A 72,089-nucleotide genomic window follows, 5' to 3' on the forward strand; every position below is an offset into this window, starting at 1 on the left:
CATTTTGATTTGCCTTGGCAAACATTGGTCTTGACATGATGGCTATGACGTTGACTAACTATTATTGACTGTTATTCATTGCTGCCACTACTACTTGATACACAAGTTGAACATAAAATTTTGGACAGAATTTCATTTACACAGTTAACACTATTCAATTACACAGTAGTACTTAATGTGGATGAAAGATGAGTGAGTGTGTTTTGTGTGTTTTCCCTTCCTAATCCCAGATAATTGGTACCGACCTACCTCCAAAATATTATTTTACTTGTTTGTTGTGGCTTGCACTGACACCCATAAATATTATAGGTTTACTGATATTTGTGTATTTGTAATAGTTAATATGACAATTATCTGATATCATTTGTGTGTTTATTATAATTTGTATGTTTAGTGTAAGAACATTGATAATAATTTTGTAAAAGCAATTGTGTGTGCATTCAAACTGTTGTTCACACCTGCACCTGTTCAACATTGATGTGTGACACTTAGAAATGTTTAATTTCTGCTAATGAACTGTATGATTAGTGATAGTGAATATTATGGACTGTTATTTGCACTTTTTCTACATGATTGGTGCCACTAGGACATGTTTAATTTCTGCTGATAAACTCTGATGAACAGTGTGATTAGTGATAGTGAATATTATGGACTGCTGTCTGCACCTGTTCAACATTACTGGGTGTCACTAGTGGAACTACTTATACTGAAATGATGTCACTTGTTGTGTCTGCACCTGTTCAACATTGCTGGGTGCAACTGATGGAACTGCTTCCATTGAAATGATGTCACTTGTTGGTGTCTGCACCTGTTCAACATTACTGGGTGCCACTGATGGACTGCATCTATTGAAATAATGTCACTTTTTGGTGTCTGCACCTGCTCAACATTGAAACATTGCTGGGTGCCACTGATGGAATTGCTTCTACTGAGAAGATGTCACTTATTGGTGTCTGCACCTGTTCAACATTACTGGGTGCCACTGATGGACTGATTCTATTGAAATAATATCACTTGTTGCTGTCTGCGCCTGTCAACACTGCTGGGTGCCACAGATGAAACTGCTTCTACTGAAATAATGTCACTTGTTGGTGTCTGCACTTGTTCAACATTGCTGGGTGCCACTAATGGAACTGCTTCTGCTGAATGATGTCACTTGTTGGTGTCTGCACCTGTTCAACATTGCTGGGTGTCACTAATGGAACTGCTTCTACTGACATAATGTCACTTGTTGGTGTCTGCACCTGTTCAACATTGCTGGGTGCAACTGATGGAACTGCTTCTATTGAAATGATGTCACTTGTCGGTGTCTGCACCTACTCAACATTGCTGGGTGAAACTGTTGGAACTGTTTCTACTGAAATGATGTTACTTCTTGCTGTTTGCACCTGTTGACCATTGCTGGGTGCTACTGCTGGAACTATCAACTACTTGTTTTTTTGTATCATTGAAAGCATTTTATGTGAACATTTGTATAAACTGATTTTTTGTGTACTGTGTAAACTATTATGTAAAGTCACATGTATGAAAGAATTTGTATTGCTTACTGTATTTTATATATTAGGTTATTGAAAGGTCAGTGCAAAGCCAAAATTTTAACTAATTATGTGATATTTACGTATTAATATTATCTTTTATTTTTGTCTGTATTTTTGTGGACGAATTTGGTGGTATTTTCACCACCAATGCTGGCAAAAATACCATCAACTTCTGGCCCGTGGAGGAGGGGCATATGATAGGTGGCTACACTGAGCCACAGCGCCAGAGATTGCGCCAAAGAGTTTTATTCCGCCGCCTCCACTGGCAGTGCTTCTCGAGATGTGGCAGTAGTGAGTGCTTATCGAGATGTGATAGTAGTGAGTCGGTGTTGCGATGTTGTAGTAGGGAGTGCTTGTTCCATGTTTTAAGCAGTTGTTTGATGGGCTAGACAGCAGATGTTGTTCGAATGGAGATATTGTAATGATCAGAGTGCCTTTCGTCAATATATATGAAGGTAAAATATTCCCTTTTCTTTTTGTTATTTCAATGTCTTAAATAATGCGTCATTACAGGTTCAGTCAATAAAGCATCTGGCTTGTGTTCTTGTATTAGAGTGTAATTCTGGTTTCCTTACTCAATTATAGTATTTCTATTTTTTTAATTACTTCAGTATAAATGGTATTTAAAATTTCTTGTCTTATTGAAGAAGAACCGTGGCAGATGTGTACGTTGAATCACACTTCCACACACAGACCAGTTACACTTGTGTTTTGGTTTCGTAGGTTTTATAGTTGCTGGGGACTTAATTAATTAATTGTGTTAACGGAAATTTTCTTTCATTCTTTGTTGTTATTCTATGCAGTCAGATTGCGTACTAAAACTAGTCAGGGCCAACCGTTTACGAGACCTCGTAATCGGACAGACAACTACTAAAAAAAATTAAAAGTATTTGCATTCGTAATTGAATAGTGTTAACTGTGTAAATGCAATTCTGTCAAAATTTGATGTTTATCATGTGTATCAAGTAGTAGTGGTAGCAATGTATAACAGTCAATAATAGTTAGTCAACGTCATAGTCATCATGTCAAGACCAATGTTTGCGAAGCCAGATCAAAATGTACGGTTGTTGAACAACTGTCAGTGTACCAAGATATGCAAATACTTCCTCTCTCCAAAAAAAAGTATATACTGCTTAGTGATTTAACAAAGTGTGTGTGTAGACAATCGTCTTTCCACATTAGTGTTCTAGTCTGCCATCTTCATCCTCCTTGTTCCATATAAACCAACAAAAAAAAAAAAAATATACTCCTCACTTACTTTGCCTCTTATCCACCAAAACTCAAATAATCATCAGCATCACATAATCTTAATACTTCAATAATACCTCTTACGTTGATATATATAAATCTTATCATCAATATCATTTACCTTACCTCTTGTCCACCAAAACTCCAATAATCATCAACTTCACATAATCTCAATACCTCAATAATATCTCTTCAATACGTCGATACATATAAACCTTATTACCAATATCATTTCCCTTCCATAACGACTCTTTCCTCTAGTCAGTCTCCTCGAACAAGTACAGATAAAATCCTAGTGCAAACTTCAATTCATCATCCCATGCAATCCGAAGACACAACGTCCACACACAACCTCTGTGTAATCCATCTGACACAAATCTTCTACTCATTATGAATTATAAGATACATTTTGGTTACCTTGTCCATCATTAAACAAAAGAAATGCATACATGACCTCTAACAGCCTTTAGTTCGAACAACTTTCAGTAAGTAAGTACGATTACGAAGTGTGAATAATCGTGATATTTCAGTGTGTACACCACTTCAAGAATTATGGCAAACAGAAGCAAACATGTGGAGTATATCTTGTGTCAAGTGTCACTTGCTATTTCAATTGCTCACGAAAAATGCAGTGTAATAACTGTCAATGGTCTAAACCTAGTGTTGGTATGTCATGTCGTTAGCTTCCTTCCTATTAGCATAAATTTATACAGCTTTCATAAAACCTCCAGCTCATGTGACTTCTATGAAGTTTCTTGTACTAATGTCGTTCGTAGAATTATAGCAGTTCATTTTCTTATCTTAAAAATATAAGGCACTGAGCGTAAGCAAAACATGCAGTAGCGAGTAAATATACCAGTAGAGGACACAATGTCAAGAAGTGGATGCAGCACAATTCCTACAACAAGGCTCTGCCAAGCGAACAATCTATAATTAATACCATAGTGTGACCTAAACTCCATGTTCGTACACCGCATATCAGCATTTCTATATACCAAATTAAAGAGTAGTTATGACAACAAAACAGAAATGTGTAAATATGCAATCCATACGCAAAGCAGCAAATATGTATCTTACATAATAAACAGGTCATTAGCATCATATCAGCATAAGCAAATAAATGTTCATATGTCATCTTAATAAGTAAACATGAAGGCGCAAGCAGATACATTACAAAGTATAACCTACATACATAACCATATCAGCACAATTAATCATGTGACAATTATAATTTAAATAAATAAGCACAGCAGGCACATAAAAATAAAAGTGACATCAGTGAAAAAGCATACCAGCCAAGCGATGCATAATATACGCAAGTAACAACCCTGTTCATTAATCAATCATTGTCAAAATCAGTTAACACAAAGTATAAATCACGTAATCGCGAGCAGCAAATTACGTCTAAAGTACGTACCTAAGTGGAATTATGTTACCTGAAAAATAAACTCAATTAATAGTTACCTTTTTAGTTTATTACTTTCTTCTTCGAAATTACATTCTTCCTGAAAATTTCTCGATATCAAGTTCTCTGAACGTCGGACACGCACAGAATTTACCTGAAGTTCTTAAATATTTTATACAACCGTATCCTGAAAAATACTGAACGTTAATAACATAATTCATCAAGTCACTATAGCTTTATACTGAATTTAATCGGAGAAATTAGACTGTGTAATTGTTTACGGCTGTCAGTGCATTCGCACTGTGCGCTCGATCAGCTGTAGGTACGCGTGACGTAGGAAGTAATTGTTTGCGGTCAACGACTGCCTTGTGCGGCGCGCAGACTTGACTGTTGCTTTGAGTATGTGCCGCCGCCAAAACACAGCGCGGTATGCTTGTATTCTCTGCATGTTTACATGTAGCTGTTAGTTTCTCAAAAGTATCTCATTCCACAAAAATTTTAACGTTCGATATATGATGTATTCCCTTAGAGCGTCGAGATTTAAGTGTTTCTACTTCGACAGTGTTATCATGAATAATTTTGCGAACTCTATATGGACCGTTATAAAGCAGAAAAAAATTGCGACACAAGCTTTTTCCTTTGTGAGACAAACGGTGAGACTTAATTAACACCTTTTGACCAACTGACAAGGTTTTTAAACGACCAGGACGTTTAGATGATTTCTCTCTTCTAGCAGCCGCAGATGCAATATTTCGTAGAGCCAGGTTGACAACTTCAGAATGCCGCAGTTTTCGTGAAGGCGGAAAAGGAACGATTTCAAAAATGCGATTTGTCGGTGCTTTATTTTTTAATATCAATATAGGCGATAAAGAAGTCGAATCAGTAGGGAGTTCATTCAGAATGTTTTGAAAAATATGAAGGTACTGATCCCATATTCTGTGATTCTGATGACAATAAAGTCGACACAATTTATTGATTTCCTTCATCCATCTCTCTGAGGCGTTAGATTGATGGTGAAAAAGTGAAATTAAAATTGGTTAAATCTTACGACGCCGTAGAGTACGAAGCCAAATTTTAGAGCGAAACTGTGATCCATTATCTGATATAACCTTATCAACATGACCCACTTCTTTAAGAAAATGTTTGATGAAAGCATTAGACACTGAACGAGCTGTTGCTTTGCGTAAAGGTGTAAAACACACATATTTTGATGTCAGTTCCACTGCTACGAAAATGTACGCAAAACCATTAGTAGAACGAACCACTGGACCGAACAGATCAACTGCAGCCATCTCCTTTAATTTCGCTGGAATGATAGGAAACAGTGGTGCTCTGTGAGAAATAGTTGGCGGCTTAGCCTTTTGACATAATTTGGATTTGGCAAGAACAGATCGAATGCGTTTTTCCATATTACTGAAGTAGCAATTTTCTCGTAATTTATGGAAGCATTTTCTGGAACCAAAGTGTGCATAACTGAAATGTGTGTACCAAATCAATTTATTGACCCACTCATCAGGAATACAAACTAACCAAACAGAGTTGTCGACCGATTTTCGTTTAAAAAGAATATCATTGCGAACTAAATAATACTGTCTGATCGCTACGCTTTCCTTTCTCCTCCACTTCTCCTTAATGTCCTTCCAGATTGGATCCTTATTTTACTCCTTAGCGATGTCCTGGAGCGAAGACGAAATAAAATTCTCAAACGCAACACCTTGAATATACATCAAATGTGCCCTCGTGCAACTGGTTCGTGGTTTATTATATTTGATTTGTAAATAGTGAAATAAAACCACATAATCTCACAACGCATTAAGTTTCATTTCAATTCCTTCTCTCCTGTGAAATACGCTTTCTACTCAGCCATTTCTTCATTTTATTAATATTTACACATAACACATATACTTTTTTACTGTGTTTTTTTTGTACCATTATGAGTTATTATTATGGATTATTTCTTATGTAGTCATTATATTCAGTTTTGTCGCATTTTTCAACATCGTAAAGGTTCACTACTGCGACATGTTTGTCTCGTTTTCCGCATCTGTGTAGATACCTAAAGTTTATCACTTAATTTGCGGTCTCTGCCTCACATTTGTTTTTGTGGTATGGCTAGTTTCGATCAAAATTGATCATCTCCACATCGATATAGTTGCTTAAGCAACGCGTCGTATATATATGGAATGATGTGTTGTTTCATATAGATACAATGGGTTGTACGCGTAACTACATACTCTAAGGAGATGTCTTGTTACATTTGGATATGAAGGTTGCACACGCAACTAAATATGATCAAATTTTATAGAAACTAGTCTTTTCACAAAATAGACGTGCGACTGATACAACAAAATAAAAAAAAATGGCTCTGAGCACTATGGGACATAACTTCTGAGGTCATCAGTCCCTTGAACTGTAGCGTCTAGAACCGCTTGGCCACTCCGGCCGGCCAACAAAATAAAAGATAAAGTTTAGCAATACTGATTTTGACCTCTGTAATAGTAGTAAAATTTTGGTCTCTATTTCTCAACCAAGGTTATTAGACATTTTCTTGTGTTGGAATGAAATAGGTTACTGGGAACTTGACCCGCTATCACAAATGGATATTCCTAGATAACCTCTTAAGAGAGTGTCACATTGCCGGATTGAGAGAGTGTCATCGATGACATGTTATTATGTGAGCTAGTCGTAGCTGTTTCTCTCATTTGTGAGAGTTATTCTATATGAAATGTTTATTGTGAGAATTGTGATGTTGCTTGATGAATTAAGCAAATGACGTGTCACGCTCAGTGTCATCGAATATTCTATGTATAATTTGATTTCGCGAGGTCACTGTTCGACGAAAACGAGAAAGGCATAAATGTTGTTTGAGGATTGAAGTAACTTTGCTGAATTTGAGTGGCAACTTTTACGCAACTTATGTGCCGAATTACAATTTCGTTGTGACATTAACTTTCAACGAAATGCCGACAAGTTGCTTTGAAGCGCGGAGAGCAAACTTGTCGAAATTTAGCGTCAGAGGCTTCAAATGGCTCAAATGGCTCTGACCACTATGGGACTTAACATCTCAGGCCATCAGTCCACTAGAACTTAGAACTACTTAAACCTAACTAACCTAAGGAGATCACACACATCCATGCCCGAGGCAGGATTCGAACCTGCGACCGTAGCGGTCGCGTGGTTCCAGACTGAAGCGCCTAGAACCGCTCGGCTACCATCGGTCGGCTGTCAGAGGCAATCTCTTATCCAGATGATACCCCCACGAATTAATCAGCAGTAATATCTATATATCTCTCACGTCAGTACTATGATAATAAGGCTCTATCTCACATCTGTCTACACGGGAAACACCATAAGCACCACGCATTACCACGCCTAATACGGCGTAGGAAACCCACTGACATTCGAAACAGCTTCCTAGGAATGGATAAATAAAGGCCTTGTACGGTTTCGAAGGAAACCTTACACCATTCTTCCTCCAAAGTAGTTTAAAACAGGCAACGATGATGGAGGTGGTTAGCGATGGTGCACCCGTTTCTCCAAAGTAGACCACAAAGGCCCAATAATATTGAGGTCTGGTGACCTTCGTGACGTGGGGATATGCGACAATTCATCCTCGTGCTCACAAAACCAGTCCTGCACGGTGCAGGCTGTATGAACAGGGTCCATGTCGTTTTGGAAGACATCATCATCTTGTGGAACAAGTACTGTGCATGGAAAGCATTTTATCGGCCAAAATGGTCACACAATCGTTAGAAATAATGCGACCTTGCAGAGTAACTATAGGGCTCATGGGATACTACGATATGCCCGCCCATATCATCAATGAATTCCTGCAATGTTTTACTCCTCGGATGTAAACACGACTAGAAGGTGGAAAGAATGTGAAACAAGACTTTCTTCCTAGCTCCTTATTACAGGTTTTGTGGCATCGGCATGACGTTTTCCTTCTACGGGCATTTGCATCACTGATGAGTCAATTCGGGATTCCAGCTTGCCCTGTAGCTCCCTGCTTATAGAGCTCGCTTCGTGTTGTTTTGGTGCAGATAGAATTTGCGAGTGCGACTTTCAGTTCTGCTGTGACTTTTGTAGCTGTCGTCCTCTTATTTTTCGTCACAAACCTACCCCATAACAGTCTGTCACGAACACTAAACACACGGTTTTTTCCGCGTAGTGACTTAACGGACGTAGTTTATCCGCTTTACTTGTAAGCGGTATAAATCTCCGATGCGGTGCCTCTTGAAACACCAAACACTTTGGCTACCTTGGTTGCGGAAACACCTACCATACGAGCACCAGTAATGTGTCCACGTTCGAATTCACTTAGGCCCGACATAACGACTCACAACTACATGGAACACGACTGACGGTTGCAACGAGTCGAGGACACTGCACACGTGCCGTTCGTGGTAAGAGCAACAGCGCATTCTCTAGGCTTCGCTAGAATTTGCATTTACGTTCAAGGATGCATTTCCCGCAGTGCTTCCATATTTTTGTCAAACCCATGTATTTGAAGTGGGGATGAGACAAAACTCATGTAATAAAGGGAGAACAATTTGAGATATCTGAAAATGTAAAAGAGATAGAAGCGTATATTGGAAGAAGAAAACATTTCCTTCAGCGTCATTTGCTTCAGTGGAAGAAATGAGAAAATGTTTGAATGTATAGCACCACTACAGTATTTGAGCATGTTTAAGAAAACCTTTTCCAGTGTCCTGGTACTGAGTTAGATAATGAGGCGGAAGGTGCGCTTTATTGAATCCAACATTGTTACTTAATGTTTCGTATTATTTGCCTTCTGGAAAAGCATGTTGCTTTGTATGATGCTTCATTCATTCAAGGTATTTTTCATAAAATATTTGAGTATGTCAAGCGTTTTGTAATATTTTCATATTTGTATTTCATCTGGAAAATAATATACTGAATGACATTTTGAGACCTCCACACTCTGATGACTAATATTTTCCTTGTCTAACTATAATTGATATCCTTTTAGTCCAAATGCTATCAGTTATTGGAGAATGAAAATGTTTAGAAAGTGCTGTTGAAACCAAATCCAAAATTTTTACGCTTCATTGCGTTTATATACAGGGGGGTTCATTGATCGTGACAGGGCCAAATATCTCACGAAATAAGCGTCAAACGAAAAAACTACAAAGAACGAAACTTGTCTAGCTTGAAGGGGGAAACCAGATGGCGCGATGGTTGGCCCGCTAGATGGCGCTGCCATAGGTCAAACGAATATCAACTGCGTTTTTTTTTTAAATAGGAACACCCATTTTTTATTACATATTCGTGTAGTACGTAAAGAAATATTAATGTTTCAGTTGGACCACTTTTTTCGCTTTGTGATAGATGGCGCTGTAATAGTCAGAAACATATGGCTCACAATTTTAGACGAACAGCTCGTAACAGGTAGGTTTTTTAAATTAAAATACAGAACGTAGTTACGTTTGAACTTTTTATTTCGGTTGTTCCAGTGTGATACATGTACCTTTGTGAACTTATCATTTCTGAGAACGCATGCTGTTACAGCGTGATTACCCGTAAATACCACTTAAATACAATAAATGCTCAAAATGATGTCCGCCAACCTCAACGCAATTGGCAATACGTGTAACGACAGTCCTCTCAACAGCGAGTAGTTCGCCTTCCGTAATGTTCGCACATGAATTGACAATGCGCTGACGCATGTTGTCAGGCGTTGTCGGTAGCAAATATCCTTCAACTTCCCTCATAGAAAGAAAACCGGGGACGTCAGATCTGGTGAACGTGAGGGCTATGGTATGGTGCATCAACGACCAATCCACTTGTCATGAAATATGCTATTCAATACCGCTTCAACCGCACGCGAGCTATGTACCGGACATCCATCATGTTGGAAGTACATCGCCATTCTGTCATGCAGTGAAACATCTTGTAGTAACATTGGTAGAACATTACGTAGGAAATCAACATAGATTGCACCATTTAGATTGCCATCGATAAAATGGGGGCCAATTATGGTTCAAATGGTTCAAATGGCTCTGAGCACTATGGGACTTAACATCTTAGGTCATCAGTCACATAGAACTTAGAACTACTTAAACCTAACTAACCTAAGGACATCACACACATCCATGCCCGAGGCAGGATTCGAACCTGCGACCGTAGCAGTCCCGCGGTTCCGGACTGTAGCGCCTAGAACCGCACGGCCACTACGTCCGGCCGGGGCCAGTTATCCTTCCACCCATAATGCCGCACCATACATTAACCCGCCAAGGTCGCTGATGTTCGACTTGTCGCAGCCATCGTGGATTTTCCGTTGCCCAATATTGCATATTATGCCGGTTTACGTTACCGCTGTTGGTGAATGACGCTTCGTCGCTAAATAGAACGCGTGCAAAAATCTGCCATCGTCCCGTAATTTCTCTTGTGCCCAGTGGCAGAACTGTACTCGGTGTTCAACGTCGTCGCCATGCAATTCGTGGTGCATAGAAATACGGTACGAGTGCAATCGATGTTGATGTAGCATTCTCAACACCGACGTTTTTGAGATTCCCGATTCTCGCGCAATTTGTCTGCTGCTGATGTGCGGATTAGCCGCGACAGCAGCTAAAACACCTACTTGGGCATCATCATTTGTTGCAGGTCGTGGTTGACGTTTCACATGTGGCTGAACACTTCCTGTTTCCTTAAATAACGTAACTATCCGGTGAACGGTCCAGACACTTGGATGATGTCGTCCAGACACCGAGCAGGATACATAGCACACGCCCGTTGGGCATTTTGATCACAATAGCCAACATCAACACGATATCGACCTTTTCCGCAATTGGCAAACGGTCCATTTTAGCACGGGTAATGTATCACGAAGCGAATACCGTCCGCACTGGCGGAATGTTACGTGACATCACGTACTTACACTTTTGTGACTATTACAGCGCCATCTATCACAAAGCGAAAAAAGTGGTCCAACTAAAACATTCATATTTATTTACGTACTACAGGAATATGTAATAAAAATGGGGGTTCCTATTTAAGAAAAAACGCAGTTGATATCCGTTTGACCTATGGCAGCGCCAGCTAGCGGGCCAACCATAGCGCCATCTGGTTTCCCCCTTCAAGCTGGACAAATTTCGTTTATGGTAGTTTTTTCGTTTGACGCTTATTTCGTGAGATATTTGGCCCGGTCACTATCAATGGACCACCCTGTATATATAAGATAACTATATAAAAATAAAGATGGAATTGTTTCCTATTTGGAAAAAAATATAGTTCGTTTCACTCTCTTGTAAAATATTATTTCTGTAATGATCTGCTCGATTACTCATGAATGTTGTTGAGTTTTTCCTTGTACAGAGGAGAGATGTAAAAAAGTTAGGGGTCCCATGTAATCTATATTACTAAGCGGCTGTCCATGAAACCCGGAACTCAGTACCATTTGGGAGTTACTTATCTAACGGCTTCCGTAGGCAAAAAAAATTGATTTTCAATATTTCGGGGAAATTACTGATCGAATTTAAAATATGGTTCAATTGGCTCTGAGCACTATGGGACTTAACATCTGAAGTCATCAGTAACGTAGAACTACTTAAACCCAACTGACCTAAGGACATCACACACATCCATGTCCGAGGCAGAATTCGAACCTGCGACCACAGCGTTTGCGCGGTTCCAGACTGAAACTCCTAGAACCGCTCGGCCACAGCTGCAGGCTGTTTAAAATGTCATAATATAATAATTAAGAGATATAATTTTACGTTAAAAGTCTAACATAGTAAGTATTACACTGAGAAGTACGTGCTTGTCTTGAGGTAGTGTAACTGTCGGCCCGTAAATAAAGGGGTTTTAACATCAGGCATGACTTTTAAATTTATTACACTAGACTCTCGCTTATCCAGCCATTCCTGGCACATATGGGTGCCGGATTAGTGGAAGTGCCGGATTATTGAGTGTCTGAAATTTATTTTATTCGTTTATTTAGTTTTTTATTTATTTAGAAAACATAAGGGATGTAGTGTATTGTACTTTATTAATCCGAAGGATACAGTTTTAAAACGTAGAAGATATACTTCATTAAATAAAAAATACATTAATTTTCAAAGAAAACTTAGTTCTTGAGTGTATACTGTACAGAATTAAGCAGTCGTATCACTCACTACGAAACATGTCGCTAATTTTTAACTTTCGTAATGATGATACGCGACGGTGGCAAGCTTCATCACGCAACTTCTTTACAAACATTACATCGACACTGCATGTATCCGGTCGTTGCATAATGTACTCCAGGAAGACCTCGGCAGCTTCAGCACCAGCATTGTGTGAAATATTCATGCTCTCTCCTCCTGTGTCCTCTTCTTCATCACTTTCATCATTACTTTCTGGCACGCTTTTGATTATTTCTTCATCTGTTAAAGTTTGGTCTGTATCACAGTTTTCCTCATTCAGCCACTTAGAAACATCTGCCACTTGGTGACATCTTCATCATCGATTTGTTCTTCATCTGGAAGATTGTGGAACATGTCAGTGTACAAAGTAATTGATAATTACGAATTGACTGCCTCATCGCTGTCACTCGCTACTGGATCCAAGTTGACATCAATGGATGGCAACAATTTTCTCCAGCTCTTCATTATGGTAGCGTTCAGTTCTTCATTCTCACCCTTTCGGATAACCTTCCGTTTTGCCAACTGGCTAACCGTTTGTGTTGAGTACTGCCGAATAACATCTTCTTTCTTTTTTTCGTAAATAGTTGCTCGTCCAACATCAGCAGCAAAGGCTTTCTGCAAGGAACCTCGATTTAACTTATCCAAAATTTCGAGTTTCTGCTTGAGGTCTAGCGTAACGTAAGCTTGAGCTCTAGCGTAACGTAAGCTTGAGCTCTAGCGTAATGTCTTTTAGAAGACATGATTCCAAACTGTAAAGAAAGCTACAATTTCAAATACAGTATATAAAATATTGTTTAACTAAGCACTGTTGCGCGCGATAATTCATTGTGTACGTGGTTTTGGAAGTGCGCCGGATTACTGAGAGGCCGGAATACTGAGGGCCGGATTAGCGAGAGTCTAGTGTACTATTTTGCTACTTCGTTCGTAACACAGTTTGCAGACTGTACCCACATATACCTCTGAATGTACCTGCAAAAGTATATGATTGTACGACACTAGTTCAGAATAAATGACGTTATAGACGTTTAGATTCGTGGAACACTTGCTTTTACATAAAATGGTGCGCTGTAAAACTTCAAAATCAGGCAGGACGTTTTAATTTATTATTTCTTTACTACTAAATATTTTCGCAACACACTTTGGGGACAGTACCTACTTATATCACTGAATGTACCTGAAAAATTATATCAATCTACGAAATACATTTCAGGAGATATGACGTCATAAACATTGAATTACGTGGGAAACTTTTATTTAAAATGGAGTACAAATTACCCAGACTATATTCATCCAGTGCATCATAATGAGGACATTTAGCGACTTCCGAAAAACTTTAACTATAATTTCAAACCTTTGCTAAACAGTTTCTCGTATGCATGCTTAACGTCAAGTATCTAATACATTAACTCATATCTAAAGCTGTCAGGCGTTTGAAGCTGTTTTATACATGTCAGTTCGATTCTGTAATGTATCGGTAGTTTGTTGGTTGAGCAATATTCTAAGAAGGAATGTGCATATCCTTAGCAGACTGACCGCATTTTTCCATTATCCTGTCAGGGATCCAAAATCTGCCAGCTGTTTCATCCACCCCATTTGAGCATATGCGATCATTCAATTTCTTACACTTACAAACTGTTACAGCCAGGTATTCGTACGAGTTAACTGATTCAAGCTGTGACAAGGTGATGTAATTAGTCAAAATACATAAATAAAATTTTAGATTTTATGTATAGAGACTGAAGTGTGGAGTAAAAACTTATGCCGTGTACGGTTCTCCTGCTGACTATGCAGGTGCTTTAGCCTCTAAGTTACCCTGGCACAGCGGTTCACACATTTGCACGGGTTACCCTGGCACGTCTCCCTCCTCGATTCAAACTTTCACTGTCGCCGAAGTACATTTTATTTACCATAGTAAGCTGTAGAATGGGGCTCAACTCCCGGCCATGGTACAAATTTTCAATCGCCGCTGCTGTTCATTTACATAAATCATATTTGTATGAGAGCAGTAAAGTCTCTTAAACTGTGTCATTTCACTTGTAAAATTTTAGAGTGTAAATAATGTTTCTTCAATATAGCCACTTCATTTTGAAGATACTGACCACAATACCTGGAAACTAAAAATGTAAATACCATTAAGGCCAAGCCTAAGCAACTGTTAGTTACAGTCACCTTCCAGAGGCAGTTCAAATGGCTCTGAACACTATGGGACTTGACATCTGAGGTCATCAGTCACCAAGAACTTAGAACTACTTAAACCTGACTAACCTAAGGACATCACACACATCCATGCCCGAGGCAGGATTCGAACCTGCGACCGTAGCGGTCGCGCGGTTCCAGACTGAAGCGCCTAGAACCGCTCGGCCACACCGGCCGGCCCAGAGGCAGTTGATCTGTATGTTTGAATACGTATATTTTCACTTTTACTACAGACACCACGTATAAGAGAGATCCTAGAAAATGAAACACAGTATGTCAGCAATATCTATAAAGAAACCGTCTTGTAGTCAGTCGTACTGCATATTCAACATAGTTATTGTTGAACTGAGATGTGAAATTGAATGCTCTTCTTGTGTACGATAGTAAGCAATTCCTTAAACGTCATTAAACTCACGATTTATTTCCTAAATAAACGGGTCATTTGAGTTAGCAATAAGCAGTAAAAAGTTCCAGGCTGCTCTCTTTTTCTTTTTAAAATAGTGAACGTAGGTGCACCTGCCACATGCTCTGCGTTTTAATGGGTAACAGATATTCGTGGTACACGGAAGTTTTAAATCATCCGTGTCCTTTTTTCTTTATTTTCCTAATATAACCGCTTTTGATGAAGCAATTTTAGTTTAGAGTTCAGAAGAAGGATGGAATCTGATTTGAATAACAGACTTTCTCCAAATACAAACGATGATTTTCGAAAGGAAAGTCTGAGCCTCATTGTAGGAGATCTACCTCTGATAGACCTGTTTCAAGCGATCGGATTTGTCGATTCCATTCGTCTTTCAGCGATACAAGCGACTCAGACAAACGTGCTATGCGGGGTAGCGTCCAAAGTCGCGCAGGAGACGGACAGGATTTTACCTCTTCCTGTTGTCGGAACACTTGAAGAATGCTTCCTATATGATGTGTATCAATTTCTTGAACGTGATATATTGTTTATCATCTGCCTGACGCTTTATCTAAGAACGTAACAAATGATCCTGGCTTCACAAAATCAGTGTGATACGACAGGTATCAATTATGGCTTACTGCTCTAGCACATATTGGAGACTGGCTTAGCAGCAGTGGTACTGCCGGAGGAGGATATGGGTTTCGCAATGATAGAGGCAAGTGGTGGCAGACTGAAATGTTGTTTTATGAAATTTAAGGGCGTCGTCTCCCATGCACAGTTGTCCCCCCCAAACACCACGAAAATTTTCAAACACCCTGTAAATCACACTATCACCAAACTATATGCTCTGTAAATGATTCAGTAACATTTCTAAAAATTATAATATGTGAAACGAATGGCCCGGACGAATTAAATATCGATTACGTCCATGAAAAGTGAAGCAAGAAAAAGGCAATAAATAGGTAACACAGTCTCATACGCCAACAGCGTCCTCCCAAGTATGATCAGAAAAGCCAAATAAAGTGTGTAACCTCCCCAGAAAATAAATTAGAGTAAATAATATGAATAATATTCCCCTCCAAAATTCGTTCCCATTTAGTGTAACCTCAAAACAAAATTCTTTCACATTTAACCTCCCCACAAAAATTTATTCTCATTTTAGTGTAACCTGAAAACAGAAAAATTCCTAAACCTCTCAACAGTAAAAATTATAATTATGTCGTTCACATTCAGTGTAACGTCCCAATAAAAAAATAAATTCAGTAACCTGGTAATAAAACAATGTAACTAACCTCTCAATTAAATTGTCGCTCACTTATGACTTTTCAATAATTCAGTGTGAATTTACCCTCGTAAATTTTGGACGACAGCAGTGCTGCGCCATGGCCCTGAAAGATCATTCTGAATAAAAAAGGAAAAATTCTTACCTCAGTGAAGTCGCCGGATATATCTGCTCTTACAATAAATTTTTCCGGCACAGCTCTGTGCAATGCTGGCCGACCTATCTGTCATTTATGAAAGGAAGCAACTGATTTTTCTATTGCAATAATTGGGGTGATCGTGGATGGGAGAAATTAGTCAATTCTTTAAATTGAAATGAATGGTTGTTAAAAGTTACTTTTCATGAGGAAGATTATTATTACGAGAGTTTTAAAACATTTACATGCGACTTGAGATAACATTACTACATATGCGCGAGGCTGCTTTTTACCTTATACAATAATACTCAGGCTCCGGCATCGCTGCACCGCGACCGGGCCAGCCAACACGATACACCATACCAGACCAGAGCAGACTCCAGACTAGCAACAACTTACTGCTACAGCTACACAGTTCCTACTGCAGTCAACACTGCTCTCTGGTCAGAGACCTTTCATATCGCAGGCAGCACATGAGCAATACATCGAAATTACATCTGCTCGGACCTCTTACATAACCCTCCACTGGGGGGCAAAAATTTGGCAGCGATGGTGAGTCAATTGGACTTGCCTTGAGCAACAAATTTTTCTAAAATCTGCTTCATTAACTAAGTTTACAGTCACAGAGTATATACATATATATACAGGGTGTTTCAAAAATGACCGATATATTTGAAACGGCAATAAAAACTAAACGAGCAGCGATAGAAATACACCGTTTGTTGCAATATGCTTGGGACAACAGTACATTTTCAGGCAGACAAACTTTCGAAATTACAGTAGTTACAATTTTCAACAACAGATGGCGCTGCGGTCTGGGAAACTCTATAGTACGATATTTTCCACACATCCACCATGCGTAGCAATAATATGGCGTAGTCTCTGAATGAAATTACACGAAACCTTTGACAACGTGTCTGGCGGAATGGCGTCACATGCAGATGAGATGTACTGCTTCAGCTGTTCAATTGTTTCTGGATTCTGGCGGTAGACCCGGTCTTTCAAGTGTCCCCACAGAAAGAAGTCACAGGGGTTCATGTCTGACGAATAGGGAGGCCAATCCACGCCGCCTCCTGTATGTTTCGGATAGCCCAAAGCAATCACACGATCATCGAAATATTCATTCAGGAAATTAAAGACGTCGGCCGTGCGATGTGGCCGGGCACCATCTTGCATAAACCACGAGGTGTTCGCAGTGTCGTCTAAGGCAGTTTGTACCGCCACAAATTCACGAAGAATGACCAGATAGCGTGATGCAGTAATCGTTTCGGATCCGAAAAATGGGCCAATGATTCCTTTGGAAGAAATGGCGGCCCAGACCAGTACTTTTTGAGGATGCAGGGACGATGGGACTGCAACGTGGGGCTTTTCGGTTCCCCATATGCGCCAGTTCTGTTTATTGACGAAGCCGTCCAGGTAAAAATAAGCTTCGTCAGTAAACCAAATGCTGCCCACATGCATATCGCCGTCATCAATCCTGTGCACTATATCGTTAGCGAATGTCTCTCGTGCAGCAATGGTAGCGGCGCTGAGGGGTTGCCGCGTTTGAATTTTGTATGGATAGAGGTGTAAACTCTGGCGCATGAGACGATACGTGGACGTTGGCGTCATTTGGACCGCAGCTGCAACACGGCGAACGGAAACCCGAGGCCGCTGTTGGATCACCTGCTGCACTAGCTGTGGTTGCCGTACGCGGTCGCCCTACCTTTCCAGCACGTTCATCCGTCACGTTCCCAGTCCGTTGAAATTTTTCAAACAGATCCTTTATTGTATCGCTTTTCGGTCCTTTGGTTACATTAAACCTCCGTTGAAAACTTCGTCTTGTTGCAACAACACTGTGTTCTAGGCGGTGGAATTCCAACACCAGAAAAATCCTCTGTTCTAAGGAATAAACCATGTTGTCTACAGCACACTTGCACGTTGTGAACAGCACATGCGTACAGCAGAAAGACGACGTACAGAATGGCGCACCCACAGACTGCGTTGTCTTCTATATCTTTCATATCACTTGCAGCGCCATCTGTTGTTGAAAATTGTAACTACTGTAATTTCGAAAGTTTGTCCGCCTGAAAATGTACTGTTGTCCCAAGCATATTGCAACAAACGGTGTATTTATATCGCTGCTCGTTTAGTTTTTATTGCCGTTTCAAATATACCGGTCATTTTTGAAACACCCTGTAAGTGCAGAACATGAAATGAAATAGAGTGCACATGCACTGAGTACAGAACATATCAAGCAATGACAAAATGTATACGCAATGAGTACAAAACACATAAACAAATGACATAAAGTGCACACGCACTGTATATATTTATTACCATTTTACAAGAACTAGGATACGCAATGAGTACAAAACATATTAACAAATGACATAAAGTGCACACCCAGTGTATATAAATATATATATTTTTTTACCAATTTATAAGAACTAGGAAAGGAAAGGGAAGGATTGCATCATGGTTGTAGCACAGTAGGTTGCACGTAGCTGTACTGAAAGTCCATATCTTTCTACAGAAGAACAACACCAAGTTAGATAATCTGAAGTTCTCTTCCCTGAAGTATTAATCAGTGTAGCCAAGACACTGAAATGTCGTATTAATATTCAATGTTATCATTTTGTTAGTACATTAGGTACACCAAACAGTGGGACCATAATAACATCTCCCTCGTTCAAGGTGGTGGACAACATGATGTGTCAACACCACACTCTTGTAAGGTACACCAACGCAGAATTTGTGCAAAAACAAAATATAGTGCTCTATGATCATGAGGATAGACAGGACAAATGGATATTGCAGTAATTTCTGGTAATTAGGTCAGAAGGTGAAGGACATTAAGTCTTATGCTAGTCATCATAGAGAATTAAACTAGTCTATCAACCGATTTGAGTAGTTTTTGGCACTCATTGCCTAGTTACTAAACATTTCTGTACTATGTATGGAGTATTACAGAACATTATTCATAAGTCATCTGATTACACTAAATATTGGCACTCATTGGCCAGTTACAAACCATATTTATGCATTTTTCAGAAGTCATCATTCAAAGCAAGAGTTAATTAATGGCATAGCATTAACATAATTCATCTAGTTATAGTAATCATTGGCACTCATTGGCCAGTTACAAACCATTTTTATGCATTATTCAGAAGTGATTATTCAAAGCAAGAGTTAATTAATGGGATACCATTTACATTATTCATCTAGTTATAGTAATCATTGGCACTCATTGGCCAGTTACAAACCATTTTTATGCATTGTTCAGAAGTCATCATTCAAAACAGGAGTTGATGAGTGTAGCATTAAGCTACTGGTATTCATATATGATATGTAAGTGATATAAGACAAATTTAAAAATATAAAAAACAGTGGCATTCATTGGCCAGTTACAAAGTATTCATATAGTTTTATAAAACATTATTCAGTATTATTCAGAAGTCATCATTCAAAATGAGAGTTAATTATTGGTATAGCATTTATAGAGTATAACAAAAATATTATTTACAGAAATCACTGGCATAGCATTTATGCATTATTACAAAACATCATTCAGGACTACTCAGAACTCATCATTCAAGTGACATAGAACACATCCAAAATGAAACATACTGCAACTATTACTCAAGGTCCATGGTCCTATAATACATAGATATAATGGATTCAATACATCTGACAAATCTGCATTATATTTAGTACTATAAATATCTCTTAAACTAGTAGCATTATTTGGGACTGGTAATGCATTTTTTTTTTGCTAGCAATGCATTGCGTTGGGATCGATAATTAATTCGATAATTAATTGCTGGGGCATGAAAATATTTGCTTTTGACTTATTGCTGCAAATAACGATTAATAACGTCATTCGTCATGAGTCAGCTGCAGCAAGGTTATGAAAAAAGTAGAGTAAATGTGATCACATTCATGAATGACACACACAAATGGGTAAAAAAAATAAAATGCAAATACTAGAACAGGTTTAATGACTAACTGCTTATAGCACACTAATTTCGTGAATAGCTTCTCCTGGAAAAAATACAAAATGGATTATTCAGCTGAAAGAAGAAACGCATATTATGCTGAAAAGTAGTGAACTTTGAATTAACAGGTAATGAAACGTGTACTCAATATGTATGTACTCTAGCTGTCCTTTCCAAAACATTCAGTCATTATACCATGCAATATAAGACATACTGTCGAAACGAACTGCAACAAATACTTAAATAACTATATAGCATTTCTTAACTAACAGTAAATATATAAACTTCATCATTATCCTCATCTGCAAAGAAAAACTTCATTATTCATATTACCATAACTTCATCACTATCATCAGCTGCAAAGAAAAACCTCATTATTCATATTAGCATATTCTTCATATAACTATTCATCATCATTCATTATTCATATTACCATTTACGTCATACAACTATTCATAGTATAGAGTTTCTTATTTCTAGCATATTTCATCACTAAAACTAAGATGTGTAGTTCTGTCTGACAGCCTGCATCAATCGCCTCGTATTTTCAAAGAAAAAAAAAAGTTAAGACTGCTATCATACGATGTGTATAGTATATTCTTGTTAATGCTTGTTAATTCTGATCCATTTATTCTTCATCACAAGGTATTCCACTTTCTTTCGTTCATTCCGAAGATCAAATTCCCATTTCATAGTAATCCGCTTTGGTTTGTTTAATTTATTTCCTTTACACGTTATTGCTTTCAGAAAATGATGAATAAGGATTAATATCTTGCATTTAAATCATATACCCATTAAGTAAAAACTGGTTTCTAGTGATATAATTAAGCATACAGCATAGCATGACAGAAAACGTATTAGGTCAAAAACATAGAGAGTGTTCAGGTGCAAAAATGTACACACACTTTCATAATGCAGTAGCCAAAAGCGTAGAATAGTCAAGATATTGATATATCATAAGGCAAAATATCAAAGTCAACTGGTGTTTGTTACATCTTAAAGATTTCGTAGTGCATACAAACAAAATAGGAAAACAATCATACATACACTAAAACTGGAAAATGTGCACGGTCTGATGTATAACGACAAGAAAAGCGACCTGCTAACCTTACCTTGCCGGGCACTTGCCAAGAAAAAATATGATAATCATCAGTAAGCGTTCATATAAATATCTGTAAATGGCATTACAGTGTGACAAATCATAAAGTATGTTCATTCAATAAAGGGTTTAATATTGGAGACATGGTGATTGCCTTTGCTTTTTCTGGTTTCGACGTGTACTACATTGGGGTGAGGAATGCTGCGAATTCGATATGGACCTGAGTATAGAAGCTCAAATTTACTGCATCTACTCTTTCCTCTGTTGGATAAATAGTGTGTACGTACGTCTTCTGTCCAATGTGAAAGTCAAGGCGTGTACAAACCTGTTTTTGCTGTCTTCTCCGGCGCTCAGCGGCACGTTTGATGTTGTTCAGCGCAATGTCAATTATTTCATGGTGTCGTAGTCGACGAGACGTAGGAAAGGATACTAATTCTTTAATTTTGTTGGGTGGTTCAACATTTTTCAGTATAACAGTCGGAGATAGCATAGTAGATTCATTTGGTATGGAGTTAATTACATCCTGGAATGACAGTATGTGTGTATCCCAATCAACATGTTTTTTATAGCAGTGTATTCTACATTCTACCAATTTCTTTCACTAGTCGTTCACAAGGGTTTGAAGAAGCGTGATACTTGGATATATAGATCGGAGAAATGTTTCTTGCTCGTAACATACGTGTCCATTTAGCAGATCGAAACTGTGGTCCATTGTCGGAAATTACTTTCAATACATGCCCTACATGAAATAGAAAATGTTTTACTAATGCTTTCGAAACATGTTTAGCAGTAGCTTTGCGTAACGGAGAGAAGGTAACAAATTTTGAAGTGAGTTCAACAGCGACAAAGATGTAGCAAAAACCTCTATTAGATCTGGGAATCGGACCAAAAATGTCTACAGCGGCCATGTGTCTCAATTTAACAGGTACAATGGGATGTAACGGAGGAATATGTGAAGTCGTGTCTGATTTAGCTTTCTGGCAGATTTTACATGACGCTAAAACTCGTCGAATACGTTTCTCCATGTTGGCAAAACAACAAAAATGGTTCAAATGGCTCTGAGAACTATGGGACTTAACATTTGTGGTCATCAGTCCCCTAGAACTTAGAACAACATAAACCTAAGGACATCACACACATCCATGCCAGAGGCAGGATTCGAACCTGCGACCGTAGCGGTCACGCGGTTACAGACTGAAGCGCCAGAACCGCACGGCCACACCGGCCGGCGGTAAAATAACAGTTCTGTCTCAGTATAAGAAAACATTTTCTGGCTCCATAACGTGCGTAACTTAAATGACTATACCAAATTAATTTGTTAACAAGTTCGTCAGGAATGCATAGTAACCAGTTGTTTCTGTCAGGGTGAGAACGGCGAAACAGAATGTTATTGCGTACAGTGTAATGGTTTCTGAAGGTAACATTATTCCGATCTTGCCAAAGGTGTTTAATTTCTTTCCATACATTGTTTTTGCTCTGCTCTTGTGCTATGTCTCGTAATGATGATGAAATAAAATTTTCGAATGCAACTTGTTGAATATACATGACGCTAAAATTTGCTTGGCAGAAGTTGGTTGCGATGTCTTGCTGATTGTTGCTGAGAGAACGGGACAGTGCGTCTGCTATAATATTTTGTGTACCGGGAATGTGAACAATTGTAAAATTAAATTCCTGTAAATAAAGTTTCCATCTGCTTAACCTGTCATGTGTAAATTTTGCTGAAAGTAAAAACTGAGCTCTATGATCTGTGTAAACGGTCTTATGTCTTCCATAAAGAAAATTCCGAAATCTCGTAAATGCCCATACAACACATAATGTTTCAAGTTCTGTGACACAATAACTGCGTTGAGCAGGTGACAGAATACGACTCGCAAAGGCGATGTTTTTAATTACTGTAGAACCATCTTCTTCAATTTCCTGAAAAATGTGTACGCCTAAAGCGGTGTTAGAACTGTCGGTGGCAATGGAAAAATTTCTAGTAAGATCTGGATGTGACAAAAGTGGTGCATTCAACAAAGCTTGTTTCAGATTGACAAATTCAGAATGTGCTTGGCTATCCCAGGACCAAATAGTGTTTTTACCCGTCATTTGACATAATCTAGGGGTGTCTAAAGCAGAGTAATGAAAAATTTACGAAAAAAGTTAATTAAACCCAAAAAGCTGCGTAGTTGTTTCTTCGTCGAAGGTACTGTAATGTCACGTAAAGCTTGAAGTTTTTCCGGGTCAGGCGCAATGCCTTCTGCTGAAATTACATGTCCAAGAAATTTTATCGAAGTTTTGCCAAAGTGCGATTTGCTAAGATTAACTGTGAGTCTTTGTGCACGAAAAGTTTGCAATAGCCGTTCAAGCATCAGATTGAGTTCAGACCAGTTAGCTTCTGCAATAAGAATGTCGTCTACATACGTTGTGATTCTGTCTTTTAATTCTGTCGGAAGTATAGTATTCAAACCGCGAATAAATGCTGCTGATGAAATAGTTAAACCGTACGGTAATTTGCAAAACTGGTAACAGTCACCAAAACAGAGAGAAGCCGTGTACTTTCTGCAGTTCGGATGGAGCTGAATTAGCCAAAATCCCGATTTCAGATCTAATGTGGAATAAATAGCAGTACCATGAAATTTCTGTAGAAGCTCTTCTAGTGTCTGTGGGCGATCTGTTTCATTAATAATAATGTCATTGATGTGACGCGAATCAAGTACGATGCGAAGTGAACCATCCTTTTTCTTAACAATATGGAGCGGGTTTATGTACGGACTAACTGCCGGTTCAATAATTCCTTGGTCAAGCATAGCTTGCAATTCTTTCTTAACTTGTTCTGTGTGAATATAAGGAATGGGGTAATGTTTGAAATTCATACATAAAACCGGACATAGTACCAGGGACGTTGTCAAAAACTGGAGCTTGCTGTAAAAGAATTTTGTGTAGTTGAGTACGTTCATCGTCTGTATTTGCTTTGCTCTGTTTAACTTTATCAGAAATCATCTGTATAACGTCATAATCGCCTTCGTCTGGAGAATTATAGTTGTGTACGTACGTATCTGTGAACAATGTGGAATTACAGTCTATGTTACGCGATATAGAAATGACCTCTGTACGATTAATTGTTTGTTCTTCTGCAGATAAAGAGTGTTGAAATTCTAATGCCAGTTGTACATTTTCATCTTTTAACATTAAATAGGAATTTTGAAAGTCAATAATTGCGTCGTGTTGTACCAGAAAATTCGTACCTAAAATAACGTCTGTTGTCAATAAGGGAACAATCCAAAAATTTGAGTGAAACGTATGACCTCCAATACAAAACGATAAGTGTGTCTGTAACTTTACATCTACTCCTTTACCAGATACTGCTCCTTTTACTTTAGTTTTGCCTAATGGTAACGTAGGATAGGTATTCTCTGTGTTACATTCGTTGAAAGTTTCCTCATTTATAACAGACATAGGTGATCCAGAATCGATTACTGCTGAAAATTTCGATGATCCAATCTTTACTTCAATGACAGGGTGTGAAATGGTTTTTTGAATAACTGGTTTTTCCTGCAAAAGAGTGTCTCGGATGTCGTCAAAAGTAATAACATACTCGTGAATAACATTCTGCGTGTCAAAAGTATTGCTTGCGTTGCTGGAAGATGCAACCTGTACTGTATTTAGTCAAATTCTATCTGATGTGCTATTATTTTCGGGAGGATGCTGTGGCATTTCAACTATTTGTACTGTTCTCTTATTTCTTCCTGACGTATTACGTTCGGGATGATATCGACTGTCTGGTTCATTCATGACAATCTGTTGTTGCGGATGATTCTGTTGCTGGTAAGACCGACTGTTATTAAACGTACGCTGAAAATTGTGCTCATTACTTTTACGTCTGTCATGACAGTCATTTCTATACGGCGCATTGCGATATGAGTTGAAATGGTGTGTTTTCTGTACGTACTGATTTCCTTGTTGCTGTGCGTTACTATTTGGCGGAGCTCACGCTATACGTGTAGGCGGCGAAACATTAAAGCTTGGTTGACCTTGCACATTACATTGTTGGTTAGGTATGCTAACCGGTTGGTTTTGTTGCTGTTGTTGGGAAAAACCTCTATTGTTACCAAAATTTGGTTCATGTTGCTGATAATTTTGACGACAGTGATAATTAAAATTTTGTCTGTTATTAAAGTTCTGGTGGTTGTCGTTCCTGGAGCGTCTATTACCTTTGCTATTGAAATAGCATTGCTGATCGTAACTACTGTATGTTGGTTGGCCTTGGTTATGATGTGAAAAATTTGCGTATATGAAGGAATAATCTAATTGCTGAACTTCCAAAAGCTGTAACAGATCTCTAAATGCCGAAATATTTTCTTTCTGCTGACCTGTTAAAAGTGATACTCTGAACGATCGTGGTAATTTAGAAATACATAATTGGATAAGTGCAGATTCACTGTATGGCTCACTTAAGTACTGGTTTTGTTGGACCATGTGTTCAAAAAGTTGCGTGACAGTGGAAAAGTTTGAGTTCTCATAATTCGGTAAACTAATTAATTGATCCTTGATTCCGCGCTGTGTCGTCTTCGACCAATACGCTGACAGAAAAGCATTCTGAAATTCTTCTACCGAGTAGCATTGTCTCGCGATCGGACTCATACGAGTTGCCGGTTCGTCTTCCAAGAACCTAAAAATAAATTCAAGTTTGTGTGTGACGGGCCAATTTGGTGGAAAAGCAAAGCTAAATTGTTGTATCCAATCCAAGGGGTGAATCTGTGTTCTGTCATTTTTAAATACCTTAAATTTTCTCACGGATAGAAAGTGCTTGTTTGTATGTCTAAACAGGTTCAGGATTGTATGATAATCTATTTGTCTGTGACTGTTCGGAATCTAACTCACGTACTCTCTGTAAATTACCTAAATTCTACTGGCTGTGTGAGTCTGACAAATGTTCAGAAAGTGGCGTATGCTGTGATGTGTTAAAGGCTGAAACATTTTTCATCTCCGTCACTTCTTGCTGTAAAGATGACAATTTTCTACGTAATGTATTATGGGACGAACCTATCTCACTGATCGTCTGCTGTAACTTTTGGAATTCGGGTCTTTGATTAAGCGAAACAGGTGACGTATCGTCTGATTTGGTGCCATTATTATTTTCGATAACATCAACACGACTGGCCAGTTCATCATATTTTTCAGTCAGTGCTTTTACCTGATCATCGTTTTTAGTATCACAAGCATTAATTTGTTTTTGTATTTTACGTGTGGTTTTGTTCAGTTTCTTAACGTCTGCTTTGATGGCATCGGGATCCTGTATTAGTTCCAACTTTTCAAGCCTGTTGGTCATTGTCTGAAAGTCTAATGTGTGTGTGTCTGTTTTTCTTTTAAGATCGGAGATTTTATCATGCAATTCGGTGTTCAACTGTTTGATTTCGACTGATACTGCAGCAATATTGTTGTCTACGTATGTTTTTGCATTCGTAAACCTTCTGTCTCTGTGCAGTAATTGTTTCCATGACTTGTTGCTTTACTTTATTCTGTTCCTGTATAAATTTACGGTAACGCGTTTCACTGTTTTGTAGGTGGTGATTAAAACGTTCGTCAATTTGGTTGTTCTGTTGGTCAAATTTCGCGTCTACTTTCGCATCCATTGTACGTGAAAGTTCTGCTGAGATTAATTTAAACTCGTCGCGTAACTGTGTTGCGTTTTCAGAACATTTTTTAGCGACTGCACTAATTTCACCTCTAAGTAATTTAGTCGTGGCTGCATGTGTATTACCTAAATCTTGTACCACAGATCTAATTTCTTCACTACTGTTCCCAGCACAAGCCTTAATTTCCTCACGTAATTGTTCTTTAGTATCATGGCATTGCGCGGCAACGGCTGTAATCTGTTCACTAAGATGTTTGAAATTGTTGTCTTGTTTATCATTCGACTGTTTGGAATTGCTGTCTAGTTTTTCATTAAGTTGTTTGTAATTGTTGTCTTGTTCCTTCTTCGACTGTTTGAAATTTTCATTAAGTTTTTGTTTGAAATTTTCATAAAGTTGTAGCAATAATGCCATAACTTGATCCATGCCAGTATTACCTACTCTATTCTCTGTGCTGCTTAATAGCGTGTAAACTCTCCACACGAAATTTTGTTAAATGAAAATGGCATTGGAGCCAAGCGTAACCTCCCCACAAAAATTAAGGAATGAAAATTGACCATAAACCAACAACAATATTAATTAAATAACGAACCATGAACGAAATGTAACCTCCCAACAGAAATAATAATATCTGGTAAATTTTATAAGGACAGCAGCGCTGACCTTCGGCCCTGTATTCTGAATAAAACAAGCAAAAATTCTTACCTCAATAAAAACTGCAACTACACTCCTGGATATTGAAATAAGAACACCGTGAATTCATTGTCCCAGGAAGGGGAAACTTTATTGACACATTCCTGGGGTCAGATACATCACATGATCACACTGACAGAACCACAGGCGCATAGACACAGGCAACAGAGCATGCACAATGTCGGCACTAGTACAGTGTACATCCACCTTTCGCAGCAATGCAGGCTGCTATTCTCCCATGGAGACGATCGTAGAGATGCTGGATGTAGTCCTGTGGAACGGCTTGCCATGCCATTTCCACCTGGCGCCTCAGTTGGACCAGCGTTCGTGCTGGACGTGCAGACCGCGTGAGACGAAGCTTCATCCAGTCCCAAACATGCTCAATGGGGGACAGATCCGGAGATCTTGCTGGCCAGGGTAGTTGACTTACACCTTCTAGAGCACGTTGGGTGGCACGGGATACATGCGGACGTGCATTGTCCTGTTGGAACAGCAAGTTCCCTTGCCGGTCTAGGAATGGTAGAACGATGGGTTCGATGACGGTTTGGATGTACCGTGCACTATTCAGTGTCCCCTCGACGATCACCAGTGGTGTACGGCCAGTGTAGGAGATCGCTCCCCACACCATGATGCCGGGTGTTGGCCCTGTGTGCCTCGGTCGTATGCAGTCCTGATTGTGGCGCTCACCTGCACGGCGCCAAACACGCATACGACCATCATTGGCACCAAGGCAGAAGCGACTCTCATCGCTGAAGACGACACGTCTCCATTCGTCCCTCCATTCACGCCTGTCGCGACACCACTGGAGGCGGGCTGCACGATGTTGGGGCGTGAGCGGAAGACGGCCTAACGGTGTGCGGGACCGTAGCCCAGCTTCATGGAGACGGTTGCGAATGGTCCTCGCCGATACCCCAGGAGCAACAGTGTCCCTAATTTGCTGGGAAGTGGCGGTGCGGTCCCCTACGGCACTGCGTAGGATCCTACGGTCTTGGCGTGCATCCGTGCGTCGCTGCGGTCCGGTCCCAGGTCGACGGGCACGTGCATCTTCCACCGACCACTGGCGACAACATCGATGTATGGAGACCTCACGCCCCACGTGTTGAGCAAATCGGCGGTACGTCCACCCAGCCTCCCGCATGCCCAGTATACGCCCTCGCTCAAAGTCCGTCAACTGCACATACGGTTCACGTCCACGCTGTCGCGGCATGCTACCAGTGTTAAAGACTGCGATGGAGCTCCGTATGCCACGGCAAACGGGCTGACACTGACGGCGGCGGTGCACAAATGCTGCGCAGCTAGCGCCATTCGACGGCCAACACCGCGGTTCCTGGTGTGTCCGCTGTGCCGTGCGTGTGATCATTGCTTGTACAGCCCTCTCGCAGTGTCCGGAGCAAGTATGGTGGGTCTGACACACCGGTGTCAATGTGTTCTTTTTTCCATTTCCAGGAGTGTATATCTGCTCTTATGTATACATTCTTCGACACAGCTTCGTGAAATTCTGGCCTATATATATATATATATATATATATATATATATATATATATATATATATATATATATGGATTCTTGGAAGCAATGATAATGCATTGGGAATATTCTTTAAATTAAAATGAATACTTTTCTTTAAAAGAGTTACTTTTTATTGGGGCATTTTTCTGAACAAATTAAATTACAATTAACATACATTATTAAATATGCGCAAGACCGCTTCTTTACCTTCTACAACAATACTCATCCTCGAGAGTCCTGACCAGAGTCGCGAGCAGAGCACACAACCGACGCATGCCGACTCCTGCGGACTACTACCGTCCACTCGCTAGTGAAGCCGACCGACTACTACTGTATCCGACTGACTACTACTGCAGACTCGCTCAGACAAACGCAGACTGACTTCTACTGTCGACTTGCGCAGACTCGCGACAAGCAACAACTAACAATGAACTACTCTCTGGTCAGAGATTCTGTCATGCCCTCGCCCATCGCCGGCGAAGCATACACCTTACAAGCGTACCTGCAGTTGTCACGTTATGTGTAACCATTTGGTCATTCTCTGATTCTTGAAAAGGTTCGCCAATTGGATGTGCACTGTGGGTCATTACCTCGGAATCAAATAAATTTGACGTATTTTGACTACATTGTTCATCTTCGTGAGAAAAGTTTATCTGTTCACTATGCAAATTTTGCAAACCGGGTGTGTCAAACTGGGCAGCGTTCATTGTATCGGAACGTGCCGCGTCATTAATTGTTACATTTACTGTCGACATAATTGAATTTGTTTGTTCATCATAAGGATCAAAATCATTACTAGTGATCGGTAGGCACTGATTATCTGTAATTAGACGATTATCACAATTACACTGAGTGTCGCAAGTATTATCGGTCAAATTATTCGAGTCGGCTATTTCACTCATTGCATATCGCGATGTACTGTTAACAGTTTTTCGCGGAGTTTTTCACAAATCAAAATTAAGCACAAAAATGAAACAAAGTAAAAGCTAATGGAACAAATACAATTACAACAAAGAGCAATAAATTGTCGATGGTCTGTGAAAGAAAGAGTGACAAATTAGTAAATGTGTTGCGCCAGATGCAAACTACATTTAAGTAAATAAGAGCAGATATATGACTACTTCTGGCCGGTTGTCGCAAAGTGTAACCTCCCCACAAAATATATTAGAGTAAATAATATGAGTAATATTCCCCACCAAAATTCGTTCCCATTTAGTGTAACCTCAAAACAGAATTCTTTCACATTTAACCTCCCCACAAAAATTTATTCTCATTTTAGTGTAACCTGAAAACAGAAAAATTCCTAAACCTCTCAACAGTAAAAATTATAATTATGTCGTTCACATTCAGTGTAACGTCCCAAAAAAAAAAATTCAGTAACCTGGTAATAAAACAACGTAACTAACCTCTCAACTAAACTGTCGCTCACTTATGACTTCTCAATAATTCAGTGTGAATTTAACCTCGTAAATTTTGGACGACAGCAGTGCTGCGTCATGGCCCTGAAAGATCATTCTGATTAAAAAAAGGAAAAATTCTTACCTCAATGAAGTCGCCGGATATATCTGCTCTTACAATAAATTTTTCCGGCACAGCTCTGCGCAATGCTGATCGACCTATCTGTCATTTATGAAAGGAAGCAACTGATTTTTCTATTGCAATAATCGGGGTGATCATGGATGGGAGAAATTAGTCAATTCTTTAAATTGAAATGAATGGTTGTTAAAAGTTACTTTTTATGAGGAAGATTATTATTACGAGAGTTTTAAAACATTTACATGCGACTTGAGGTAACATTACTACATATGCGCGAGGCTGCTTTTTACCTTATACAATAATACTCAGGCTCCGGCATCGCTGCACCGCGACCGGGCCAGCCAACACGATACATCAGACCAGACCAGAGCAGACTCCAGACTAGCAACAACTTACTGCTACAGCTACACAGTTCCTACTGCAGTCAACACTGCTCTCTGGCCGGCCGAAGTGGCCGTGCGGTTAAAGGCGCTGCAGTCTGGAACCGCAAGACCGCTACGGTCGCAGGTTCGAATCCTGCCTCGGGCATGGATGTTTGTGATGTCCTTAGGTTAGTTAGGTTTAACTAGTTCTAAGTTCTAGGGGACTAATGACCTCAGCAGTTGAGTCCCATAGTGCTCAGAGCCATTTGAACCATTTTTTGAACTGCTCTCTGGTCAGAGATTTCCTTATACCTTGCATATCGCAGGCAGCGCATGAGCAATACATCGAAATTACATCTGCTCGGACCTCTTACAAGTGTAAATGTGAAATACTTTGTGAAGAGCCTTCTCAACAAAAGACAGTGTAATATTATCAGCAGACGACAGAGTTGCAGTGTGGCCGATTGCTTTACACGCTTAAAATCGTACGAGGTGATACTGTTACAAACTGTTCAAAAAACAATTTGTTACGTGGCATCACTTTCATAAGTTGTGTCCTCTTTTTTATGTAGAACCTCTTTCTGAGTATCTATTTGGCCGTAGGAAATCGACCAGAGTATTCCAGGTAAAAATAAGCATGCGCTATTATCACAACTGGACTCCCTGTGTCTGCAATAGCGGACTGTAAATGCGGCTTGTATGCTCATTTCCAGCCTGCCAACCAATCATGAAGGGCAGTTCCAGGCTTACAACAAGATGTGAACTTCTACAGTGTAGTCCCTCATCACATTTATTTCAGTCTGTCAACGGCCGTGCTGAGGCTGATAGACCGGTTTGCGTCATTTTCTCCAAAGTTAAGCACCGTCGGGTACGGCCAGTACTCGGATGGGTTATCGTCCTGGTAAGCTGCAAGCTGTTGACATTTTGTCTTTACAGCAGGAGGACAGGTGGGGAGGTGGCGTGAAGTCCCTGACCACCAGTCTTTGCGCCAACGTCCTGGCCTAAATGCCAAACCTCTCCGCAGCGTCTCCTGATGTGATGGCATACGACACTATAGATGGTGATTCGTCTGTCTGATGGGGACGTTAAGCATGACGTCCCCTTGCTGCTCTTCGAGAGCAGTAGGCTATGTACTGCCAGCGGGTTTCACCCTCCCTCATTGTCTCCAACACGAACACGGCACTACACTACACACACAACATTGCAGTCGTTCACACTTGACAGATATACTTAGTAAAACAGAAATGGATGAATGGTGCAGAAGTAAGCTTGGTGTGGGCTGTGTAATATGGATTACCGATAATTAAAATACAGCTCATATATTTCGCGAAGGAAAGGTGCCTGCGGACGCTGAAGATAGGAAAAACCTCTCCAGCTAGGCAGCTGAACCTGCCCATCGAGGTCCCACAGGCAATCATGTGACTTTACATGAATTGTGCGTGCACCAGTGCCAAGTGCACCGTAATACCATGGTTTTCTGGTTGCATTGTCTGCTAGTTGAAGATGGGGTTGAACATTTGGAATCACAGCAACACCTTAACAATAGCAATACCCGCAGGGTGCAGTTTATGCCTCTTTTTGCCAATATTGTAACCCTGTCGTTTACTTTATAGCCCAAATTCTGAAAAAAATAATTATTGCTTTTAACGAATACTTCTACCACATTCTGCAATTGTTTTAAATTTTTGTAGTTAGCCTTAATCCATAAATTTAAATCTAATTGATGTACTTCAGAGTGTGCCGAAATTTTATGTTCGAGTATAATGACTTTTCTGGAGACTAGAAATCTGCTCTGTAGGAATCAGCATGGGTTTCGAAAAACACGATTGTGTGAAACCCAACTCGCGCTATTCGTCCACGGGACTCAGAGGGCCGTGGACACTGGTTCCCAGATCGATGGCGTGTTTCTTGACTTCCGCAAGGCGTTTGATACAGTTCCCCACAGTCGTTTAATGAACACAGTAAGAGCATATGGACTATCAGACCAATTGTGTGGTTGGATTGAAGAGTTTCTAGATAACAGAACGCAGCATGTCATTCTCAGTGGAGAGAAGTCTTCCGAAGTAGGAGTGATTTCAGGTGTGCCGCAGGTGAGTGTCGTAGGACCGTTGCTATTCACAATATATATAAATGACCTTGTAGATAACATCGGATGTTCACTGAGGCTTTTTGCGGATGATGCTGTAGTATATCGACAGGTTGTAACAATGCAATATTGTACTGAAATGCAGGAGGATCTGCAAAGAATTGACGCAAGGTGCGGGGAACGGCAATTGAATCTCAATGTAGAAAAGTGTAATATGCTGCGGATACACAGAAAGAAAGATCCTTTATTATTTAGCTACAATATAGCAGGTCAGCAACTGGAAGCAGTTAATTCCATAAATTATCTGGGAGTAGGAACTAAGGATGATTTAAAATGGAATGAGCAGGTAAAATAAATCGTCGGTGAAGCAGATGCCAGACTGAGATTCATTGGAAGAAACCTAAGGAAATGCAGTCCGAAAACAAGGGAAGTAGGTTAAGTACACTTGTTCGCCCACTGCTTGAATACTGCTCACCGGTGTGGGATCCGTACCAGATAGGGTTGATAGAAGAGATAGAGAAGATCCAGCGGAGAGCAGATCGCTTCGTTACAGGACCATTTAGTAATCGCGAAAGCGTTACGGAGATGATAGATAAACTCCAGTGGAAGACTCTGCAGGAGAGACGCTCAGGAGCTCGGTACGGGCTTTTGTTGAATTTTCGGTGACATACCTTCTCCGAGGAGTCAAGCAGTATATTGCACCCTCTTACGTATATCTCGCGAAGAGACCATGAGGATAAAATCAGAGAGCCCACACAGAGGCATACCGACAGTCTTTCTTTCCACCAACAGTACGAGACTGGAATAGAAGGAAAAACCGATAGAGGTACTCAAGGTACCCTCCGCCACACACCGTCAGGTGGCTTGCGGAGTGTGGATGGAGATGTAGATGTAGATGTAGATCGCGAACTGACTTATTCACTGCTTCGGCTCATTCGCTAGTTACAGCGTAATTAGGCGTTATCTGCTAGCCAAAATATAGCAATGTGTTGGCCACCATTAGTAATTCCCTCTGCGGCCCTCTTCAAAGTGTCGGAGTCGGCGCATTCTATCACGGCCTGCTGGTGCCAACCTTAATTGAAACCGATCTCAAACGGTCACCTGCGGCGACAGCCCTCTGTCGGCGTCGGCGTAGAATTTCCTTCCTTTACGTTTCCTCGTCTGCGCTTCCGTTTTTCCCGCCGTTTATTTCGCCCAACTGCTGAGAGCGCTAAAGAACAAGTAGTTCTTGCTCGGTGTTTTCCGATGCTATTCCTGCATCCCGCACAAAGCAGCCGCCGCGATTGTCCCGTAATTAACACGTTAACGCGCCTGCTTCACGCTACGGCCCGGTCTCTCAAAGCCTGCTGGAATCGTCATGCTGCGGCTGCAGGCGGCCACATTCCGCCGCCGCTCTTGAAGACTGCCGCTTCTGCCGACTGCAGCCACTATTGTCTCCCATTGTTACCGCGAGCAGTGTGCGCTGTCGAGTCACGTTAAAGCGACCAAGTTATAGACGTGGCGTGTCTCGTGGCGTACGTCATTTAATATCCACTGACGAGATACAAAGACGAAGCAAAACATTATGACCATTGCCCTAAAAGCATATTGGCCTACCTTTCAGCAGCCATGGTACGTGGCGTGAATTCCACAAAAGCCTTAATAGACATCAGACGTTTAGGTACAGGTCACGCAGGTTCCGCTAATTACGGGCTGGGGGCTGACGGGTGTGAAGCTGGTGGCCGATAGCGACCAACAAGTCCCACTGGTGACATATTAGGCGAATTACGTGCTCAAGACATCAATGTGCGGCCACCAGCCTGCTCCTCAACCCACTGTAGCTTCATTTTTGGCCTGTGAGACGGAAAGTCATTCTGTTGGTAGAAGCCAACGCCTTCGAAGAAGACATAAAGTATGAATGGATCGAGGTAGACAGCAGTAGTGCTCAGGCTGTCCAGAGGAGTCATGGTGCCTTTGATTACTGATCCCACGGCAGCCGAGGTGCATCTCCTCAGTAACATACTACTGTTGTCACTGTACTGCGTTCGTGGCAAGGTGCATTTTTCGAACAGCCCTTCACTTGGATGAAGGCGCATATGGACGTGACCATCGACCAGATGTGGCGAGAAACGTGATTCATCAATCCAGGATAAACAAATCCATTGAGCCACAGTCCATTCTTGATTATCCCGTGCTCAATCCAATCGCAATTTACGATATCGTTGGGTCAGCATGGTAACATGTAAGGGTCCTTTACTGCGCGGCCTCAGGTTGAACACTGTGCGCTGAACGGTATGCTCTGAAACACTGGTTCCTGCACCAGCTCTGTACTCTGTCGTCCCCTCGGAACCAGATCGCACCGCTTAACCTGCTATACAGAACAAACAAGCATCCGAGCTCCCCATTTGGTGGTGAGGCGTGAACGTCCAATGCCTTGTTGCCTACATGAGACTGCACCATCCTTCAACCACCGTCCATAGACGCTCACGAGACTAGCAACACTAACTGCCGACCAGTTACGCCGTTCTCGAGATGCTCTTTCCCAGACTTCGGGCGGTAACTAACCGTTCTTCCTCAAAGTCGCTAATGTCAGTGCATTTTCCAATTTCTGGCGGTCTCTCACTGGAACGATTCTGCATTCGTCTCTGCTAAGCTTATACGGGGTGTTCAAAAAGTCTCTCCGAAGTGAAGTATGATTGTTAGCCGCACGTGCCATATGCCACAGTGGTTATGGTTCATATGGCTCTGAGCACTATGGGACTTAACTTCTGAGGGCATCAGTCCCCTACAACTTAGAAGTACTTAAACCTAACTAACCTAAGGACATCACACACATCCATGCCCGAGGCAGGATTCGAACCTGCGACCGTAGCGGTCGCGTGGTTCAAGACTGTAGCGCCTACGCCTAGAACCGCTCGGCCACCCCGGCCGGCCACAGTGGATATACCGATATGAAACTCAGTGAAATACAAGTTATTAATTTATTGAATATTCATTTTTACTTACAAATTTTGCACATTAAATGTTGAAAGTGTCCCCCCCGTTGTTGAAAACAGAATTCAATTCGTCTAATCATCTTTCCAAACAAAAGCTGTAACATTTCTTCTGCAACACAAGCAGTGAAAGTCGATATTGCAGGTTGCAATTCGTCGATGGATTTTGGACGGTTTTTATGGACAGTTCCTTTCGCTGCACCCCAGACGAAAAAGTGAGATGGTGTTAGGTCAGGTGATCGTGGAGGCCAAAGTCCATGTGAAACTATGCGATCACCGAAAACATCAGCAAGCAGTAGACACTGAAACGCGAGCTGTATGCTTGTTGAAAACAACCGTTCAGTATGTCACTTAACACACGTTCTCCTATGAATTGGTACAGAATATCAGTGCAGTATCGTTGTGCGTTTGTTTCGTTGAAAAATGTGGGACCCGCAATCAGACGTCTAGAAAGTGCAATCCAAACTCCTATTTTCACAGAATGAAGTGGTTTCTCATGAATACACGATCTATTTGCAGTACTCCACATACGAGAATTTTAGGAGTTCATATACCCGGATAAATGAAACCACGCCTCATCAGAGAAAAACGTTTCATTAAGAATATCCCTTGCATTTTCTTGAACGAAATTTTTGAACCATTGACAATAATGCAGTGTCCTGCCATGATCAGTATTTTTCAGTTATTACACGACTAGTATCGCGATGTTGGAGTGTTGTCTCCGGGAAAACTCAATTAAATGTTTACGAACTGAAACTGTATTTACCGCCAGCTTTGTACACTTGTTCGTCTAAAAACACAGGTTCTTCAATGGTTAACATTTTAACAGTGACAAAAACGAAACAAACGAACTAAACTTAAACGTTCACGTCAACACGTAACGACACACACGAACGATACTACTGACGCTGGCTGGGATAAACGAAACAGTGGAATGTTGGGAGAGTCCACTTGAAGGAACGTAACCCAGGCAGGCGAACAATCATACGGCACGCGCGCTGACGATCATACAGCACTGCGGAGAGACTTTTTGAACACCCTGTATACTTTTCTTAATGCGTCACGTGCTCACAACGCCACTTGACGGCACTGACGCTCACGGTGGGCAGTTGCCACTACGTTTTGGCTCATCAGTGTATTTTGTAACATCGCTACTCAGTTTCCACAAGCAATAAGTTACGTCGTTACGCGTTGGCCAATGTTTATATTGTTGTGTCTAGACAAGACAGCCTAGACACAATGAGAGGAAGCCGAAAGGCACGCGCTTAAACTCACGCAGGCTGACGTGAGGTCTGAAACAGGATACGTAATGAATGCTATAAAGAAAAGTACGTAGCTTCTGGAATACTTAACTTTAATCCACATTTGTAGAACATCGCTCTTGATGATACATTAATAGAATCTCAATATCAATTGAATACGGCGCCTTGCTAGGTCGTAGCAAATGTAGCTGAAGGCTATGCTAACTATCGTCTCGGCAAATGAGAGCGTATTTGTCAGTAATCCATCTCAGGCAAAGTCGGCTGTACAACTGGGGCGAGTGCCAGTACGTCTCTCTAGACCTGCCGTGTGGTGGCGCTCGGTCTGCTATCACTGACAGTGGCGACACGCGGGTCCGGCGTATACTAATGGACCGCGGCCGATTTAAAGGCTACCACCTAGCAAGTGTGGTGTCTGGCGGTGACACCACATATATTTGACCTGGATGTGACTGTGCTGGCATTAAGTTTTTGCCAGCACACCAGGCGACAAAGAGGTTGCGAAAAGATCGAGAGAGGCCAAACACAGACACGCAGGCAACGAGCCGCCTTCGGCCTCTCGACCATCAGCATTTAGAACCACGCCGCGAACTGGAGGGCCCAGCTAGTCCGTCATCAGTCATCAGTTGCAGTCGCAGTTAGCTTAGCCTGCAGCCGAGACTCAGCCACAGCGGCGGCGGCAGAGTCGACGCATCAGCACGTATCTAGTCACAAGGTCGTTGTCCCAGGAGTTATCATGCGTTGCAGTCCGCACTGCTCGAGGTGGCCGGCAGCTTCCGTAGAAGTCATAGACTGCATACAGGGACACGCATTTAGCAGCTCTGCTCAGAAAACAAGTCATACAGAGCAGCCCCGTGGTCTCCTGATAGACTGGCAGCATCGAAATGCCCACAGGAATGGAGGTGAGCAGCATTAGTTGTATGCCCTCATGATGACGAATGATGAACTGCTTCCACCCATGCACGACTGCCCGCCAGGAGGCCTGCTGAATGGTGATGGCCTCAGTTACCCACGAGTCTTGATTCACCCGTCAGCACTGCAGTGGATAATTCCCTCCAGACATCTCTTCCTGCTCCACAGGAGATGGAAGAGGTTAGACGAGCAAAGGGTCGACCGACATCGGCCTCCCTTCTCAGCAGGACGTGTAAACTGAATGGAACCCCATCAGAACAAAAATAGTTCTTATGGATAATGGGCTTATGTACTGCGTCTGTGGTGAGGTGGCAATGACATCATCATTCACCCAATTTTTCTCGTTTCGTAAGCACTCTTGGACACTTTAGGACTTTACAACTTCAAATTTTAGATGCTCTATCTGCCACAATATACTGAATACCTACCTAAAACAACCTTGCGGTGCTTTGTACCATGATTTTCTTCTATCTATACTGCTTCCTCAGTTACTCAGGTCTTTCAGGCTGAAACGTCCCTTTTGAAAAAAAGAAGGCCTGGTCTGGTAAACTTCTACGTTATTTGATTTTCAAACAGCTGAGCAAAACTGAACGTAGTCAGACATTTCTCTCTTTACTTATTTTGATCATCACTAAACTGACACACAATATTTTTAGCGCAATGCAATCTGACTTTCAATAATCCCTACAAAAGAATGGCCCTGACTAGCAATAACCTATACCTTTAAGGAATCACTTACCTCACAAAAATCTTCGTTACTCGAACTACTGCAATACAGCGAGCACCAATATTGCCAGCTAAATAAAAGATTCAAACCACTGAAGACACTAACTACTGATAGGCATAGTTAGCAAATGAAAGATTTTGATAGAGAACAAACAATCTATTTACCTTAATAGTGTTCAAAAGTCATTATATATATATATATATATATATATATATATATATATATATATATATATATATATATTGTTCATGACATCCAGTCTTACAAATTTCCTTTTTATGACGGACACCCGTCCAGATCGTCCGTTCTCAAAATGGTTCAAATGGCTCTGAGCACTATGACACAACTTCTGAGGTCATTAGTCCCCTAGAACTTAGAACTAGTTAAACCTAACTAACCTAAGGACATCACAAACATCCATGCCTGAGGCAGGATTCGAACCTGCGATCGTAGCGGTCTTGCGGTTCCAGACTGCAGCGCCTTTAACCGCACGGCCACTTCGGCCGGCCGTTCTCAAAAAACTGGCATCTCTCTCTCCACATCCACCACTGCTGGCGGCTCACCTCCAAGTGCACAACGCTACGCGCTGTTCACATCCAACTGCCCAACACTACACTAGCGAATATTCCAACAATGAGTCCAACCAGCCACAGACTGCACACAGCGAAGTCTGCGATTTTCATACACAGCGCTACGTGGCGTTACCAACATAAAAGCCTGAAGAGCCTACTTACAAGGCAGTAGCTTTCGTGTTCTCTGCTCCTCTATCAGCGATCCTTTCTCGCTGGAATTCCAACTGGCTGTTTATCCGTTCTGCTCTGTCTCTGGTATTTCCAGCAAAGAGCTTTAAAATTTTTCTGCCCTTTAATAAATACACAATTCTGCTGTGCAACAGTGTTGTGAGGAAACGAAAGTGATGAGCGAGAAGCGCATTTCTCACCTCCTACCAAGCAAAGCTGATAACTATCTTTCAAATCACCTGGTTCAGTTTTAGACGGCTGTTGGTAGTGATAAGCCGGCCGTTGTGGCCGAGCGGTTCTAGGAGCTTCAGTCCGGAACCGTGCTTCTGCTACAGACGCAGGTTCGAATCCTGCCTGGGGCATGGATGTGTGTGATGTCCTTAGGTTAGTTAGGTTTCAGTAGTTCTAAGTTCTAGGGGACTGATGACCTCAGATGTCGAGTCCCATAGTGCTCAGAGCCATTTTTGTTGGTAGTAATGAGCACAGACACAGGTTTACTGACTACACAGGGTTGGGTTGTTTGGGGGAGGAGACCAGATAGCGAGGTCATCGGTATCATCGGATTAGGGTAGAAGTCGGCCGTGCCCTTTCAAAGGAACCATCCCGGGATTTGCCTGTAGCGATCTAGGGAAATCACGGAAAACCTAAATCAGGATGGCCGGACACGGGATTGAACCGTCGTCCTCCCGAATGCTAGCCATGATTACACAGCCCCGCCTGCATTAAGGAGGGGTACAGTCAGTATCACTCTACTGCCGATTAGTTTAGCTGCCCAACATCAATGTTCAATTAACCCGGACACTTCCGCCCGCGTAGCTAGTTTCGCATCCCTGACTGGGATTTGCATCTAAACGAGCAGGCCGGAGCAAGGCAGCCGGTCACACTTCGCGCGGCGCACGGATTCCGCTCGTCCTGTTCCCTTTTTCCAATTTCAGTACGGTGGGAGGACCCGGGCGAGCGGCAGTTCCTTTTTGTTTCACCCCCCCTCCCCCTCCTCCTCCTCTCGGCAGACGCAGACTGCACTAATTACGGTTTTTGTCGGCGGGCTGACTCGGCAGAACGGCGTGCCGCCTCCCCTGTCTGTCCCGCACAGCCTCACCGACACTTCTATCGCGCGGCACTCGATCCTAGGCAAAGATGTTCATCGCGCCCATTAAGCAACACAGCGAGCCCTGTGTGTGAGCCCGGCTCAGCCAATTACTGGCAGCCTGCGGTAGCGCCGCAAACAGTGCCACCGCTTCCAATTCACGTGTCGACCGCCGCAGACATTCCACAGAGATGTTTCGGGCGATGTTATGATCGCGTTATCTTTGATCTTGTCAAAGAGGTCGCTCTGTTAACGGCGTTGGGCAGTGCTATTAGCGTACCTCGCTATTCACTTGTCACCACATATATAATGAGAGAGAGGAGACCGCTTCTTCTCCCACGTCGTTTATTCCGAAGTCACGGCATATTTAACGCTTATTTTGTTGTTTGAGCCAAAGATACCGATTACAAAGACGGACACAATGGTTTTGCCATTTATTAGCTTCAAAGGCTAACGACATACAATGAGCTCAGTGCTTCTACGGTCGCTAATCTTCTTATGTAACAGGGCCCAGTACGTTGTCCTGGACGGGGCGCGTCCACCAGAGACAGCGATATCATCAGCAGTGCCACAGGCAAATAAGATAGGACCGCTCTTCTTCCCTATATACGTAAGCGATCTCATGGATTGGGTGAGCAGCATTCTGCGGCTGTTTGCTGATGACGCTGTTGGTGCACGGGTGTCATCGCTGGGTGACTGTGAGAGGGTACAGGTTGACTTGGACAGAATTGCAGCTTGCTCCAAATAAAGAAACAACTAAGTTAATACAGATGAGCAGGAAGAACAACTCCACAGTATTAGTGGTTTGCTGCTTGACGCGGAGACGACGATTAAATAATCAGGCGTAACGTCGCAAAGCGATATGAAATGGGACAAGCACGTAAGGTCGGTAGTAAGGAACGAGAATGGTCGAATTCGATGTGTTGGGAGAACTGTAGGGAAGTGTAGCTCGCCTATAAAGGAGTTTGCATATACGGCATTAGTGCGAGCCGTTCTTCAGTACTTCTCTAGCACTTGGGATCCCCACCAAGTGGAATTAAAGGAAGACATCGGAGCTACTCGAAGGTGTGCTGCTAGATTTGTTACTAGTAGGCGAGTATTCCGGAAATGCTCCCTGAACTCAAATGAGAATTCCGTGAGGGATCACAACGAACTTTTCCCCAAACATTAGTGAGAAAATTTCGAGAATCGTCATTTACGGCTGATTGTAGTTTGATGCTACTGCCACCGATATGCACTTCAGATAGGACCGAGAAGGAAAGAAAGGAGTAATCAGAACTCGCACGGAGGCATGTAGACAACCACTTTCCTCTCTCTCCGTTCGGGAGTGTAACAGGATCGGAAATCACTATTGGTACACTACGCCATGCACCGTTTGACGATTCAAAAACGGCTCTGAGCACTACGAGACTTAACTGTTGAGGTCATCAGTCCCCTAGAACTTAGAACTACTTAAACCTAACGAACCTAAGGACATCACACACATCCACGCCCGAGGCAGGATTCGAGCCTGCGACCGTAGCGGTCGCGCAGGTCCAAACTGTAGCGCCCAGAACCGCTCGGCCACTCCGGCCGGCCCGTTTCACGGCTCACGGTGTATGTATCTTGATGTAGCTTTACAAACAGTGAAATGTCACTGTGTGTTGTCGATCGCTGCTGTGGGCGTGAAGTGCTGGGGATCGGCAGTGGAGAGTGGCATCAGCCTGCCACACTTATAATGTGCTCAACACGTTAACGATTGCATAATTGGTGTAAGCCTTATATTGCCGTAACACAGCAAATAGCTAATCGCAGTACCTAGCTCTGTAATCACAACACTGTATTGAATACTAATGAGGGCAGTTCTTGTTAGTCGTTTGTCATACAAATTAATTAAAAATCCTAATACACGTATATAGCAGGAGCGCCTGTTTTACAGTGGAACGCCGTCACAGTAACAGCACAATTCAGTTATGCTGAAGAAATTGCTCATATTTGTTAGTTAATAAGGATCACCTGACCTGAACTGTTGTAGGATAACAAAAAAGGGGAGAAAACAAATCAGCTCTTTAAAACACTGGATTTGTTCCCTTTAAACCGCTTCACAATTAAGATGGACATTTATTCGTAATGATTCCTTGCTTGAAGCTCAATGGAAGACTAATTTAAAAAAATGGCTCTGACCACAATGGGACTTGGCGTTTGAGGTCATCAGTCCCTAGAACTTACAACTACTTAAACCTAACTAACCTAAGGACATCACACACATCCATGCCCGAGGCCGCATTCGAAGCTGCGACTGTAGCAATCGTGCGGTTCCGGACTGAAGCGCCTAAAACCACTCGGCTACTGCGGCCGGCAAAGAGTAATTACCTCTGAAAAATGTAACTAATTATATGGAATGCACATTGATGTGCTCAAAAGTACAATAAACGATAGCTTGAGCGAAGCACGCTAGGGACTGACCATTCTCTAAAAAAGTGGTGGAAACCTCTAATTTAAAAGATGCCTGGAAAGGAACTACGATTGGCTTTCGAAAATCAGCGCAGCTCGCAAATGTAAGTTAAAACCGGATCCAAGATCCAATGAAGTGAAGACACTGAAAAGCAAGAGAAGTTGCCGAATATCTCTCAGAGGTTCTGAGGCGCTCAGGACAAAAGCAGCGGTAGTGATAAAAAAGTGACACTTATAGATTGACTTAGTGAAAACTGCACTATGCGCCACTCTCCCTCTCGATGTGCCCTCTCCGCCACGCGTCACTGCACCAACTCCTCGACTCCCTTGCGTTCCCGTCGGCTACCAGAAAAAGGATTCACAACTTTCGTCACAGTGACGGCCAAGAATTCCTCCCCCCAAACACCCTGAAACATAGGGGAAGCGTGCCAAACATTCTCCACTATTGCTTACAGTTTACCCATTAACTGGCCAGGGGTTGGTGCACTGTATATTCTGTTTCTCCATTCATTGGTTCTGACATTTAGACTACGGCGGCTATGCTGCTGACCTTTCTGAATGGCTGACATCATCTGGACAGACGGCACAATGTTGGTGTCGCATATTTGCAACCGCTGACAGGAAACGCAGTTTTGTCACATCAGAAATGACAAGGGGACCTGTGATTATCCTACTGTAGTTACCAACACAGTGCTGCCACATTGGCAACGGAAACAACCCAGCGTGTGGCCACAATATTTTTGTGAAGCAGCAGCCCAGCAGCAAAGAGTTTCAGCTGTCCTATATACATACCACTGGGACAACCCAGATCCATCAGTGCACAGTTTCAGGCCTGTTTCAACGAAGGGAAATTCACGAATCTCTACACCAGAAGCCACTATCGGTACATTTCCGTCTAGCACGGTTACAAACATTAAGCCGCCAATTTTAGTTATTATCGCAAGTTGATATACATGTGATGGTAATGTCATAGCAGATCTTGATGCAGTCACTCTCAGGAGACGTCATGGTATTACTGTGTCACACCATCTTCAGCTCTAATAACGGCTTAACTTCAGCGAGGAAAAGAGCCTAAAAGTTTCGTCAGATATGTCATATGCAGCTGACGTCACATGCAACTAATGATGGAATGCTGTAGAGCTACCAAACTGTGGGAGACCTGATTGCTGCTTTCGTACGCTGTTCCAGATTGTCTCGATCATTTCATATGGGTTTAAATACAGGTGACATCGAGATGCAATAAACGGTTTTAGTGTTCGTCTAGCCAGACAGGTATGCTTGCAGCCCTTTAAACATGGCTGTTCTGATCTTGGAAGATGGGAATGTCCACAGCACGCTCCTTATGACCATAAGTTTTTTTTTCATACTGGATGCCACAGACAAAAATTAATTAAAAATCGCCTCAACTTTCCACCTAGGCAGTTATACAAGAAGTGAAATTTATGTCACACGATCAGCTGATTTCAGGGCTGTGTCATTTTCAAATGATGTGCCTTTAATTTTAATTATATACTGTCACACTCTGTCGGCATATGTAATTGTGCATCATATGTATCTATATATATAAAGGTTTCTGCCATATGGAGTGTTGTTCTTTTCTGAGCATACTGTGACAGTATGAAAGGAATACAACTTGAAAATGGTACAGTGCCGAAATCAGCTGATGGTGTGATAGAATGTCACTGATAGTGTAACTGCCAAGGTGGAAATTTGAATCCGGCCGCGGGGGCCGAGCGGTTCTAGGCGCTTCAGTATGGAACAGCGCGACCGCTACGGTCCAGGTTCGAATCCTGCCTCGAGCATGGGTGTGTGTGATGTCCTTAGGTTAGTTAGGTTTAAGTAGTTCTAAGTTCTAGGGGACTGATGACCTCAGATGTTGAGTCCCATAGTGCTGAGAACCATTTGAACCATTTGGAAATCTGAATTGCCTTTTTTCGTGACGATGTAGAAGAAGGGGAACACTTAGCCACCGTGAATGTTGAGGTAAACTTCAAGTTTCATGTTCATTTTATCGAAGAGGATTGAAACTCATCTCCAGTGCCTGGCAGCTAGGATCTTTTTATGACCACAGTTCTTACGCCGAGTTACATGGCTGCTGTGGGTACACCATTCCTTGTCCGTGTTGATATACCAACAAACAGGCTATTTCATTCACGATGCAGTCATGGCTACATCCAAACATGACAGCTCATTTATGATATTCTGTCATGTCTGCACATCATCGCATTTTACTGCACTGGTTCCATACAATTGGCTAATAGACACACACCGCTTCACTGCCGTGACTTATGCCCTTCACAAACGGAGTAATGTTCAGCGCGAGTTTGCTAGATGACGAGTGTGACTGCCGGCTACCTCGCATGTTGGATGTCTCGCATGGCGTGTGATTCAGCGTGGAAGCTAGCTGGCTGGCTAACTCCATGAACAGCAAGGCGCGCAAGCCAGCACAATTGAAGGCTTTCTCAAACGGTTGTAAAGAAACTATTCGGTTAATTAATGTGATTCTCACACATTTCACAGCTTCATTCGTCAGCATCACGATGAACTGCCTAATAATTTGATTCTCATACATTTCTTAGCTTCATTCGTCAGCTTCATAATGAACTACCTATCATATCGTTAATGGTTATATTTATTGTGATATTTCAGAATTAAGTAAACTACTGCAAGTATTTCGGAAAGCCGGCCGGTGTGGCCGAGCGGTTCTAGGCGCTTCAGTCCGGAACCGCGCGACCGCTACGCTGGTTGTGTGTGATGTCCTTAGGTTAGTTAGGTTTAAGTAGTTCTAAGTTCTAGGGGACTGATGACCTCAGAAGTTAAGTCCCATAGTGCTCAGAGCCATTTGAACCAATTCCAGAAAATTTGCAGTGAAAAAATATAGGTTGCTATGAATTTGTATTTAGTGCATTTTAGTTCATATGTTGCTGTTATGAAATGTGGCCAACATATTGAATTTTTCTTTAAGCGTTGAAGGATATTGCTAAACTCGCGCGCGAGTAAGAAAGACAGAACATTCACAAAATTCCTCGTATCCCATAAACGGTTTCGGATATTAAAACAATATTTTGGAAAATGTTAGTACGCAAAGACGAGAGTATTTCACGATATGATCAATATGCGAAACTTCCACATCTACCGTGATATTCAAGCGACTATATGTTTTTTCAGTCAAATAATGTAAAATTCAAGCGCCCTCGGCAGATGTTGAAACGAGAATTGCTGTGGGTTTGGAAAAATAAATTTGAAGAAATACTGTTTATTTCTTTTATCAATCATTCCATTGTATTTCATGATGTTACATAAATGCTGATGTCACATACTTCTGAGACAAAAAAAGAAAAAAAAGAAAACTGTTTTAGCCACTTCGTTACTACCGCGCAAGTGGACTGATGAATTCGCATCAATATTTTGATCGTAATTTTTCTGAAAACTATTGAGTGTTGACACTTAAGTCACGTATGTGTCCCTTTATTTTCGCCAATCTTTCTCCGTGCAAAGTTCTGACTGTGTCACAGAGCGACGTCTGGAGGGTTACTATTGTTAGACTGGAACGACGAGATCCTCGGGCGACCATGAAAGCAAGGCGTCAGGTTTGCTTACGTATCACAATGCAGTCAAGAATTTCAGTTGACATATCACTGTACAAAATAAAAAGTACAGTTTATCAGCTGTTTCAAGGTGACATACTACCTGAACTTTCGGAGAATGTTACTCAGGAGGACATGGGACTGGGTTTGCGCATAGCGAGGCACCACATACCTTTTACGCCTTATATGACAGTAACTTACATGATACTATGAGAAGAATTTGACAGAGTACTGGAAGACCTAAGTCGAAACAAGGCCTTCGGAGTAGACGACATTCCCTGATAGCCTTGGGAGAGCCAGCCACGAAAAAAACTCTTCCATCTGATGTGCAACATATGTGACACGCCTCAAACTTCAAGAAGAATGTAATAATTCGAATCCCAAGGAAAGAAGGTGCTGCCAGATGTGAATATTGTCAAACTATAAGTTTGATAAGACATGGTTGCAAAATACTAACACCAGTTCTTTACAGAACAATGGAAAAACTGGTAGAAGCCGACCTCGGGGTTGATCAGTTTGGATTCCGGAGAAATGTGTCGAGGCGCGCGAAAAGGAAGCAGTGACTGAGAAGGAAGTGAGACAGGGTTGCAACCTGTCCCCGATGATATTAAATCCGTACATTGAGCAAGCAGCAAAGGAATAAAAAAAAAATTTCGAAAAAGTATTAAAGCTTACGGGGAAAAAAAAATTGTGGTTTGCTGATGACATTCTAATTCTGTCGGAGATAGCCAAGGACTTGGAAGAGCAGTTGAACGGAACGGATAGTGTCTTGAAAGGTGGGTATAAGACAAACATCAATAAAAGCAAAACAAGGATAATGGAACGTAGTCGAATTAAATCAGGCGACCCTGAGGGAATTAGATTAAGAAACCAAGCACTTAAAGTAGTACAGCGGTAAAGTAACTGACGACACCCGAAGTAGAAACGATATAAAATGTAGACTGGCAGTGGCAAGAAAAGCGTTTCTGAAGAAAAGAAATTTGTTAACATCGAATACAGCTGTAAGTGTTAGGAAGTTTTTCTGGAAGTATTTGTGTGGAGTAAACAATGTATGGAAGTGAAACATGGACGATTAACAGTTTAGACAAGGAGACTATAGATGAAGCTTATTCATTACAGTAATTTTAGAACCCGTGACTGTTAATTAAATGTAAATACATAAAACTGCAACCAGTTACTTTTTTGAATACTTATTTATTATTCCGTGAACCGGTTTCCGAACGTTTTCAAGTTCATCTTCAGATGGTTTTCTGGAAGTTGCATCACTATTTCCATCATTTTGTAAGTAGGCTGTTTAGGTTTTCTTATTGGTAACGCCACGTAGCGCTCTGTATGAAAATCACTGGCTGTGCTGTGTGCAGTCTGTGGCTAGTTTGCATTGTTGTCTGACATTGTAGTGTTGGGCAGCTGGATGTTAACAGCGCATAGCGTTCAGCAGTTGGAGGTGAGCCGCCAGCAGTGGTGGATGTGGGGAGAGAAATGGCGGAGTTTTGAAATTTGTAAGACTGGATGTCATGAACTGCTATATATATTATGACTATTAAGGTAAATACATTGTTTGTTCTCTATTAAAATCTTTCATTTGCTAACTGTGCCTGTCAGATGTTACTGCCTTCGGTAGTTTGAATCTTTTATTTAGCTGGAAGTAGTGGCGCTCGCTGTATTGCAGTAGTTCGAGTAACGAAGATATTTGTGAGGTAAGTGATTTGTGAAACGTATAGGTTAATGTTAGTCAGGGCCATTCTTTTGTAGGGATTTTTGAAACTCAGATTGCGTTGCGCTAAAAAAATATTGTGTGTCAGTTTAAGCACAGTCATGTATAAAATGGTTCTAAGGGGACGATTCATATGTCGACCCTTAGCCAAGGATACCTCACTGGAATCTTCTGATTTTTTTCTTGTAGTTTGTGTAATTAGTGTAGCTTATGTTTATTGCTAGTGCGTAATTATAGAGAGAATTTCCTTTGTAGTTGCATTTTTTCATTGTTGTACAGTAAAACAAATGTGGCATGCATGTAGATTTGCAGCAAGTATTTCGCAGCTGCGCTTGCAATTAACGAGATATTATTTTCAGTGCTACGTTAATGTGTTCTCTTATTTTTGTTCTTCAAATTGTGCTTTTCTGTGTTATCGTGTGAAATATTGTGACAATAATGGCGTGTGAAAAACGTAATACTAGGCTCCAAAGTAAACTGAGAAACGACAGTGAAGACGAAAGCAGTGTGTTAGCGCCACCGAGTAATGAATTAACTAATGTTCAAAGTAGTAATTTGGTAAGTGTACATAGGGAAATGGAGCGGGCTGCAAACAGTGGTGTAGACAGTGAAACAATTAGTGAACAGGGAAGCATTATCGTTCGATCGGTCGGCAACAGCTTGCCTCAGGAATCCGAAATGACAGGACACAATCTTGCAAATACTGTAGATTCAGGTTTTGCTTCCTCACCGTTTTCTCAAATAAGTCAAGACACATTTTCTGCTTTTCAAACTGCGAATATTGCCGGTTCCAATGCATTGCCGAATAGCACTGAGGAACATGTTTCAGACACCTGTGCATTGTTATTACAATTAATGCAACAAATGGGACAAAAGCTTCAAAAGTTAGAAACAATGGAACAAAATCAGAGACAAACACAGCAAAAGCTTCAAAAGTTAGACACCACACTTGAACAAACAAGTGAAGATTTAACTATTGAGTTACATAACATTGATTCGAAATGTCAAAAAGTCTGTAATGACGTAAAAACACAGATTTGTGAGCATTTTCAACCTATTTTTTCGCGGCATGAAAATGCATTACAGAATCACGAAGCAGCCATAAAAGAACTGCAAACTATTGTTCATGAAAGTCATGAGGCCTTGCAAGCTAAAACTGACTCAGTTGCAACTACCGATTCGGTTACGCAACTTGCAAAATCTCAAGAAAACTTAAAGGACGCAGTAGATACTCTGAAAATTGGTTTAGAAAGACACATGGAGGAAATTAGTTCATTATCAGAGAAAGTAGTTGCACTTTCGGATCAGCTAAATAATTTATCTACGAAGGTAGATGATAATCTGAATGACACAAAACCGGTAGTCTTTAATGACACAGAAGAGTGCGAACAAATTAGGAAATTCAAACAAAATCAGAATCAAATTAACACGCAACACCAAAGAGAAATCTGGGAAGTACAAGATCAGCTGACTCAGGTAATACAAGAATTACGTATTTCAGAGGACACTCGCGCTCCTATACGGGAAGATTATTTTGACTATAAGCTGTTCATTACTACACGTAAATTCAAAACATTTAAGAAATCTGGCAGCGACATTCATCCACAAGCGTGGCTTCATCAATTCTCTCATTGTTTTCCGCCCAACTGGTCATTTATCAGAACTGGCGAGATGCAGACAGAGCAGAGCACTCTCGACAAGGTGAATTTGTAGAAGTTAGGTCTCCTAATCCCAATAACGACGCGCGCCAACAAAGGAACAGACAATGACTTGCACCGCAGGCAGCCGCGTACGCTGGCTGGCTCAGAGAAAAATAACATAGGCGCTAACCTTGAGAAAAACTCCAGTATTCTTTACCGATGTATATCACATGATAATTACATTGAAGTTGAAACTCTGCGTACTAGGAAGAGTACAGGTTTACACCACATTTCACATGTAAAACCGTTTATTGAAAGATAATCTGCTTTTTAACTTTGTCTTTGCCATAAAACTTTTCACTTCACATTTCTAGTATGCTTTGTCAGACTTAAGAAACTGTTAACATGCAACAATGTTTGAAGTTAAATATCCAGTCTAGAACCTAGGGAACATTTTTAAACAGAAATTACGAATGTATTGTTATAGTGAACAGACGACACAGTGTTGTATTTGTACATTCTTGCTTGTTAGTTGCACGATTACGTAATGACTATAAGGCTTACATACTTAGGACATATACTGGTACTGCTAATGAGATTTTAATGCAACATTTTGGTTTACTTGAAGATACATTCTGGATTTAAAGTACTTTCTGTGAGATACCAGATGACACAGTGGTTAGTTTATGTGACAACTACACGATTTTATCACGACGCTACTAATGAGTGACAATTTACAATGTTGCTTTTGCGGTGCATCTGTTTTATATCTGCACAGTTTTTCTGAATTATTCTGGAAAGTAAAACATGTTTTAGTAGTAACTTTTGTGGTATAGCTACAATGAGACAGCCTTTTCCGTAGTACAACAATACGTTACAGCACAGTACTTACTTCATCACGGCAATAAGCGTATTAACTAAGATATCTATACGCAAAGCATTTCACTTTTGTTTATCATGAGGTAAGTACATTGACTTCTGCAGAACTTAGCTTTCGGAGGACGATAACTACGACACTTCCACAGAGATTATCTTACAACATGACGCACAGTTTAGCGCTACAGTACACATATTTGAGTGATTAATTTTGTACTTAAAACATTTATTTTTAAAGATTTTTGAATTACAATGATTTAAAGGTTTTGCCTGATACATTTCGTTCCATTGCTGTAATCTGTAACACCTGAGGGTATAATTACATTAATCGTCAGGGGGGTACACGCTTACTTTGTGTGCCATGTGTTTGGCAAGCACAATGAGCCCTAGCTAATATGGTATTTGCTTATACAACTTTACACATCGGTACCATATTCCTCTAACATGGAATTACACAGCTATCTGATTATTTAACAGAGAAACAAACTTTTTTTTTACTACGGCAGTGACAGATGTTTACACAATTACACAGTTAGATAACTTCACACTTATGAAATTGTATTTTGTCTGTACTTTGTGAACTGTTCATATTTTTTGGAACCATTGGGATACTATGAGAGCTTTGAATGTCGCATTTGGTATGAGATCATGATTTTTAAAGTACGTTTGAGGTAGATGACACTATTGAAATGAGCAGAGAATTCTATTTTGGTTTTGAAATTATTGCAGAAAGCTACGACGATTTTGAGAATTGACTGAGATTTTATGATATTATTACGACGATGATGTGTATTATGCTGTTGAGATATGTTTATGATCAATAAGGTGATGCTACCGTATATGAGGAATTTGATTATGCTACGTATTTCTTATGATGAAATATTTAAGAAGTGTCGACGAATATGTATATGTATAATAAGGTAAGGAATAATGAGTAGTGGTTAGGGACTCTGATTTGTGAAAAAGGTTGTTGGGGACCAAGAATCGTACTTCAAGAGTTATGAAATGTATGTAAATGCGTGAATGTATTACAATGCCGACGAAGATTTTTTGGTCACTGTTATATCAATAGGATTTTGTTTCTACAGATTTGTAACGCAAATTCTTGACCTGTGAAATATTTTTATATGAGACTGTCACTGTAGCGGAAACTGCTGTCGTAAATATTTCGGTAAGAAAGTTAAGTGACCACCTTCACGTAATGCGTCGTGGGCACCCAGCTGCGCAACAGACGCCTGGAAAAAAGCCATTAGTGTGTGCCTTTCAGAGGCACAGTTGGAGAAAAAAAAAGAGACCATTATCCTCGCTATGACATTGCTTTGTAGAAAGCATCGTAAATACGACACCTAAAACTTGAAAACATGATTACACTGTAGAGTTCTTAATTTATGATATTTACTGAAATGAAATGATGAGAAACGTTTCATGTCTATTGTCTTGCTAGTTGAAAGATTGTTTACTGCATTATGAAATGCTGTATGGCTAGTGAATGACGTTTCACGCCTTGCTTTGCCTATTTTGTTTAATATCTAGTTCCTAACTGCACTGCAGCATTGGTTAAAATAAAATTTTATAGATGTACTAATATAAATATTTTATGCCTACAGATCCAGTAAAAAATAACTTTATGATGGATGTACTCCAAAAAAATGAGGGAGCACAAAGAGACATTTCCACTTCACAGGAATTGCATACATAATTTTTGTCAGTGACTTGGTAACTTGTCTGCTAGAGCAAGTTACAGTGATGCATCACTCTAGTGTTAAGATGTGACATAGGTATTAAACATGGCCATTTTTACTGTAATATTTTTTCTGATTGAGCTTTCTCATGTTTAGATATAAGTTATTGCATTTGCTGCAGCTGTTTGCCAGGCATAGTGCTACTAAATTTCAGTTTGTATTACTCTGTTAAGCTAGTTTTACTACTGATTTATTTTTCTTGTTGCTGCACATTGGCTCATATTAGCTGTAATGTTGCATTGCTTGGTAATTTAGATTTACTGTAGCTTGCTTTGCAATTTTCCATTTTTTTTGTCATTGCTGTTTGTGTTAATTGTTTTGTGCTGCTGCATTGCCTCGTCCCTTAGTTTAGCATCTGAGCTCAGTAGATTTAAGTTAGCTTAAGAGGGGGTAGCCTATAAGAGAATGAGTTGCAATGAATTTGAAGAAATGCACTGAGAGGCTATACGAGAAAAGTACAGAAAGCCGGTATAGATAGGACTTTTTGGAAATAATGAAGAACGAAGGGAGATCTCCGAGAAGTAAATAAAGTTTTCTTTGCAAAGTACTGCAGTAAAACAAACCCTGTCCTTTCCTTGTGTTATCCCACTATGTGTTTGTGTACCCTTGTGTATTTATGTTCTTCCTGTCTTTATATGTTTATCTGATAAGACTTATGTTGTAGAATTTTTCTAATACTCAGCTACATGAACTATGATGAGGAATACTGTTATCCTCAAATATAATTTGCCTTAATAATATGTTATTTACTTTGTAAAGATGTTAGACATAATTAATTCTGTTCTGTTTTAATGCTCATGTGTGAAGTTGATGTTTCAATAATTATTTTGATCTTTTATGTATTTACTTGTGTCATTATTCCTGTAACACTGATTTATATGTTTATTTCTATTCTTTTGTAAAGCCCCTATTACTACAAATGTTATCTGTATTATTATGTTTTAATGATGTATTTTGTACCTTTGTTATTGTATTCTTATGTTATAAAATTGTAATTGATACCAGTTCATCATATCATTAACTTGTAAGTTACATTTCACTGCACACGTTTCTGTTGGTCATAGTATATGGACAATATGTGAGAAGTAGGGACTGTTAGTGTTTGCACATGTGTTAATAATTCAGCAAGGGATGGATAACAGCATTGCTGGTTCTAAGGACAATTCCAAAAACTTTGTAAGTGCACAAGTGGTGGTTATGGACTTGCTATATTTTCCGCAAGACTCTTCAATGGTGATTGTGCACCTGCACAGTCACAACAGATGGCTGCTGGCCATCTCTATAAGGACTACAGTGGGTCTGCATCTTTGATGACCCACCAATACCATTATTTCTACAAGGACTACAGTGGGTCTACACCTTTGTTGACTCAACCGTACCATTATTTCTACAAGGACTGCAGTGGGTCTGCACCTCTTGTGGCCCACCAATACCGTAATCTCTACCAGGACTACAGTGGGTCTGCTCTGTGATGACCTACGTACCAATTCTCTTAAAAATTTCGACTGACTCGGCTGTGGGTTTGCTCTGTTGTGGACCAATACCTGACTGCATGTCAAGAGTCAGCACTGTCTTTCCGTTGGAAGGACAACACTACTTATTCAAGATTGCATGGAAATCCACTACTTCCGCATGCATTTTCTTTTACTGCTCAGACATTGAGAAAAAAAACTGCAATTTTACTGTGATGGATGATCAGGACTGTCTTTATGGACAGTGAGAAAATTTTAGCTTTTGACCAACATTGTATCAATAAGTGTGTGCATTTGATTTCTTTGTTATTGTAATTGTGAAAAAAAATTCAACAAATATGTATTGGCCAGTGCCCAAAAAAATTTGTAAAATTTTTTGTGGGAAGCATGGGGGCTATGTAAGTAGGCTGTTTAGGTTTTCTTATTGGTAACGCCACGTAGCGCTCTGTATGAAAATCACAGGCTGTGCTGTGTGCAGTCTGTGGCTAGTTTGCATTGTTGTCTGCCATTGTAGTGTTGGGCAGCTGGATGTTAACAGCGCATAGCGTTCGGCAGTTGGAAGTGAGCCGCCAGCAGTGGTGGATGTGGGGAGAGAAATGGCGGATTTTTGAAATTTGTAAGACTGGATGTCATGAACTGCTATATATATTATGACTATTAAGGTAAATACATTGTTTGTTCTCTATTAAAATCTTTCATATTCTAACTATGCCTGTCAGTAGTTAGTGCCTTCAGTAGTTTGAATTTTTTATTTAGCTGGCAGTAGTGGCGCTCGCCATATTGCAGTAGTTCGAGTAACGAAGATTTTTGTGAGGTAAGTGATTTGTGAAACGTATAGGTTAATGTTAGTCAGGGCCCTTCTTTTGTAGGGATTTTTGAAAGTCAGATTGCGTTGCGCTAAAAAAATATTGTGTGTCAGTTTAAGCACAGTCTTGTATAATACTTCTAATGGGACGTTTCAGTTACCATCTTCTTGTCACATAGCCTGCAACCAGCATTATGCTTGAAATAGGTAAGTAATTTCCAGAAAACCATCTGAAGATGAACTTGAAAAGGATCGAAAACCGGTTCATGGAATAATAAATATCTATTCAAAAAAGTAGCTCATTGCGGTTTTATGTATTTACAGAGAATTGATGGTTTTGAAGTGTGGTGCTAGAGAAGAATGTGGAACATCACATAACTAATGAGGAGGTACTGTATCGAATTTGGGGAGAAAAGAATTTTGTGGCACAATGTGACTAGAAGAAGGGATCGGTTGATAGGACACATTCTGAGACATCAAGGGATCACAGATTTAGTATTGGTGGGGAGTGTAGGAGGAAGGGGGGGGGGGCTTAAAATCTTAAAGAGAAACCAAGAGATGAATATAGTAAGCAGTTTCAGAAGGATGTAAACTGCAGTAGATTTCGGAGTTGAAGAGGCTTACACAGGACAGAGTAGCATAGAGACCTACGTCAAACCAGTCTTCAGACTGAAGACCAAAACAACAACACATTGCAGTAACTAACACGGGTGTTTAATTATCGACAGAATGTTCGAGAAGATCCAATGGAGTGAGATCACCGTTCAACTGAAGTTAATCGCATAGATTTCCAGCTGTGGGGACTTGCAAAGGCATTAGTGTATTCGACGGTACACCCAGCTAACGCGTTACAACAGCTTATGTCCCACGCTTGTGACCAAATCCGAAGGCAGCCAGGTGCGTTCGCGTGAGTTCGTGGTTCTTACAAATCCTTCAGCCCTGTTCTCGTGGAATACATGGTAATCACGCTGAGCAGCCCTAGGAGTGTCGACAGAACGCACGTTATCATAGGATGGAAATAGCTGTGTGTAGATATTTGCGTTAATGTCGCTTTTTCTAGGTTTAGTCAGTAAAATAGCGTGTAAGGATGTTAACAGCGCATAGCGTTCGGCAGTTGGAGGTGAGCCGCCAGCAGTGGTGGATGAGGGGAGAGAAATGGTGGAGTTTTGAAATTTGTAAGACTGGATGTCGTGAACCGCTATATATGTTACGACTATTAAGGTAAATACATTGTTTGTTCTCTATTAAAATCTTTCATTTTTTTTACCCTTTTCAATACCTTTTAAATACACCACTGTCTGTTACATATAATAATGAGAGTGCCCGCGAGGTGAAGTGTGTTAGACGTGCAATTATTGAAAGGTGGCTACACTGAGCCACAGCGCCAGAGATCGCGACAGAGAGTATTATTCCGCCGCCTCCACTGGCAGTTCTTGTCGAGAAGTCGTAGTGGAGAGTGCTTATCGAGATGTGGTAGTAGTGAGTCGGTGTTGAGATGTTGTAGTAGGAAGTGCTTGTTCCATGTTTTATGCAGTTTTGATGGGCTAGACAGCAGGTGCTGTTCGAATGGAGATATTGTAATGATCAGAGTGCTTTTCGTCAATATATATGAAGGTAAAAAAAAATTGCCTTTTCTTTTTATTATTTCAATGTCTTAAATAATGCGTCATTACAGGTTCAGTCAACAAAGCATCTGGCTTGTGTTCTTGTATTAGAGTGTAATTCTGGTTTCCTTACGCAATTATAGTATTTCTATTTTTTTTAAATTACATCAGTATAAATGGTATTTAAAATTTCTTGTCTTATTGAAGAAGAACCGTGCCAGACGTGTACGTTGAATCACACTTCCACACACAGAACAATTACACTTGTGTTTTGGTTTCGTAGGTTTTATAGTTGCTGTGGACTTAATTAATTAATTAATTAATTAATTAATTTTCTTTCATTCTTTGTTGTTATTCTATGCAGTCAGATTGCGTACTAAAACTAGTCAGGGCCAACCGTTTACGACACTGCGTAACCGGACAGACAGCGACAAAAATTAAAATTATTTGCAGTCTGTTTAATTAAGCCCTCATGCACGTGGCGACCGCTGCTTCGGATCGTCCCTTGGAATTATTCTGATTGTAAAAATAGCAGACAGTAGTATTGTTGTAGTAATTTGTAGTTTAGTAATTGTAGTCTATATTGCATGTGTAGATTTGGTAATTGTCATTCTTCTAATGGTATTTTTTGGAGAATTTAATTTTTGTTGTCTTGTATACGGGTTTGACAATTTTGTGCAATTATGAAGATTTCAGTTGTTCGTTAGGCGTGTTTGTCGGGAAACATTTCGTGTGAATGGTATTGTTGGAGATAAAGTCTCATTGTGTGTGATTTTCGTATAGTGACGAGTTTTGTATGTTTTGTAAATGATTATGCGATCGATGAAAAAAGCAAAAATGATGGATAGTCAGAATGACGAAATTGTTGACATGGAGAACTCGCCAACACAGGAGAACAGTGCGATGAATAAGTCGGGAAAATAGTCCGGAACCAATTCAAAATTTTTCTCAATCAGAAAATTCACAGAATACGAGATTAACGATAGAAGATTCTGAAATAGTATCGAACACAGATAGCTTTACAGCTATGACGAAAGAAGTTGGTTTTGCAGGAAATGTTAGGGGCGAAAAGAATTTCGAACAAGTTAATATGGAGCAGTTGATGAGTGCAATATTAAATTTGGGATCTGAATTAAAAACAAATATGGGAACAATGGAAACACGGTTAGACGCACTGGGATCACAGTTACGATCTGAATTTAAAACAGAGTTGGGAACTTTGGCAACACGGTTAGAAATTGATATGGGAACAATGGAAACACGGTTAGACTCACGGATAGGGACATGCTTCAAAAACATGAAAGATGGATTAAAGAAAGAAATTAGAGAAGAAGTACAACCGATTTTGAATGCTCACAATAATAGATTAATTTCAATAGAAATCAGACAAAAGGAACAGGATAGAGAACAGGAAGAAAGAGATCGCGTGATAGTACAAAAATTTTCAGAGTTAAATTTACAACGTCCACACGATAAGGAAGAAATATTTGAGAGAATCGAGGAATCCGTACCAAATGACAGAATAAATAACCTAACACAACAATATGAACAGTTAACTACTAAATGTGTCAATACTGAAACCCGAGACGCGACACTTACGGAAAACGTAAATAAACAGAAAGAACAATTAGGTGACTTAACGGAAAGAGTTGAGGAGATTTCAGATAATTTGACAAGTCTTAGTTTAAATGGGGACAGAGATTCAGTTGATAAAGCTCCATTGCCATTTGCAGAAACAGAAGAGTACCAGAGCATAAATAAACATGTTGAAAATCAGGGAAAATTTAATGAACGCGTTAAAAGGGAATTTGAGGCATTACGAAAGCAGGTCAAACAAATTGAAGGCGAAATCGTAGGAAAAGACAGTAGAAGAAATTTAGAATCACAGATAGCAGAGGGCTTTGAAGAAAATAATTTGTTTCATTTACGAGAAGCAACAAGAGAGCGCCAGGCGCGCGAACTTGACAATAATCGACATTCGGACTGGGACAGATGCGGTAGGTCTTTGTCGCCACGAGGCGAAAACTTTGACTATAAACATTTTTTGACTGTTCGGAAATTTAAGATCTTTCGTAATTCTAAGAATGACATACATCCATGTTCATGGCTAGATCAATTTATGTACGCACTTCCGCCAAATTTGCCACTAAGTCACAAACTGAAATTTACGTGCAGCTATTAATGTCCTCAGGGGATTCACTACACTAGGTGAATATGTGCCGTAGCGTGCATAGGGCCCCGAGCTGTAGTGGTGCTATTTCCCTTTTAGTTTTCTGCACCGCTGCCTACTCTTTTACTATTCTTTGTATCTATCAAAACAACTCTTCGACTATCAATCTATCTAGAGAGTCGGTAAACAATAACCGGATATGACTATTTTGCCCAAAAGTGATTTCGGAAATTACCGTTTGGACTTACTGTAACTTCAGCAGCATTCATTCGTAGTGTAAACGAAATTTTACCTGTTTATCTTGAAAGGTGGCTACACTGAGCCACAGCGCCAGAGATCGCGCTAGAGAGTATTGTTCCGCCGCCTCCACTGGCAGTGATTATTGAGATGTCGTAGTGGGCAGTGCATGTCGAGGACTCGTAGTAGTCAGTTCGTGTTGAGATGTGCTAGTGGGCAAGGCTTGTCGAGATGTTGTAGTAAGGAGTGCTTGTTCCATGTTTTATGCAGTTGTTTGATGGGATAGACAGCAGATGGTTCGAATGGTACTACTGTAATGATTAGAGTGATTTTGGTCAATATATAAAGGTAACGAAACTTGATTTATTTTTCATTATTTAATGTCGTAAATAATGCTTCATTACAGGTTCAGTCAACAAAGCATCTGGCTTGTGTTCTTGTATTAGAGAGTAATTCTAGTTTTCTTGAGTAATTATGGAATTTTTATTTCCTTTAATTAATTCAGTACAAATGATATTTAAAATTTCTTGTGTTGTTGAATAAGAACCGTGCCAGATGCGTACGTTGAGTCATACTTCCACACACAGAACAGTTATACTTGTGCTTTGGTTTCGTAGGTTTTATAGTTGCTGGGGACTTAATTAATTAATTGTGTTAATGAAAATTTCCATTTCATTCTTTGTTGTTGTTCTATGCAGTCAGATTGCGTAATAATACTAGTCAGGGCCGACCGTTTACGAGACTGCGTAAACGGACAGACAGCTACTAAAGCAAAAAATTAAAAAATTATTTGCATTCTAAATAATAAGCCCCCATGCACGTGGCGACCCTGCGAGGATCGTCCCTTGGAATCTTCTGATTGTAAAAATAGTAGACAGTAGTATTGTTGTAGTAATTTGTAGTTTAGTAATTGTAGTCTATTTTGCATGTGTAGATTTGGTAATTGTCATTCTTCTAATGGTATTTTTTTTTTGCAAAATTTCATTTCTGGTGTCTTGTCTACGGGTTTGACAATTAGTGCAATTATTTCAATTGTTCGAATAATCGTGTTTGAGGGAAACATTTCGTGTGAATGGTATTGTTGGAGATAAAGTGTCATTGTGTGTAATTTTCGTACAGTGACGAGCTTTGTATGTTTTGTAAATGATTACGCGATCGATGAAACAGGCAAAAATGATGAATAGTCAGAATAACGAAATTGTTAACATGGCGAACTCGCCAACACAGGAGACCAGGATGATGAATAATGGAGTTGAAAACAATGTAATAAGTCGGAAAGATAGTCCGGAACCATTTCAAAATTTTTCTCAATCAGAAAATTCACAGAATACGAGATTAACGACAGAAGATACGCAGCAGTTGATGGGTGCAATATTAAATTTGGGATCTGAATTAAAAACAGTGACAACATGGTTAGACTTACGAAGGGGAACAATGGAAACATGGTTACACTCACTGGGATCACAGTTGGGATCACAAATAGGAACAATTAAAACAGACATAGGAACAATAAAAACCGAGATGGGAATTTTTGGATCTGAATTAAAAACTGATATGGGAACAATGGAAACACAGTTTAGATCTGAATTAAAAACACAGATGGGGACAATGGAAACACGGTTAGGATCCGAATTAAAAACAGTGGCAACACGTTTAGAAACAGAGATGAAAGCAATGACAACACGGTTAGGCTCACGAACAGGGACATGTTTCAAAAACATGAAAGATGAATCAAAGAAAGAAATTAGAGAAGAAGTACAACCGATTTTGAAGGCTCACAATAATAGCTTAATTTCAACAGGAATTAGACAAGAGGAACAGGACAGGGAACAGGAAGAAAAAGATCGCATGATAGTTCAAAAATTTTCAGAGTTAAATTTACAACTTGCACATGATAAGGAAGAAATATTTGAGAGAATCGAGGAATCCGTATCAAATGACAGCATAAATAACTTAACGCAACAGTGTGAACAATCAACTACTAAATGTGACAATACCGAAACCCGAGTTGCAATACTTACGAAAGACGTAAACTTATTGGAAAGAGATGAGGAGATTCCAGATAAATTGACAAGTCTTAGTTTAAATGGGGATAGAGATTCGGATGATACAGCTCCATTACCATTTGCAGAAACCGAAGAGTACCAGAACATAAGTAAGCATGTTGAAAATCAGGGAAAATTCAAAGAACGCGTGAAAAGGGAATTTGAGGCATTACAAAGGCAAGACAAATATATTAAAAGCGAAATCGTAGGAAAAGACAGCAGACGAATTTTAGTATCACAGATAGCAGAGGGCTTTGAAGAAAGTAATTTGTTTCATTTACGGGATGCAACAAGAGAGCGCCAGGCGCGCGAACTTGACGATAATCGACATTGGGACTGGGACAGACGCGGTAGGTCTTTGTCGCCACGAGGCGGAAGCTTTGACTGTAAACACTTCTTGACTGTTCGAAAATTTAAGATCTTTCGTAATTCTAAGAATGAGATACATCCATGCGCATGGTTAGATCAATTTACGTACGCACTTCCGCCAAGTTTGCCACTAAGTCACAAACTGAAAATTATGTGCAGCTATTAAAGTCCTCAGGGGATTCACTATACTAAGTGAATATGTGCCGTAGCGTTCACAGGGCCCCGAGCTGTAGTGGTGCTATTTCCCTTTTAGTTTTCTGCACCGCTGCCTACTCTTTCACTATTCTTTGCATCTATAAAAACAGTTCTTCTACTATCAATCTATCTAGACAGTAGGTAAAGATTAACCGGATTTGACTGTTTTACCCAAAAGTGACTTTGGAAATTACCGTTTGGACTTACTGTACCTTCTGCAGCATTCATTCGTAGTTTAAATGAAATTTTACCTGTTTATCTTCGTGTCAATATTACTTCATATGTTGACGATATTCTTATTGCTAAACGTTCTTGAAGTGAGCATAACAAAATTTTGGATTCATTATTACGTATTTTTGCACGAGGTGGCATGACAGTGAACTTGGAAAAATCAGAATTTGGTCGTTCTCAGGTGAAATTTCTCGGTCACATTATTTCTACAGAAGGTATTCTTCCTGATCCAGAAAAACTAGACGCTATTCGTAATTATGCTGTTCCTACCACAAAGCGTGATGTTCGTAGTTTCCTTGGTGTCTGTAATTTTCTTAGACGCTTTGTTAGATTGGACAATTTGGCCACACCTCGTTTATGTGAACTATCTGGAAAAAATTCTAATTGGTGTTGGGATGAGGAAGCTCAATCAGAATTGGAACAACTTCGTGATGCTTTAGTTGCTGCTCCACTTCTTTCACATCCGGATTTATCTAAAGATTTTTGTTTGGCGACGGACTCATCATACAAAGGCCTAGGTGCACATTTATTTCAAGAGATAGAAGAAAACGGCGTTGTAGTACAGATGACTATTGCATTTGGAAGTCGTGTTCTCTCTAAACCCGAAAAGAATTATTCGATTACGGAACTTGAAGCTTTGGCTGTTGTTTGGGCTTTCACAAAATTTCGCACATTTTTGTTCGGTAGACATACTAAGGTTTACACTGATCATCGAGCTTTGGAATTTCTTATGTCGACAAAATTAACTCATGGCAGATTGTCACGATGGGCGCTGTATCTACAGGAATTTGATTTTAGTATTGTTTACATACAGGGATCTTCAAATATTGTTGCTGATGCTTTATCACGTGCACCTATGGGTTTGAAACAAAGTGCTGAAGAGGACTGCAAAGAAAACCATTCTTGTTTGATGTACATTCAAGGTGTTGCGTTTGAGAATTTTATTTCGTCTTCGCTCCAGGACATCGCTAAGGAGCAAAACAAGGATCCAATCTGGAAGGACATTACGGAGAAGTGGAGGGGAAAGGAAAGCGTAGCGATTAGACAGCATTATTTAGTCCGGAATGACATTGTTTTCAAACGAAAATCGGTCGACAACTCTGTTTGGTTAGTTTGTATTCCTGATGAGTGGGTCAATAAATTGATTTGGTACACACATTTCAGTTATGCGCACTTTGGTCCCAGAAAATGCTTTCATAAATTACGAGAAAATTGCTACTTCAGTAATATGGAAAAACGTATTCGATCTGTTCTTGCCAAATGCAAATTATGTCAACAGGCTAAGCCGCCAACTGTTTCTCACAGAGCACCGTTGTTTCCTATCATTCCAGCGAAATTAAAGGACATGGCTGCAGTCGACTTGTTCGGTCCAGTGGTTCGTTCTACTAATGGTTTTGCGTACATTTTCGTAGCAGTGGAATTGACATCAAAATATGTGTGTTTTACACCTTTACGCAAAGCAACAGCTCGTTCAGTATCTAATGCTTTCATCAAACATTTTCTTAAAGAAGTTGGTATGTTGATAAGGTTATATCAGATAATGGATCACAGTTTCGCTCTAAAATTTGGCTTCGTATTCTACGGCGTCGTAAGATTAAACCAATTTTTATTTCACTTTTTCACCCTCAATCTAATGCTTCAGAGAGATGGATGAAGGAAATCAATAAATTGTGCCGTCTTTATTGTCATCAGAATCACAGAATTTGGGATCAGTATCTTCATATTTTTCAAAACATTCTGAATGAACTTCCTAATGACTCAACTTCTTTACCGCCTATACTGATATTAAAAAATAAAGTACCAACAAATCGCATTTCTGAAATCGTTCCTTTTCCGCCTTCACGGAAACTGCGGCATTCTGAAGTTGTCAGCATGGCTCTGCGAAATATTGCATCTGCGGCTGCTAGAAGAGAGAAATCAGCTAAACGTCCTGGTCGTTTAAAAATCTTGTCAGTTGGTCAGAAGGTGTTAATTAAATCTCATCGTTTGTCTCATAAAGGAAAAGGCTTATGTCGCAAATTTTTTCTGCCTTATAACGGTCCATATACACTCCTGGAAATGGAAAAAAGAACACATTGACACCGGTGTGTCAGACCCACCATACTTGCTCCGGACACTGCGAGAGGGCTGTACGAGCAATGATCACACGCACGGCACAGCGGACACACCAGGAACCGCGGTGTTGGCCGTCGAATGGCGCTAGCTGCGCAGCATTTGTGCACCGCCGCCGTCAGTGTCAGCCAGTTTGCCGTGGCATACGGAGCTCCATCGCAGTCTTTAACACTGGTAGCATGCCGCGACAGCGTGGACGTGAACCGTATGTGCAGTTGACGGACTTTGAGCGAGGGCGTATAGTGGGCATGCGGGAGGCCGGGTGGACGTACCGCCGAATTGCTCAACACGTGGGGCGTGAGGTCTCCACAGTACATCGATGTTGTCGCCAGTGGTCGGCGGAAGGTGCACGTGCCCGTCGACCTGCGACCGGACCGCAGCGACGCACGGATGCACGCCAAGACCGTAGGATCCTACGCAGTGCCGTAGGGGACCGCACCGCCACTTCCCAGCAAATTAGGGACACTGTTGCTCCTGGGGTATCGGCGAGGACCATTCGCAACCGTCTCCATGAAGCTGGGCTACGGTCCCGCACACCGTTAGGCCGTCTTCCGCTCACGCCCCAACATCGTGCAGCCCGCCTCCAGTGGTGTCGCGACAGGCGTGAATGGAGGGACGAATGAAGACGTGTCGTCTTCAGCGATGAGAGTCGCTTCTGCCTTGGTGCCAATGATGGTCGTATGCGTGTTTGGCGCCGTGCAGGTGAGCGCCACAATCAGGACTGCATACGACCGAGGCACACAGGGCCAACACCCGGCATCATGGTGTGGGGAGCGATCTCCTACACTGGCCGTACACCACTGGTGATCGTCGAGGGGACACTGAATAGTGCACGGTACATCCAAACCGTCATCGAACCCATCGTTCTACCATTCCTAGACCGGCAAGGGAACTTGCTGTTCCAAAAGGACAATGCGCGTCCGCATGTATCCCGTGCCACCCAACGTGCTCTAGAAGGTGTAAGTCAACTACCCTGGCCAGCAAGATCTCCGGATCTGTCCCCCATTGAGCATGTTTGGGACTGGATGAAGCGTCGTCTCACGCGGTCTGCACGTCCAGCACGAACGCTGGTCCAACTGAGGCGCCAGGTGGAAATGGCATGGCAAGCCGTTCCTCAGGACTACATCCAGCATCTCTACGATCGTCTCCATGGGAGAATAGCAGCCTGCATTGCTGCGAAAGGTGGATATACACTGTACTAGTGCCGACATTGTGCATGCTCTGTTGCCTGTGTCTATGTGCCTGTGGTTCTGTCAGTGTGATCATGTGATGTATCTGACCCCAAGAATGTGTCAATAAAGTTTCCCCTTCCTGGGACAATGAATTCACGGTGTTCTTATTTCAATTTCCAGGAGTGTAGAATTCGCAAAATTATTCATGATAACACTGGTTAAGTAGAAACTCTTAAATCTCGGCGCTCTAAGGGAATACATCACATATCCAACGTTAAAATTTTTGTGGAATGACATACTTTAGAGAAACTAACAGCTACATGTAAACATGCAGAGAATACAAGGATACCGCGCCGTGTTCCGGCGGCGGCAGATACTCAAAGCAACAGTGAAGTCTGCGCGCCGCACAAGGCAGTCATTGACCGCAAACAATCACTTTCTACGTCACGCGTCGACAGCTGATCGAGCGCTCAGTGCGAATGCACTGACAGCCGTGAACAAATACACAGTCTAATTTCTCCGACTAAATTCTGTATAAAGCTATGGGGACTTTATAAATTATGTTATTAACGTTCAGTATTTTTCAGGATACGGTTGTATAAAATATTTAAGAACATCAGGTAAAATCTGTGTGTGTCCGACGTTAAGACGACTTGCTATGGAGAAAATTTCAGGAAGAAAGTAATTTCGAAGAAAAAAAAGTAATAAATTAAAAAGGGTAACTATTAATTGAGTTTATTTTTCAGGTAACATATTTCCACTTAGGTACGTACTTTAGACGTAATTTGCTGCTTGCGATTACGTGAATCATACTTTGTGCTAAATATCATGTTCTATGAATTTACTTGTGAAGCGACGTGCTTGTGTACATTTGCTGATTTTGACAATTATTGATTAATGAACAGTGTTGTTACTTGCGTATATTATGCATCGCTTGGCTGCTATGCCTTTTCACTGATGTCATATTTTTTTATTATGTGCCTGCTGTGCTTATTTATTTAAATTGTAATTGTCAACTGATTAATTGTGCTGACTGTGGTTATGTATGTAAGTTATACTTTGTGATTTATCTGCTTGCGCCTTCATGTTTACTTATTAAGGTTACATATTAACATTTATTTGCTTATGCTGATATGATGATAATGACCTGTTTATTATGTAAGATACATATTTGCTGCTTTACTTATGGATTGCATATTAACACATTTCCTTTTGTTGTCATAACTACTCTTCAATTTAGAATATAGAAATGCTGATATACTGTGTACGAACATAGAGTTTAGGTTACACTGTGGTATTAATTGTAGATTGTTTGCTTGGCAGAGCCTCGTTGTAGGGATTGTGCTGCATCCACTTGTTGACATTCTGTTCTCTACTGGTATATTTACTCGCTACTGCATGTTTTGCTTACGCTCAGTGCCTTATATATTTAAGATAAGAAAATGAACTGCTATAATTCAACGAACGACATTAGTACGAGAAACTTCATAGAAGTCACATGAGCTGGATGTTTTATGGAAGCTGTATAAATTTATGCTAATAGGAAGGAAGCTAACGACATGACATACCAACACTAGGTTAGACCATTGACAGTTATTACACTGCATTTTTCGTGAGTAATTGAAATAGGAAGTGACACTTGACACAAGAAATACTCCACATGTTTGCTTCTGTTTGCCATAATTTTTGAAGTGGTGTACACACTGTGAAATATTATGATCATTCACACTCCGTAATCGTACTTAATTACTGAAAGTTCTTCGAACTAAAGGCTGTTAGAGGTCATGTATGCATTTCTTTTATTTAATGATGGACAAGGTGCCAAAATGTATCTTATAATTTATAATGAGTAGAAGATTTGGGTCAGATGGATTACACAGAGGTTGTGTGTGGACACCGTGTCTTCGGATTGTATGGGATGCTGAATTGAAGTTGCACTAGGATTTTGTCTGTACTTGTTCGAGGAGACTGACTAGAGGAAAGAGTTGTTATGGAAGTGAAATGATATTGGTGCTGAGGTTTATATGTATCGACGTATTGAAGAGGTATTATTGAGGTATTGAGATTATGTGAAGTTAATGATTATTGGAGTTTTCGTGGACAAGAGGTAAGGTAAATGATATTGATGATAGGATTTCTATGTATCGACATATTGAAGAGGTATTATTGAAGTATTGAGATTATGTGATGCTGATGATTATTGGAGTTCTGGTGGATAAGAGGTAAAGTAAGTGAGGAGCATATTTTTTTTGTTCGTCTATATGGAACAAGGAGGATGAAGATGGCAGACTAGAACACTCAAGTAGAAGGAAGATTGTCTCCACACACACTTTTTCAAATCACTAAGCAGTATATACTTTTTTTTGAGAGAAGAAGCATTTGCATATCTTGGCTCACTGACAGTTGTTCAGCAACCGTACAATTTGATCTGGCTTGGCAAACATTGGTCTTGACATGATGACTATGACGTTGACTAACTATTATTGACTGTTATACATTGCTGCCACTACTACTTGATACACATGATGAACATAAAATTTTGACAGAATTGCATTTACACAATTAACACTATTCAATTATACAGTAGCACTAATGTGGATGAAGGATGAGTGAGTGTGTTTTGTGTGTTTTCCTTTTATAATCCCAGAGAAGTGATCCCAACCTATCTCTTAAATATTATTTTACTTGTTTGTTGTGAATTGCACTGACACCCATAAATATTATAGGTTACTGTTATTCGTATACTGTAATAGTTAATATGACAATGACCTGATATAATTTGTGTGTTTATTATGATTTGTATGTTAGAAATGTTTACTTTGTGCTAATGAACTTTGATTAACTGACTGATTAGTGATAGGGAATATTATGGACTGTTATTTGCACCTTTTCTACGTGATTGGTGCCACTAGGACATGTTTAATTTCTGCTGATGAACTGTGTGATTAGTGATAGGGAATATTATGGACTGTTATTTGCACTTTTTCTACATGATTGGTGCCACTAGGACATGTTTAATTTCTGCTGATGAACAGTGTGATTAGTGATAGTGAATTTTATGGACTGCGGTCAGCACCTATTCAACATTACTGGGTGCCACTGATGGACTGCTTCTACTGAAAAGATGTCACCTGTTGATATCTGCACCAGTTCAACATTGCTGGTGCCACTGATGGAACTGCTTATACTGAAATGGTGTTACTTGTTGGTGTCTGCACCTGCTCAACATTGCTGGGTGCCACTGATGGACTGCTTCTACTGAATCGATGTCACTTGTTGGTGTCTGCGCCTGCTCAACATTGCTGGGTGCCACTGATGGACTGCTTCTACCGAAAAGATGTCACCTGTTGATGTCTGCACCTGCTCAACATTGCTAGTGCCACTGATGGACTGCTTCTACTGAAATGATGTCACTTGTTGGTGTCTGCACCTGTTTAACATTGCTGGGTGCCACTGATGGCCTGCTTCTACTGAAATGATGTCACTTGTTGGTGTCTGCACCTGTTTAACATTGCTGGGTGCCACTGATGGACTGCTTCTACTGAAAAGATGTCACCTGTTGATATCTGCACCTGTTCAACATTGCTGGTGCCACTGATGGAACTGCTTATACTGAAATGGTGTTACTTGTTGATGTCTGCACCTGCTCAACATTGCTGGGTGCCACTGATGGACTGCTTCTACTGAAATGATGTCACTTGTTGGTGTCTGCACCTGCTCAACATTGCTGGGTGCCACTGATGGACTGCTTCTACCGAAATGATGTCACTTGTTGGTGTCGGAACCTGCTCAACATTGCTGGGTGCCACCGATGGACTGCTTCTACTGAAAAGATGTCACCTGTTGCTGTGTGCACCTGCTCAACATTGCTGGTGCCGCTAATGGAACTGCTTATACTGAAATGGTGTTACTTGTTGGTGTCTGCACCTATTCAACATTACTGGGTGCCACTGATGGACTGTTTCTACTGAAAAAATGTCACTTGTTGGTTTTTGCACCTGTTGACCATTGCTGGGTGCTACTGCTGGAACTGTCAACTACTTGTTTCTTGGGCTATGGAAAGCGTTTATGAGAATATTTGTATAAACTGATTTTTTGTGTATTACTGTTTGTGAAAAGTTATGAGACTCTTACCTGCACATATTCGTCATTGCTGACGCTATTGATTGAACTGTTTAACCACATAATACTTGTGTAAACTATTATGTAAAGTCACATGTATGAAAGAATTTGTATTGCTTACTGTATTTTATATATTAGGTTATTGAAAGGTCAGGGCAAAGCCAAAATTTTATCTAGTTATATGATATTTATGCATTAATATTATCTTTTATTTTTGTCTGTATTTTTTTTCTTGGACGAATTTGGTGGTATTTTCACCACCAATGCTGGCAAAAATACCATCAAATTCTAGCCCGTGGAGGAGGGGCATATGACAGGTGGCTACACTGAGCCACAGCGCCAGAGATCGCGCTAGAGAGTATTGTTCCGCCGCCTCCACTGGCAGTGATTATTGAGATGTCGTAGTGGGCAGTGCTTGTTGAGGACTCGTAGTAGTCAGTTCGTGTTGAGATGTGCTAGTGGGCAAGGCTTGTCGAGATGTTGTAGTAAGGAGTGCTTGTTCCATGTTTTATGCAGTTGTTTGATGGGATCGACAGCAGATGGTTCGAATGGAAATACTGTAATGATTAGAGTGATTTTGGTCAATATATGAAAGTAACGAAACTTGATTTATTTTTCATTATTTAATGTCGTAAATAATGCTTCATTACAGGTTCAGTCAACAAAGCATCTGGCTTGTGTTCTTGTATTAGAGAGTAATTCTAGTTTTCTTGAGTAATTATGGTATTTTTATTTCCTTTAATTAATTCAGTATAAATGATATTTAAAATTTCTTGTGCTGTTGAAGAAGAACCGTGCCAGATGCGTACGTTGAGTCATACTTTCACACACAGAACAGTTATACTTGCGCTTTGGTTTCGTAGGTTTTATAGTTGCTGGGGACTTAATTAATTAATTGTGTTAATGAAAATTTCCATTTCATTCTTTGTTGTTGTTCTATGCAGTCAGATTGCGTAATAATACTAGTCAGGGCCAACCGTTTACGAGACTGCGTAAACGGACAGACAGCTACTAAAGCAAAAAATTAAAAAATTATTTGCATTCTAAATAATAAGCCCCCATGCAATCTTCGTGACAATATGACTTCATATGTTGACGATATTCTTATTGCTAAACGTTCTTGGAGTGAGCATAACAAAATTTTGGATTCATTATTACGTATCTTTGCAAGAGTTGGCATTACAGTGAACTTGGAAAAATCTGAATTTGGTCGTCCTCAGATGAAATTTCCCGGTCACATTATTTCTACAGAAGGTATTCTTCCTGATCCAGAGAAACTAGATGCTATTCGTAATTATGCTGTTCCTACTACAAAATGTGATGTTCGTAGTTTCCTTGGTGTCTGTAATTTCCTTAGACGCTTTGTTAGATTGGACAATTTGGCCACACCTCGTTTTTGCGAACTGTCTGGAAAGTTCTTTTTAAACGAAAATCGGTTGACAACTCTGTTTGGTTAGTTTGTATTCCTGATGAGTGGGTCAATAAATTGATTTGGTACACACATTTCAGTTATGCACACTTTGGTCCCAGAAAATGTTTTCATAAATTACGAGAAAATTGCTACTTCAGTAATATGGAAAAACGTATTCGATCTGTTCTTGCCAAATGCAAATTATGTCAACAGGCTAAGCCGCCAACTATTTCTCACAGTGCACCGTTGTTTCCTATCATTCCAGCGAAATTAAAGGAGATGGCTGCAGTTGATTTGTTCGGTCCAGTGGTTCGTTCTACTAATGGTTTTGCGTACATTTTCGTAGCAGTGTAACTGACATCAAAATATGTGTGTTTTACACCTTTACGCAAAGCAACAGCTCGTTCAGTATCTAATGCTTTCATCAAACATTTTCTTAAAGAAGTGGGTCATGTTGATAAGGTTATATCAGATAACGGATCACAGTTTCGCTCTAAAATTTGGCTTCGTACTCTACGGCGTCGTAAGATTAAACCAATTTTCATTTCTCTATTTCACCCTCAATCTAATGCTTCAGAGAGATGGATGAAGGAAATAAATAAATTGTGTCGACTTTATTGTCATCAGAATCACAGAACGTGGGATCAGTATCTTCATATTTTTCAAACATTCTGAATGAACTTCCTAATGATTCAACTTCTTTACCGCCTATATTGATATTGAAAAATAAAGCACCGACAAATCGCATTTCTGAAATCGTTCCTTTTCCGCCTTCACGGAAACTGCGGTATTCTGAAGTTGGCAGCCTGGCTCTGCAAAATATTGCATCTGCGGCTGCTAGAAGAGAGAAATCACCTAAACATCCTGGTCGTTTAAAAATCTTGTCAGTTGGTCAAAAGGTGTTATTTAAGTCTCACCGTTTGTCTCACAAAGGAAAGGGCTTGCTTGTGTCGCAAATTTTTTCTGCTTTATAACGGTCCATATAGAATTCGCAAAATTATTCATGATAACACTGACGAAGTAGAAACTCTTAAATCTCGACGCTCTAAGGGAATACATCATATATCAAACGTTAAAATTTTTGTGGAATGACATACTTTTGAGACATCAACAGTTATACGTAAACACACGGAGAATGCAAGGATACCGCGCCGTGTTCCGGCGGCGGCATATACTCAAAGCAACAGTCAAGTATGCGCGCCGCACAAGGCAGTCGTTGACC

The sequence above is a fragment of the Schistocerca nitens genome, chromosome 4, assembly GCF_023898315.1.
Source record: "Schistocerca nitens isolate TAMUIC-IGC-003100 chromosome 4, iqSchNite1.1, whole genome shotgun sequence".
Taxonomy (NCBI): Eukaryota; Metazoa; Arthropoda; class Insecta; order Orthoptera; family Acrididae; genus Schistocerca; species Schistocerca nitens.